Source organism: Dinoponera quadriceps, unplaced genomic scaffold (genome assembly GCF_001313825.1).
Source record: "Dinoponera quadriceps isolate SergipeBrazil2010 unplaced genomic scaffold, ASM131382v1 scaffold344, whole genome shotgun sequence".
Classification (NCBI taxonomy): Eukaryota; Metazoa; Arthropoda; class Insecta; order Hymenoptera; family Formicidae; genus Dinoponera; species Dinoponera quadriceps.
In genome coordinates this window covers 1-54,384 of record NW_014554439.1, presented here as the reverse complement: position 1 = coordinate 54,384, position 54,384 = coordinate 1, and the positions used below count along the sequence as shown (strand labels likewise).

The 54,384-nt window shown below is 37.3% G+C and overlaps 1 protein-coding gene and 1 pseudogene across 1 annotated transcript; both read right to left on the bottom strand.

Moving 5' to 3' along the window:
* Window positions 1–15,972: 15,972 nt before the first annotated feature.
* On the bottom strand, window positions 15,973–28,030 carry LOC106748493 (annotated as a pseudogene).
* A 563-nt stretch (window positions 28,031–28,593) lies between these two features.
* LOC106748487 (odorant receptor 13a-like) lies at window positions 28,594–51,325 on the bottom strand. The gene is made up of 7 exons (XM_014627060.1): window positions 51,310–51,325; window positions 50,905–51,192; window positions 48,749–49,199; window positions 43,212–43,311; window positions 42,983–43,105; window positions 29,511–29,666; window positions 28,594–28,803 (listed from the first exon to the last, which is right to left on the bottom strand). The coding sequence occupies exons 1-7, from the start codon at window positions 51,323–51,325 to the stop codon at window positions 28,753–28,755; spliced, it is 1,185 nt and encodes a 394-aa protein (XP_014482546.1). The 3' UTR covers window positions 28,594–28,752.
* Between the last annotated feature and the right edge of the window lie 3,059 nt (window positions 51,326–54,384).

Below are 54,384 nucleotides of genomic sequence, written 5' to 3'. Positions count from 1 at the left end.
AACCAAGCTCCCGGAGCTTCTGGCGAGTCACTATCGATGAGTGTGGCCTGGCGTTATCCTGATGGAACACAATTCCTCTCCTATTGGCCAAAGCTGGCCGCTTCTGGGCGATTGCTTCCTTCAGACAGTCTAATTGTTGACAGTACAGGTCCGAATTAAGAGTTTGGCCGTAGGGGAGCAGCTCATAGTAGATAATTCCCTGCCAATCCCACCAAACACAGCAAAATCTTCCTGACCGTCAACCCTGGCTTGGCCACCGTTTGCGCCGGCTCATCGCGATTCGACCACGATCGTTTTCGCTTGACTTTGTCGTAATTGACCTACGCGGATCGTCCAGGACGTGACAATATATATAGAGTATCTCATTTTAATATCATCAGGTCTTTTTTTGAAAAATACACATTTTTGAGGAAAATGTTTCATACAAAAGTTGTAGGATATCAAGGGATGTAGGATATCATAGATGTTATGTGGATATCAAAGTTATAGGATATCAAAGGATGTAGGATATCATAGATGATGATGACCCTTGTTTGATCTTGAGAAGCGTTATCATGGTTAAGATAAAAATCTTAAACGGAACTCCCTATTTTTCATGGTATATCTTTGTAGTTAGCGTTGAGACGTTTCCGAAACACTGGTTACCTTTTTTCCATAAGAACTTTCCCAGTTATGGGACTGGAAAATTACACTACCTCTGGCATTAGCATTACCCAAGATGTACCGCAAAGGAGGTTGCGTGGTCGGATTTACACCGTTTTGTGCGTGCGTGCATGCATGCGTGTAGGTCTTATTGTCTAACTGCTACAGCAAAATATGGTCCTATTTCATTCCGATACCAAACATTTTGCATATTATTAGAATATAAGTGTTCGATGGCAGACACAACTTAATACCTTAACAAATGCAAATAATTTTTGTATTCAAATTTTCACCAAGGAAAACAGGACCATTAATAGCAGGTCTGTACAACCCTACCCACGTTGTGTCCATTGATAGCATGTCTTTACAATCCTGCCCACGTGTTCAATTTTTGAGGATATTGTCAACGATGTCTGTAGAATGAGGATTTACGTCACTCTCAGTATTTATAATTGTATCCATTAGCAACACTATTTAGTTAAAACGTAATTTCATCATAAAAAATTGTGAATTCCAGAAAAGTCGGATTCAGATTATACCGAGCAATTATTTAATTACAGAAATCCTTCTTGTCATAGTCTATTTCAATTAGTTCTTGTGTAATGAAAATTAATAAAAAAGGAAATGATTATTTTGTAAAATTTTCAATGATGTTTTACTCATATCAAGTTGAGGTTTTGTCATATCATTTGCTTGTACGAATTTTGATAATGATAAATGAAGATTTGTAATTACTGACAGCAAAATGTTTAAACTCTTATTCTTATTGGTTGCACTTCTTGATCTTCAATTATCCACTACGTGGATAATTTTTCACACATCTTGTCTTTTCAACATGCTTTACTATTTTTTGAACAGTGGATTTTGCAATAGTATTTCGACCAAGAGAAATTTCATTAAATAGATTAGTCACTTTTTGATAAAATCTCACTCTGTCCCCATGTCCTCGCATCATAAATAATGTAATTCTTTCTTGTTCACTTAACATGTTCAAGAACACCGATTACAAATATTTTATGGATCATATTTAATCCCTTGCTGTACAATTTAATTTGGCACCACGCAGGCCATGGTGAAAGACAAAGTTGCTCACAAACTAGGACTTGTTTACTGCAACTTTTTATGTTTTTCTGCAATTTTTATTGCAATTCGTAGGGTCTTTATTTCTGCTGACATTCACTAATAAACACACAAAAAAAATATTAATGCCAACTTGCAACTTCTACATGATACATCTTCAACCACGGTAATGCTGGCGATACTGTAAAGCTTTACTCGAAAGAACTTGAAAAGAACTTAACGAAGAAATGCTTTGTTATAATGTTTTGAAAAGCTTTCGAGCTAAACTACAAGAATATGCAATATGCAATAAAAAATGAAGGCTTCTTTTTTTAATTAAAGATGATCTTCATGTAACCTTGACAACACTATACCAGGTAATATTAATACTACTATATAGTGCATCGCTTAAAACCCTACAACTTTTTTTCTAAAGTGTATTGTTTTAGAAATTTTTGATCGTTTCCGGACTTTCTGACCATTTTGTATACATTTAATTAATCATGTATATGCCGTTCTGTTTCAGTGTACTATTTGTCATCTTTGAGGCAACTTTATGATTCCGAATTTCTAGAAGTCACTTTTCTGAGGGATGAATTGCAGAAAGTTGTTTTTATAACCTTCCAAAAATGCAAAGATTTACCATGTATAGTGTGAAGAGGTAAGTTCTATCGATTACTTTAGAATTTAATTGTTATAAATTTTATTAATATATTATAATTGTCAGTAGGTATAATTATTTAGTTGATTATAAATTACTCGCATTCAGTATTTCTATTCATGATAACATTACTTTTATTATTATTCTTCATTAAAAAGAAGCAAAAAAAACAAATATTAAATTTGGAAAAATAATACGAAAGTAAATTATAATTTTAACAATCAAATAAAAAGAATAAATGAAGAATTGAACAACATTTAAAAATAAAAATCTATACAGAAAAGGGTACTAGATTTAAGTAAGTAACTACTTCAATATTTCTCAACAAATTTTTATTTGGGTTAAGTAAATAAATACATGTATCAAGTAAATATTTTACTTGGATAATGTATTGGGTTGGCAAATAAGTTCGTTCGGTTTTTTTGACTGGTATGAAATACAATTTATTTAATATACAAAACATATACTAATCAATAATGTATTGACCATTTTTTCTATGACTTCTTGCCATCTTTTTACCAATTTCATAATCCCACATTCATAAAAGGTCTGAGGTTTACCGGCAATAAACTGATCCAGTTGCGTTTTAACAGCTTCATTATTAGCAAAGTATTTCCTGTTCAGAGAATTTTGTAGCGACCGGAACAAATGATAATGAGAGGGTGCCATGTACGGTGAATAAGGAGGGTGAGGCAAAACATTCCAGCCATGCCTTAACAATTTATTCCGAGTAGTTAATGAAGTATGGGGTCTGGCATTGTCGTGGTGGAAGACGACTCCTTTTCGATTTGCCAATTCTGGACGTTTTGAAAGTATTGCTTGATTCAATTCCGTTAATTGGGAGCAATACGAGGTCTGTTCAAAAAGTATCGCAAATTTTGAATTTCCGCCGGTTACGTATATTCGATTTTCAATTTTTTTGTGGCGTTATGTTGATACTCATGTCCCTCACTTATTACGATAAGTTCGGCCATTTTGAATATTCAGTTTATCTTTGACAGCTGTTTTACTTGGACATGTTTTGGCTCGTCTTCGATTTTTGTTTATTCCAAAAAATGGATCAAAAATTCTAACAAAATTAAATGCGCGGACACATTCCGAATGTTGACTGTGGCATATGGTGAAGCTATCTTGAACCGAAGCAACGTTTATCGGTGGTACAAAATGTTCTCAGAGGACCGAGATGTGAACGACGAAAAGCGTGCCGGACGCCTGAACACGTCAACAACAGACAAAAACATTGATGAAGTGAAGAAAATAGTATTGGCCAATCGTCGAATCACCGTTAGAGAAGTTGCTGAGGACCTAAACATATCGATTGGCTCGTGCCATTCGATTTTTACTAATGATTTGATCATGAGACGGGTGGCCGCGAAATTCGTACCAACGCCTCTGCTCACATATCGTTGCTTGTGCGCGAATTTTTGGTCAAAAACAACACACTAATGATGCCGCAGCCACCGTATTCCCCAGACCTGGCCCCCTGTGACTTTTTCTTGTTCCCGAACTGAAGAAGCACATGAAAGGACGACGCTATGCTACGATTGAGGAGATAAAGACGGCATCGAAGGAGGAGCTGAACAAGATCACAAAAAATGCTTTTTTGAAGTGCTTCGAGGATTGGAAAAAAATGTTGGCACAAGTGTATAATATCTGATGGGGATTACTTTGAAGGAGATAAAATAAATATTTATGAATAAATAAATAATTTTTGAAAAAACACAAAATTCGCGATACTTTTTGAAAAAACCTCATATACAGTTGAATCGATTGTCCTGCCTGATGGTAAGAGCTCATAATAAATGATACTTTTATAATCCCACCACACTGAGAGCATAATTTTTTTCGGGTGCAATCCTGCCTTCGAGGTTGTTTGTAGTGGTTCACTGCTGCTTCCCCATGATCTTTTACGTACTACGTTATCGTAGATGATCCACTTTTCATCTCCCGTAACAAACCGCTTCAAAAATGGATCGTTTTCTTGGCGTTTCAGCAGCGCGTCGCAGATGGAAATGCGAGCGGTTAAGTTGGGTCAATTCGTGCGTCACCCAACCATTGAGGCGAGAAACGTATCCCAATTGACGCAAATGGTTTTCTACATTTGTGTGGGATATATTAAGTGTCGTAGCAATCTCTCGTACTGTTTGCGATGGATTTTTGTCGACGTTATTTTTTATTACAGCTGAATCAATCTCTGCTGGACATATTCAACATAGTAAAAAACAGGGGTTTTGTATGAAACTTAAAGCGATATAAACTGAATATTATTGACAAATGTCTAATCTCTCTGAAACCACCGAAATCAGCTGTCACTATGAAACATTTATAACAGAACCATATTTTGAAAACGAATCGTACTAATTTGTTCTCCCAATACAATGTGTCTAATATGTACCTTATTTTCTTACTCTTTAAAATTGATGTAAAATTTAAAAAAGTATATCGATCCATACGAGTACATACTTATTTGTAAACGATGCGTTAAAGTGTCACTTTTCAGAATATGTACAGGGTCCGCCACCAAAACATGATCAAAATGAACAATTTGTTTAAACAAAATTCTATTCGTCAAAATGTGAAAGGTACATAAACTTTTTGTATGTAACTAGTACGATCTATTTAGAGTAAAATTATTCTATATTCTATATCTTTCTATTATTCTATATTTTTTTTGCTTGGATGACTGCTTCGATCCTTGTACTGAAGCGCTGGCACGCTCTCTGCAATGCGTCCTTGTCCATATTGGCAAATGACGCCTCAATAGCTGTCTGGAGCTATGTCACATTGGGATGACTTGACTTGTTGGTCATTCGTTCAATGACGCTTCACACGTAGTACTCCAACCGATTTAAATCTGGACTGTTCAGAGGCCAGAATTCCTTGGAACAAAACATGTCCACATTATTCGACAGCCAGTTTTGAACTAAATGACTTATATGCGCCTACACGCCGCTCTGCTGAAAGACGTAGGGCCTCGCGGTGGCCAAGGTATCTGCCCACGGTATCACTACTCCTCAAAACGCGTAAATAAACTTCTTTTATGACAGTTTCTTTCTTTTGAAAAAAATGTGGCGGCATGATGTGACTCTCACTGAAGATGACGCCTAGGACATGAACAAAGGCCGGAAACTTTGTCCCAGCTATTATATTTAGCTGCAACATCATATATGGTCGATCTCGAGTACACAAAGAATCGAATAATTTCGGCCTAAGAACGCCCAACGCGAAGACCTTCGATTATCGCCACTCATCGGTTGTACTCCGCATTCGATTTTGTCTGCTCGGATATTTTGAGGTTATGCACGCTTATTACATACATCTGACTTCCCCAAACGTCAACAAGGACCTACCACCGAAGTCAAATGAAGTGGGAAATTCAAATTTAAATTTGTCCGGATTTTGGTGGCGGGCCCTATATATATGTGATAAGTTAAAGTCACATATAGCATAAATATACACGTTTAACGTCTGTTTAACGTCTGTTTAACGTTATTTTTAACGTCTGTTGAAAAACCGCACGAACTTTCTGAATAATATGTTACAGATTATAAAGTTATTAGCGGTATTCTATACATTACAGAACATCTCTGACATTCGTAACAGTTATGAAATAGTAGTCTATGTCTAACCATATCTGACAAAACACTTGTGCCATTCAATATTTTTCAAGATAAACAGTGTTAAATAAATAGCCTACGTCTTAGAAAACATCTTTGTTATTAAACATGAATAAATATAACCAGATCACATATAAGAAAAAAACGCCTTTAATATTCATCATTGCTAGGAGATTTTCAGAAGTAAGCCATTTTTTTAATGTAGTGCCTGGTCTACCCTTTCCCATGTGTTCATTAGCTCAGACAAAATAATTAATTCCTCGCTAACTATTACAAATTTTGCAAAATGGTACATGACTTTCCTGCTCAGTTTCACCTGTTCTACTTGCACACCATGGGAACCGAGATTAGTTTGGAACATCCTACATATATTTATATTTATTATATTTATTATATTTTTCATATTTAATATTAAAATGTTATATTTATCTGTGTTATAATTTTAATTTTTTATTATAAATATTTTTCAGTATTTCGACAACTTAAATATTTTTATTTTATTTCCGTGTATTAATTTTTAATTTAAAGTTGTTAATTTATCGTGTAAACTCTTCATTATTATTATGTAGAAAGTATAAGATTTTATTAGTATAAGATATCGTTTAATTGATAAGTATATTACAAGATTATGAAGAAAGTATAATTTTTATTTAGAATGTAAAGAGATGCCCTAATGCCCTCGTTCCGGTAAACTAACGTCGACCGAAAAGCACGCAGTACAGCGCATAAACTATTCGCCGAACATCTACGCGAGTAGTACTTGGCTCTAGCACCGTTAAACGGCATAGACACGGTCTTTCTCTTGCGAGCGAATTCACTATGCAACGGCTATAAGTATGACGTCCGAGGCACTGAACAGTCAATCTTTCTCCGGCGAGCTCTTAAGAGAGGCAGAGCTAGAAGAACACAGAGCCCGTAGCCGGTATCGTCAGCCAAGAGCTCCACCGACCAAGCTTGATGGACGACCACATTCAACGCTCCAGCGTCGAACGTTGATCGACCGAGATCAGCGGTCCCCTCCACCGTTCTAATACCGAGGGTCGAACCATCGGAATTGGCGGTTCCCTCGCGAATAATACTTCACCAAAGCGCCGTTAAACGAAATTGTTCTCTGCAATGCGTCCTTGTATATACTTGTGATTATTCTCTCCTACCACCTACAAACCCGGCATAAACGCAACCTCTCTTTCGCAAGCGAGCCTGCAGCGCGACGGCTATAAGTAGGTCGTCCGGCGCACCCAACAGTCAATCATTTTCCGGCTAGCTCTCGAAAGAAATCGATCTAGAAGAATAACTCCGAGCCAGCAGCCGGGATCGATAGCCAGTTTCACCGACGAGGCTCGATTCACTGGAGACCCACCGATTCAACCTGTATCAAGGACCGTTCAGCCAGTTTGACTTCCGCCAGAGTAGTGATGACGGAGACGCGGCGCACGCGTCCGCACCCGAAGTTTACTAGCAATGCACCCTCCCCTCTTTTTTTGCATATTTTAAACATTTTGAAATGTAACAAAATTTAATTATTTTGTGACGATGCAGCTAGCACCAAAACCCTCCGCGGCCCGACCATTGGACCGTTATCCGAGCTTCGCGTCACTTTAGTCGACCACACGAGACGTGTGACGCATGTGAGCCAAAACTTACGACGTGCAAGCGTTACCAATAACAACAAGCGACTCGACCGTTGCTAAGTAACGGTATGACAAAACACGGGGCCAGAAAAATATAATAGAGCGCTCCGCTACAACAAAGGCCGACTCTATCGGACGCAATCCGATCGCTTTGATCTAGGATTAGTCCGGACTCCGATCCCCAGGTCGTGAAGACGAGATAGTTTTCGTCGCTTCTGCCGTGTTTTCGCAGCCTCCGCCTCCGACCAACCTTTCCTACCGGAAAGACCGAGGTTGTGCGTTCTCAGTTTCTTTCGTAGAAGTCGCGGATACCGGTTCTAAATTCCTACTCGGGGTAGTGTGTTCGCTGCCTCCACCAGGTTCTCTCGGCCTTCTTGCCGGCCTGCCGGCTGGCTCGAGGACAGCGGGGTGGTATGTTTGCCATCTCCGAGCCTTCTAGGCCTCGTTCATCTCGACAACTGACAGCTGTTACAAACCGGGAGCACGCGTCCATCTCTCGCAAAGCATTTTCAACAAGACCGCAAAGTCGATCTTACCGCCGAATACCGCATTATACCTGTAACGATGCATTCCCCCCTGCGAACACCGCGGCCGACCGACCATCCGTCGGCCGCAAAACGGCGCTCAGCGCCAATAAACAATTTCACGCGCGGCGCACACGTCCGACGCGTGCGCACGTAGGCAACAACAATTGTTGTTGCAAAACACGCACGTTTCGGAAGAACACAGCAAATCGGTATAAAAAACCGCTCCACCGCGATAACGGGACCTAATTCCACCGGAGTCAGCCGGGATCGAAAGATCGAAGCTGTTCCGGATCCGATCCCCAGGTCGAGGGGCAGCGACGGTGCGTACGCTGTCACCGCTGTGCGTTCGCAGCCGAATCGACATCCTTCCATCCAGATAGACCGAAGTAGTGCCTACGCTGTCTCTCCCGTGTATGTCGCGGGCCTCGGACTCCTAAACTTTCATCTCGGGACGGTGTGTTCGCCGTCTCCACCGGGAGCTCCCTGCCCTCTTGCCCATGACAGACCTGGGGATCGGAACGAGCCGGGGTGATGTATTCGCCGCCTCCGTGGAGTGTTCTCGACCTCGGCCACCCCACTCTCGTCATCAAGCTCTTCGCCTACGGGGCCTGCGTACGCCCCGGAGCATCTATCCGCGTTCCGCGCCGCGAAACCAAGAGACGACGCGCGTCTCGCCGTCCGCACCTCACCGGAGGTACCGTCAAAACCGTAACCGCCGCGAACCGCGATATACCGCCGCCGGCTGCACGTCGGCCAGGCTCGCCATACCAAATCCACCGTCTTGTACAGGAGCACGATATGCATGCCCTCCGCATGCCCTCCGTTCCGGGGTTCGGTCAACGCGAGCACTCCACGTGCAGCACTCACTTCGTACCGCGATACCGCGAACAGCAGGTGCATTCCGCCGTGTGCACTCCGATGCGAAACCACCGAATTTAAAACGCCGGGCCGATACGCGAACCGTCAACACAACGCGCCGGAATCATAATACCACGCCCGCTTTCCGCTGACACCGCGAGCTCCACGAAGCGAGCATAGCGTCTGCTCTATTTAGATTCCGCGAATACCAATACGCCGAAACACCGACTCAGCCGTCGATACAAGACCACGACATAAACACGGATTTCCGTCGCCGATTCCGTCACCGCAATGTTTGTCAACTAAAACGATAGGATTAAAGCACTGCCCGCCGCTAAATCGAACTCTATCATGCAACGTGGATATAATTAAATAAAACGGCTGTTCTCCGAATTCTCACTTGCTCACTCACTCACTCATTCACCCGCCCACTCACACTCATATGCACGCACAACGAAGAGCGCCTGGGCATACGGCGAGCTACACCAGGGCCACCGAGCACCGAACACGGTCGACCGTGACCGGACGATCACCACACCGGCCGGGGTAGGGCGAACGTCCACCGACCGGCGGGGCACGGGTCACAGACCTTTAAATAGCCGACCGACCTGTGAGTAACGCACCCAAACACCGCGCTCGCTTCCCGCCGCCGCGCCGATCACACATCGAATGCCGTCTAGTGATACAAACGTCGCTTTGTACATCGCCACATACAATAGCACCTGTAAATATTTTCGTGTACTGCGGTCACGGTCTCCTAAAACAAAATGATCCACATTTTCGCGATATATGGGCCGTCCCGTGTATAAACACCGCGACACATTGCATCTATTAGGTTATTATCGCCAACGACATTTTTATAACAACATACCGGGCAACCGACACACTTAAATACGCTCTCTCCTGAGGCGCTCTTATTGTTATTCCTCCATCAGGGCACCTTATTCCCTGTCATTTACATAGTGTCATTTACATAGAATAAACTGTTTGGATTATATCAGAACAACCCGGTTGAACCATTTACTCTCTTCTACCAACTACGATTCCAGCAATTCGGCAAGCTCACCCGGGATTACCGCCATCGCCGCGAACGCTGATTCGTACTTACAACTGGCCGAGAGCGAAGTCGGAACGTCGCAATTTTAACAGAATTAAATTTTTCTATAGAACACAATATTTTTATTCTTATTAATATTTTTCTTGTAGAGTTTTGTTCAAAGGTATAATAATTTACCCCAAACGCTTTTGTAAATATTGTAAATAACACCAAACTGAGTATAAAAATATATGTGACTCGTACACTGAACCGCTCTCTCTCTCTCTCTCTTTCTCTCTCTCTCTCTCTATCTCTCTCTATCTATCTATCTATCTATCTATCTATCTATCTCTTTCTGTCTCTCTCACTTAAATCCATTTTGCTGAACCTTGACTCCGGCGAACCAACTCCGAGTATCGACGGGAAAATACGCCCGTTATAAGAAGCTTTTCTAATAAACAGTTTTATATAACTTTTCTATATCTTTAACTTGCACATTTTTTGTAACTAAAACAACATATGTTCATGAAATTAAAAACTGAAATATTAATCATTCTCATTTGTTGTTAAAATTTTGATGTAATTATTTATTTCTTTGAGAATACAAGATTAAATTAATATAGCTCAGTATTAAAGTTTAATATAATAACCTTCTTTTAGAAACAATTTTTTTAATATTTAAAAAGAATGGTTATTTACATACTATTTTATCTTTTCTTTTCGGAAAATATAAATATGTTAATTTTTTTACTGATATCACATCTTTCTTTACAAAAATAATATTACTCATTTTAAGTTGAATTTTTTATAAAAATAATTTTTTTTAATTCGAAAATCTAAATATTATATTTTATATAAAAAAACAGGTTCAATTTATTTCAGGATTATTGATTGGCATAATATAATAAGAGAGATACTATATGCGCATATACACGCACACACAAGCACGAATATGCAAACACACACATAGGCTCGCACATGCCTATTTGTAAGAGAGCACGCATACAAAGACACGCTCGTACGCACGCACACGCATGCATACATATACAAGGTGTAGAAGAATGAATCCGGAATTTTTTTGTAAAAATTACACTTCTGTTGTTTGAAAATGATAAAAAATATTTTATTCAAAATAATGTCCATTACTATTTATACATTTTTCCCACCTCTCCAGCAGTTTATGAATGCCACGCCAAAAAAACATTTTTTCTTTTGATGCGAAACAGCTATCGAGCCATTTTCGTAAATTTTCATACGAATTGAAGCGTTGTTCAACGAGAGCGTGTCCCATTGATGCGAATAGATAATAATCGGACGGAGAATAAGCCGCATGCGTTAGTATTTTCCAACTGAACGCCTCGATCGTTTCCCTGACCCGTTTTGCTGTGTGTGATGGGACATTATCATGGAGCAAAATGACTTTGTGTTGCCTTTTTCCATATTCCGGTCGTTTTTCACGCAATGCCCGATTTAAATCAATCATTTGCTGTTGGTGGCGATCAGTGTTAACGGTTGGTAGCGATCAGTGTTAACGGTTTCACCAGGTTTTAGCAGCTCATAATAGATAACACCATTCTGATCCCACCAAACACAGAGCATTGTCTTCTTTCCAAAACGATTTGGACTTGCAGTGGGTGTTGATGATTTGCCTGGATTCACCCATGATTTCTGACGATCCATCCATTTTTCGTCACCTGTTGTGATACGATGGAGAAATGCCTTTCTTTTGCATCTGTCGAGCAGCATTTCACAAGTAGTTTTTCAATTTTCTTGCTGTCTTTCATTCAGTTCATGCGGAACCCATTTTCCCACTTTCTGAATCTTTTCCATGGCTTTCAAACGAATTGAAACAGTTTTCTGCGTCACATTCAATTCATCCGTGAGTTCTTCTTGAGTTTGAGTATCATTTTCATTCAATAAGGCTTGCAATTCGTTGTTTGCGAACTTTTTCGGTGGTTTCCCACGCTCTTCGTTTCTCATGTCAAAATCACCACTTTTGAATATTTTTAACCACTCGAAACACTGTGTTTTACCAAGAGCATGTTCACCGTAAGCTTTGACAAGCATTCGATGCGATTCTGCAGCAGTTTTCTTCAAATGATAACAAAAAACCAATGCTGTCCGCAAATCGCAGCTCGTAAGCACAAAACTCGACATGTTTATGGTTATAGAAAAATATACCGGTGTATGGAACTTGGGTTGTTTTGTGTTGAAAATCTTTGTAAGCTGTTAGAGGGAGATGATGGCGCTGCAGATGCGATCTTACGGTCCCTAAACGGATGACTAGCACCATCTATAGGGAAATTCCGGTTTCATACTTCTACACCTGGTACATGCACACGCATAAAAAAAAGCTTTATTAAGCCTAAAATAGCCCTCGGAAATAAATTGTATCAAACCATAAGCTTAACCGTTTTAGCGCCACGCCGCGCGATCGCGCTGTCCGCGTACTGTGATAAAATGTGCCGCGATGTTTGGTCACGATCATCAATTCGCAACGCGCTCGGTTCCAAATTTCGCATACTTTTGAGTGTTTAGTATAACGTTTTTGATATGACTGATGAAATGAAGCGCGAGCGTGCCGAGAGGCATATTTCGACGAAAAATAGCAGCGCGACCACGTCGATCGGCGTTACTCGCAGATAAATGAACGAAGCGCTATCGCGCTGCATGGCATAATCCGACACGGATTTTTAAATCCCCTGGCACTAAAACGGTTAAGTCATACGCAAAATATTATCCTGAACCTGAATTTGAAAAAACCAACCAGAATTTTATTTAGCACATACTGGGCCTGATTGGGCCCAAACTGAGCCATGAACAAAATCTTTTTGTCTTGCTAGGAAGAAAAATCGAACTAAGCCTAAATTCACTTAAACATAAAGTTTTCAACAAAAAAATAAGTAAGGGCTTTATAGGGCATAGAATAGGCCTTAGGGAAAAATTGTTGCAAGCTAAGTCAGATGCAAAATATTAAGTGGTTGCATATAAAACCGCCCATTTTTGAGGGAAAGAAAGTGATTTAGTAGATCGAAGATAGAATCGACGAACTGGTTTATTCAAAGTATTGCCCTTCGGAACAGACAACCTTAGCCCATCTTTCGGCCAATAATCGTATTCCACGCAGGAAGATTTCGGATTCTTTGGAGGCAGTTCATTCATTCAACCATTTTTTACTCCTTCGTACGAAGTGAAATGTTGTGTCGTAAGCGCCGACTGCATCGACCAAAACAAATGGTAATCGGATTGAACGATGTCTCGGGAATATGGCGTTTGGGGTAGGATTTCCCAGTTCACTCTTTTTAAGTACTTCTTGACTGGTTGATCATCACATGGCCTGGCGTTGTCATGCTGCAAAATCAACTTGTCATGACGATTCTCCCATTCCGGTCTCTTCTTGTGCAGAGCTCGCTTCAAACTTCGATCAGTTGCAATTGATGGCGATTCTTAGAGATGGTTTCCGACGGTTTCAGCAGCTCGTAATATACGACACCCCTCTGGTTCCACCAGATACAGAGCATGACCTTACTGGCGTGGATGTTTCACTTTGGCGTAGACGGACCTGGTTTCCGAGACGTACCCATGCTGCTTTTCGGATTGTTGAAATAAATACATTTTTCATTTCCAGTCACGATTCGATGGAGAAAATCTTTTCGTTGTTATCGTTCAAAGAGCAGTTCACAAATGATTTTTCGGCGTTCAATGTCCCGTTCCTTCAATATGTGGGGTACCTAATTTTCTTGTTTCTGCACCCGTCCCAGTGTCTGTAGCCGTTTGGAAACTGATTGATTTTACCACATTTAAGGCTTCGGCCAACTGCACCAGCGTTTGACTCGAATCTTCGTCCAATAATGCGTCCAATTCCGTGTGCTCCAATTTTTTTGATGGTTTTCCACAGTCCTTGTTCCGCATAAAGAAATCACCACTTTGAAAGCGGCAAAACTACTCTTTGCACGTTGTACTCAATAATGAAGCATGTTCGGTATACACTTTCTCTAGCAAACGATGCGTTTCCGCGATTTCTTTGCCAGGAAATAATGGAGCACAACTTCCCGCAAATGACTTATTTGGAATAAAACTTGCCATTGTAAACACAATCAAATTAGATGATGTTAACGTGTCACACAAATGTCATCTATGACATTTTGGCGGAACTCTATAGATCTGTCATCATGTGTATTGCCACCTTTCGAAGAAACTGTGGCGGTTGGCTCCGCTTGTGTTCGTTTATTTTCAAAGTAGGAGTCAAGTCTCCGATAACTCTTCTTGGGAACTAATTATACGTATTCAATAAAGGCAGGTTACCAACTCTTTGCAGCAGAACTTTTATATTTTTCCTTCTTGAATACAAATATTTACTTAAACATACCTCGTTACATCCGACATAGTTAAGCGTAAGTCTTTGTCTCTTATATTATTCTTTTTGAGTGCCTCAAGTGCTATCTCTAGACTAACTAACTGCCTCGAGGATTCTCTAACGGCTATTCCACTTTTCCGTTGAAAGTACTAGGAGAATGAATTGTCCATAGCTTGTTGCCACAAAATAATATACCTAACGCCATCTATTGCCAGCGGACGGTTTCATATGCAATTACCTAATATATTGGTCCTATGCATAATTCCGTAGCAAAAATCGAGTAAATTTCAAACGCAAAATATTTAAGAAGAAAACGATTTAATCAATAAATATGTTCCATGCTGTTCAATGACTTTCTACCATCTCCCCATAAGCTTCATTATCTTTCATTCATTAAACTCTTGAGAATTTTGGGCAAAGAAATCGTCCAAGTGGTTTTTGAGGAAATCCAGGGAAATGAAGATTTTGTTATTCAAATTGTTTTGTAGCGCTCGGAACATGAGATAGTCTGAAGGTGCAAAGCTGTACGATGGGTGAACCAAAACATCCCACCCAAGCCGCAATAAATTTAGACGGGACATCAGAGAAACGTGTGGTCTAGCGTTGTCCTAGTAGAACATAACACCCTTTCTGTTCGCCAATTCGGGTCGCTTCTGATCGATTGCTTCCTTTAATTTGGCCAGTTGTGAGCAGTATTTGATCGAATCATTTTGTTAGTTGGCAGCAGCTCATAATGGAAGATTTCTTTCCAATCTCACCAGATACTGGGCATGGCCATCTTCGGGTGTAATACAACCTTTGCAACAGTCTGAGCAGCCTCCCCGCGCCTCGACCAGGATTTTTTTCGACTGACACTGTTGTAAACAATCCATCTTTCATCGCCAGTGATGATTCGCTTTAAAAATAGTTCGTTTCGATGGCGTTTGAGCAGCGAATCACAAGCTGAAATTCAATCCATTACACACTTTCGGAGTCGATTAAAGCCTTGATTTGATCAACATCAGTAGTGACTGGCCAACCAGAGCGAGAAGCATCTTGGAGACCAAAATCTCCGCAACGAAATTTTGCAAACCATTTTCTACACACACTTTCACTTACGGCATTCTTTCCGTACATAGCGCATATCTTTTTGTTAGTTTGCGACACGTTTTTGCCTTTTTGGAAGTAAAAAAGCAAAATGCATCGAAAATACATGTTTTTTTCCTTCCATGTTCAAAATATAATTGAACTTCGTATACGTCATGGATCTTGATGAATATTTTCTTAAAATGTTGGCAGAAATTTCAGCTTTCACTTAATGTACGACATTTCTTATGTTTGACACATGTGCAAAAGGAAAAACAACTGCGAACGACATTTATCGGAATTTCGCTACGAAATTATGCATAGACATTATATATGAATTTATCTTTTTTTCTAAATAAGCTATCTTATTTTAAAATAATGATCAATCTTTTTGAAAATAAATTAATATTAATAATTCTACAAAAGATTTATAAGTTTGATTCTAATAGCTATTTTTGTAATTTAATAATGAATGTAATACATAGGATTTATGATTCCCGAACAGTATTAAAATATGCATTATCTTTTTTCGTTTCGGAAGAAATTATTTATAATTTATAATATAGCTTTCTTGCAACTGTATTCTGATGAACATTGCACGGTGCTACCATACTCAATTGCCTTCCAGAATTCGCTCGTCATCTCATAGTCGTGTTCAGTAAGTAAGCTTCAGCGAAAATAAAAAATTTGCATGTCAACCTTTGCTATGTCATTTTGCGTTGACACTAATATATGGAAACTTTGCAGCACATAACGCGTCTACAGAAAATGGTATATTCCGCACTTTTGAAAAATGCGGAGAACATTGAATAATTTCGTAACGGAATGCTCTTTTGCTGAAAGCCGGCCTTCCTGACTTGCCTTTCTTATTTATTTATATATGAGTTGTTTTATACATACTGTGGCATCAATTTCATAGTTTGCAACAGCATTTCCGCCACCTCAAGATATTTTCTCACAACATACGGTTATTCGCAAGCTGCTCTGCACAATCAGGTGCCTCTGATCAGATATCCGAGAGCTAGGGCAATTTCGCCCTCTGATACGATATTTTCTTAAATGGACAGAGGAATTTATATAATTACACAATTCTAAAATTTAATTATTGCTATAAAGTTATCAAATATATGGAGATTTTTTTATATGGGAAATTGCAGTTCTAATCACCACAATGCTCTGCGATCTAAGAGATGTTTTCAAAACTCTTCATAGTAGTCTCTTTATATGTTTGACGTTGTCAGTATCTAGCGAATAAGTGACGGGTACAATGCATTAAAACTTTTTCTGTATTGTCTTGAATATTTTCATGCATTTACAAATTTCATTACAGTTTATACAAGGTAAATTATATCGAGATTATTTTATATCATAGCCATACAAGTACAAATAAGATAATGAAACTGGTTACATAAGGTTTGCAAAGCAATAGGTTAGGTTAACATTAAAATTCTAATATCAATTATCTAATAACGTCCTAATTTGGGGAAATCTGGGCTAACTTAATGTGAACTACAAATTAGGAGTTATTTTTCTTTCATATTAAAGTTTTAATTTTAGATTTCAAATGACTTCTAAAAAAAGATGAATAGGCCTCTTAGGATTGAGAATAGATATCTTAACAACGAGAAAAGTTATAAATGTTTACGACCGTAATTCGCGACTCGGCTTCTCCGAGTCGCCGGTGCAACACCGACGGGCGAACTTAGGGACGCGAACGATATCCGGGCCTCCACAGGTCCGTATGGGCGTCAAGTGCGCGAGTCGCACCCACTAACTGGAAGCCCCCGCGGTCGGCGTCGCCGTCCGCGCGTCGGCCACGCGACCCGAGTTCGTCCCGACCTAGATCGGCAGCTCCGGGGTGAATTTAAGTCGGAGGCAGGGGTGGTCCGGATGGTAACGCCAGGAATCGTTGGCAACCGACGAAAGAACGGGGTCTCGAAAGGAAAAAAAAAAAGAAAAAGAGCAGCGGCTAAGCGGTAACGCACGCCTTTATTTTGCCTTTGCGGCAGACGGTACAAGGCGCTCTGACGGAGCGCCGTACGATACATAATTTCCTTCTTTTCCCACTCACCTTTCGATATATAATTTACTTCTTTTCTCACTCGCGATTGACCGCACCGCGACGTCCGTTACTCGTAACCGGACTCCCGAACGGCCGTCAAGCCAAGGGAACAGGACCTCGCACGCCAACGATAACCCCCCCCCCCTCCAAAAAAAGACACAAAAAGAATTCAAAGAAGCGGCCTTACAACTACGGGCTCCCGGGCCGCTGATCCACGACGATCCTCCTCCCAGCTCTCCCTCACTTTCTCTCGCTCTCTCCCTGCCGCTCTCTCGTTCCTCCCTCGCTCTCTCCTCTGCTCTCTCGGATGCCGGGAAGTTCGCTTTGCACAAAAGCCGATAACCAAAATCTTCCGGGAGTGCCGGGAACCAAAATCTGAATCTGAATCTGACTCTGAATCTTTCCGGGGAGACTGCTCGTTTTAAAATGACATTTCCCCTTCCGCTGTGGTTCCGAAATCCCCTCCTCGACAGCCGGATTCTTGCCGGCGGTTACCGAGTCGCTTCGAATCTGTCCTTTGTACGCGACCTCGTCCCGCCGGCCTTACCGCCGCCGAGGAGTTGGAACTACAGCAATGGCAGCGCCGATAGCGGTTACTCGGTAGTCGGGAAAAGATAAGAGAGAGGCGAGACCGAGGGGTCCGGCGGGAACTTCAGATGGCCTAGCTGCCTCCACCCGGCGGTTGTCGCTTCGACCTCTTCCCTGCTCCCCGGAGCGAGGCTACACATCCTTCGGGGACGCGGGGCTCGCCTCTCCCGCTACCGCGCGCCTGCGGCGCGCGGTTTCCGCTATTCCGTTAAAATGAAAAAAAAAACAAACTGGTTGCTTATTGTGGGTACTCGCCCTTGTGACGTGCGCGTGGCGCTGCCACGTCACATGTTGTAAAAAAAAAGAATTAAAGAGTTTCAACCCAAGCAGCACGTAAACGTTTGAGGATCGTTCATTTAGTGCTTGTTTTACGTTTATTTAGTTTGGTTATGTTCAAACAAAAAGGGAACGTTTGAAGAACGTACGTTTTAGAACCTTTAATATATATGTTATGTAGCAAAAATGTCGCAGTATCACAATTATGCTGCTCTGTTACAATTCCATTTTTTTATTAAAATATATATATCTTGAAGTTTTATGTCTATTTATAACAAATTATTTAAAAAATATATTAGGTGAACAACTTTGCTCCCGCCGTTTCCCTATAGATGGCTTTAGTGGAACTTAGTGGTCAAAGTAAATAGATCATATACGTCATACAATCAACTTAGGCATTTGTCAACATAACCTAATAGTTACATTAGTCGATTTGTATCTGTACCACAAAGTTATCGTCGATTGAAGATGTCAGTTTACAAGCCGAATTCTCGTCATTTGCAGAAGGTTTTACTTTTCTGCTTCAATATGAAAAAATCTGCGGCTCAGGCTTATCAAATGCTCTCAAATACCTATGGTGAGATCGCTATTAGTGAAAGAACGTGTCGTGAGTGGTTGCAACGCTTCACGAACGGTGATTTTCACGTTGAAAACCGGCATAGCGGTGGAAAAGGAAAGATTTTTGAAGATGCTGAATTAAAAGCATTACTTGATGAGGACTTGTGTCAAACTCAGAAAGAACTGGCACAATCATTGGAAGTGATTCAACAAACCATTTCGAAGCGCCTTAAAGTCACGGGAATAATTCAAAAGCAAGGGTATTGGGTGCCGTACGAGTTGAAGCCAAGANGAATGATTCAAAAGCAAGGGTATTGGGTGCCGTACGAGTTGAAGCCAAGAGATGTTGAACGGCGTTTGTTTGCTTGTGAACAGCTGCTTGAAAGGCAAAGACGAAAAGGATTTCTGCATCGCATTGTGACTGGAGATGAAAAATGGGTTCATTACAATAACCCCAAGCGCAGAAAATCATGGGGAGTTCCCGGCCATGCTTCCACATCGACGGCCAAACCGAACATTTATGGCTTCAAGGTAATGCTCTATATTTGGTGGGATGAGCTCGGCGTAATGTATTACGAGCTATTAAAACCAAGTGAAATAATCACAGGTGATCGGTATCGAACTCAATTGATGCGTTTGAGCCGAGCATTGAAAGACAAGCGGCCGCACCTTGCCGAGAGACACGAGAAAGTGATTTTGCAGCATGACAATGCACGACCCAATGTTGCAAAAGTGGTCAAGACATACTTGGAAACGTTGAAATGGGAAGTCCTACCCCACCCGCCGTACTCTCCAGACGTTGCACCTTCGAATTATCACTTGTTCCGATCAATGGCACACGGCCTGGCTGACCAACACTTCCAGTCTTATGAAGAAGTCGGAAAATGGATAGATTCGTGGATTACCTCAAAAAATGACCAGTTTTTTCGACGCGGGATTCGTACATTGCCCAAAAGATGGGAGAAAGTAGTGGCCAGTGATGGACAATACTTTGAGTTATAACTTTATCTCCATTTTTTTACAATAAAGCCTCAAATTAAAAAAAAAAACGGCGAGAGCAAAGTTGTACACCTAATATTAATTACTAAAAGATATTAATATATTAATATATTAACAGATATTAATATATTAATATATTAATAACATTAATATGTAATAGAGCAGCATAATTGTGATACTGCGACATTTTTGCTACATTAGATATATATTAAAGTTTCTAAAACTTATCTTCTTCGAACGTTCCCACTTTGTTCGAATATAATCAAAGCAAATGAACATGAAGCGAACGTTCCTCGAACGTTTATTTGCTGCTTGGATGGATTAGTTAGAAAATTGGGCTTCCGCCATTGTTCCCTAGTTGGTATTAGAACTTTAAATGTTTTCACCAACAGGTGGCTTTTAGGAATTCTATCCTGTTTTAGAACGAAAGGGTGCTTCTGTAGAAGACCGAGTTTTGTGTGCCCAAGTCCGATATTCCTCCATTCGCACCGGCAGCTAAGTTTATATGCGGTTTGTCTGGCCAGGCATATAATTGGTTAATCCAGAATGGAAAAACACAGAGCTACTTCCAACGCTTCCGATGGGGTGGTACTCATGGCCCCCGTAACAGCCCTCAGGTAACTACCCTGAAGGCTTTTGAGCAGGTTCCTTAATTCCACTTTCCCCATTCTCGGCAACCAAACTTGTTGCATACAGCAGTTTTGGTAATAACACCATTTTATGATGACATAAGGCAACCCTGGGTTTTACCCCCCAGGTCTTGCCTACGGTCCTTATACAAGTTCACATGGTGGTGTAGAATTTTCTTCTCTTCTTCTCGAAATGTAATTTGCAGCTCAGTTTAACATCCAATATAACACATCCTCGATATTTTAGCGAGCTAGTATATGGTATATCATTTCCCCATAATTTCAAGGGTTCTAAGTGTACCGGGTTGTACGGCAAAAATCACTACCGCGGTCATGGACGTGTTTACCGTCAGACCCATAGCCCTACACCAGTCTTGAATTATTCTCAAAGCTATTATCATGCGTTCCCTGAAGATGGAAAGAAAGTTTCCTCTGGCCACAATGGCCACATCATCAGCGTAGCCATAGACCAGGAAATCGGCTTTTTTCAGCTCAATTATGAGTACATCCACCACTAGGTACCACAGAAAGGGAGAGAATATGCCCTCCTGCAGGCAGTCACTGGCCGGACACCCTCTAACGGTTTTTAACCGCCAAGACTGACAGTTATATTCTTATCTGTCAGCATGGTCTGAGTATAATCCACAAGTGTTTCGGTATTTAGTGTCTGATTATCACTTCTTTAATAGACTTATTAGAGATGCTATTGAAAGCTTCCTTTATGTTGAAAAATACTCATATCGCGTAGCCCTTGGTTTCCAACTGTGTTTTTACTTCGCTCACGAGGTGATACAGGGCAATATCTGATGATCTGCCTTTCCTATAGGCATACTGATATGGAGTTAACGGCCAGATAGCCAGAAGGTTAGTTTTTAAGAACCTATTAACCAATCTCTCCAGAAACTTTAAAATGATAGAAATGAGGTTGATTGGTCTGAAATCTTTGGCCAGAATATGACCACTTTTACTGGGCTTGAGAACAAAAGCCATCCTTGTCCCACTCCAAGTTTGTGGAACATGTCTCAAGGCAATGCTGGCCCTGAGTGCTTTAGTCAGGGGGCCAACATTGCCCTTTAGGTCCTCAGTCCCTTTCTGAAGAGAAAGTACCGCTTCTGACGGGAAAAGTACCGCCTGATCCTGAAGTCTAATATTGCTCGAAGACCTTAACATCTCATTTAACCCCATTTTGATGAACCACTTTAGCGGCCAAAAACCACTTCATAGATTTTTAATCTGCCCAGGGCTGCACATTTTTCCAAACATTGGAGTTTTCCTTCTCTCGAAACGATAGAAAATATAAAACAATAGTCTAAGAAATTCCTCAATTTTCTCGGTGTACTCTCCATTTGGGAGATTGAAACAACCCAAATGAGAATTATTTTTGCTAAGAATTTTTCCAAACCTGGATGCTTCTTAAGCACTCTTAACGCTTTCGCAGAACTTTCTCCAGCTTTCTCTCCTAACGATGGTTATCGCCTTATTATAGTGGCGTTGAGAACTCCTGAACGCTTCCCAGTCTACAGTTGATTTAATTCTTTTCGCCCTATTAAACAACCTTCTCACTTCTGATCTGTGTTCAGAGAACTTGTTCCATCAAAGAATCTTAATCGAAATATATTTTGGCTACAAAGGGTTACATGGCTACATAAGTTTGCCTCTTAAGCTTCTATAACGTCGTTTATAAATAGTGTTGTCATTTTTAAGTTTGCATTTGAGTGAAATTTAGATAAAACTTTTCTTCAGGATGGTCTTTACGTCCGCCCTATATGCCTTTTGTGATCAGTGTGTCTGAGGTTGCGTCTACAATTTTTGTCTACCACATGTTCAAGGATGAAGCGCATCTGCCGGTTATCCTAGCCTGAAGATTCCCCTGACACTCTACAGTCCCTCATCAGGCCCGCCAACCCTTTCGAACACAAGGTCATGTCGATTACCTCATGTTTTCTGCAGTCCATAAAGGTGGGTTCTGTTCCTCTGTTTAAGATGGTCAAGCCGGATCAATAATGAAGTTATGGAGGCTCTTCTCTTTTGGGTTGATGTTCGTGCTCCTCCAACATATGTGATGAGAGTTTGCGTCACAACCCAAGAATAGTTCGAGCTCCATCTCTCCAGCATAGTACATCAGCTTTTGAACTCCTTGTTGAGGTGGTGGGTCTTTGAAATCTTAGGGCATGTACAGAGTCTGTCCAGAAAGTAATGTCATTGAGTCGATTAAAAAAAATTTATTGAACTTTTCGTTACAACACATTAAAATTCTTAAAAATAGGCTCCCCTGCGTTGACACATCAGCTCCAGCGAAATTTCCAGGCATCGAATGCGCCACGGTAAGCCTCCTTTGGAATGTCGTTTATAGCCGCGGTGCAAGCTGCTTGGATCCCCTCAATGGTCTCGAAATGCTCTCCTTTCATGGGTTCTTTCAGGTATAGAAACAGAAAGAAGTCGGGGGGAGCGATTTCCGGACTGTACGGAGGCTGGGGAATCGTTGGCACCCCTGCTTTGGCCAGGTAGTTGGTGACGAAGAAGAAGCACTATTGGGACTATCTTTGCGCACATCTTCCGCATGTTCAAATTGTTCCTAATGATCTCATGAACGATAGTTTTCAGGATGTCTAATAACAGTGACAGTAAACGGACATTCAATCGTCGGTCTGTGTTCAAAAGTTCTTTCACTCGCGTCATATTGTCGTCCGTGGTGCTCGTCGATGGCCGTCCGGCGCGGTCTTCATCGTTGACCTCTTCCCGGCCTTCCAAAAAAACCTTGTGCCACCGGAACACTTGCCGACAGGGCATTTTCTTTAAAAGCTGTCTTGATCATGGGAAGAGTTTCCGCCGCGGTCTTGCTAAGTTTACAACAAAACTTGATTGCCATCCTTTGTTCTAACGACCGCTGTATTTTTACTTGCACGAGGTCACAAAACGACTTCCACGGAAATGCAATTCCTTACTATGCGGCTGGCGGGAAAAGACTGAGTGACTCAACATTCGTTAGCTGACTTTTCCCTCTACCATTCCTAACCGATCCGAGCGCGCTCTGACGGTCAGTCGCGTCAAAAAAATCACTGACATTACTTTCCGGACAAACCCTGTAAATTAACCTCACTAGGAAATCCACTCGATTATTCTCAATAAGGTTTAGTCTCAACTGTACCACTGTGTTGTCCTCGTTACTGAGATGAATGAAGACGTTGCCTCGTTGCTGAGATTATGAATAAGATAAGCACTTGCATTTAGTCCTTTGACGACAATGCAAGTCCTTATTTTATTTTGAATTTTTGAGTTATAAATAATGCCACAACCACCCAGGTTTTTAATAGCATTGTCCAGTGGCCAAGGTTCCTGAATCAGGAACTAATGATATTGCCGTCAGCATCCCAGCTATGTTCCTGGCTATAATAGCCGAGGTGCCTTTATTATAATGCAAATCTGAACCACCGGGATAGTGAGACCTGTCATTGCTCTATGTAGATTCGGTCATCCTTCGCGAAGTCTCTTTCACGCCTTTTCCACGTTATTTGTTGAGCAACCTAACGATTGCCCCCGACCCAGCTCGCAGAAAGGTTTGAATTCACAGGTCTTTAGGACTTCCAGGAGGGATCGTCGACAAGGGCAGCAAAGTGGGCGCTCTTGGCATCACTGCTTCCGCTTTCCTTTGACGACGACCCACTCCTCGGCCGCCAGACCTGTATTTTACCTGTCGAAGATGGTCTTCTCAGCAATCACATCGGTCTCCTCTACATGTACCGCTATCGGATGCAGCTTAGGCAGCTCCTCGGCCGGGAGCACATTAGGAATATTGTTTATGATAATATCGTCGGATAGGCTTTTCAACCAGTTCGACTGGCAACAAATAATTGCTGCGCAATCCCTGTCCCAGGTACAGGTGAAGATGGGGGCCAGCGTACCCTCAGGGAGCGCAGAATGCTTCCCCTGATCAGCTTTCTGATCTCCGCCATTTCAACGGCACCCAATTTCTTATCAGGATAGATTCTGGGACGAAGACTTGATAATACCCTTGATTGCCTGAACATATAACCTTTGGTCTACGACTTTAGGCTTCTTGCCCAAGCAATCTTTCGTCGGGCTGGGAGTATTGTGTGCCGGCTTAGCACGCTTGAGCGAGTCAGCACATTCCCCCTTGCCCGTTGGATTCGAACCAACCGCAGGAGGGTTCTGGGCTTTGGCAGTCTGTTCCCCTCCCGCAGCTTCTTATAGCGACGCCTAGCGGCGCCGTTATAACGGACTCGGGCTTTAGTCTGCGGATGAGGCTAACCCCGCGTTGGGTGTTTTTTCCGGTCGTTCACTTTCTAGGGAAACCACGCTCTGAAGGACTTCGTTAAAATCAATATTTTGTAAATTCGTGTTTATTTTTGGTCCTACAAGTACGCGGTCTTATCCAGTGCAGTTAGTTGCATTTGCTCGGAGCTCGGTGCGTATCATATTCCCGGAAGGCGCCCGTTGTTTTTCTGTTATTTTATAAAACGTTCTTAAATCTTTGCTATATCATCATGATATTAATTGAATGAAATAAATTAAATAATTAATAAATAAGTTATAAATATTATGAATAAATTATTATGAATAATTAAATAATTAGTAACTTTACTCTAGAAAAAGAAAAGTAAATTTTTTTTATTCAATGACAAATCTCGAAGAAAGTATGTGTATGTCCTAAAATATCAATTTTTATAATTAAAATTATTCAAAGAAGAATTGCAAAATTAAATCAATTAAATCAAATGGATCTGAATAGTATATCAAGGTTTAACACAAAAACATGTTCAGGCAATTGTTAATGATCGTTGAAATTACTATCCTGCAATTCGCGACCCTTACAGCCATGAATCCCTAAATGACCGGCGCTGAACACAACTGCTTTGAGGACCAGAAGCAACAATGGATCCGATAAATTTAAGTTGAGCACCTGTGAAATCATTGTTATTTTTTAAATTCGACTAATTTTACTTATCTGTATAGTGAAAATAGTAGAAAAGTTTTATTAAAATTGTTGTAATATTAAAATTCGTTAGTAAAGGACCATAAAGAGCCGAAGTCGTTCTTTATGGTTTACGGCTCTTTATGGTCATTTACTCAAAAATTTTGATTTTGTAGCAGAGCCTTATTATATAAACTTCTGTTGTAATATTGTTACATTTCTATGATTTTATTAATATTTTTACATATAAATATTTTAATATATCTTTTATTTATATACCGAGCCCCAAAAGTTCTGAAATATATAGCATATATTTATTTTATATAATAATAAACGTATTTTCCCAAGCTCCGCGCGTCAATAATAAAGAACAGATTGATAGCAATATACACGAAATTCAGTGAGAAAAGTAAAGATAAATAAAATACAGACATCTATATGTACAGGAAAGGCAATAACTATTATTTTGAATACCTTCGAAATATTCGAGCAGAAAAAGAAACATTTAATACAAATTTCATTGATATCAATAATCATCATTTCGAACACATTTTGTAAAATTTAAATATAATATTTTTCATGTTTTTCGTTTAATTGCAATTCAGTGAGAAAAGTAAAGATAAATAAAATACAGACATCTATATGTACAGGAAAGGCAATAACTATTATTTTGAATACCTTCGAAATATTCGAGCAGAAAAAGAAACATTTAATACAAATTTCATTGATATCAATAATCATCATTTCGAACACATTTTGTAAAATTTAAATATAATATTTTTCATGTTTTTCGTTTAATTGCAATTCAGTGAGAAAAGTAAAGATAAATAAAATACAGACATCTATATGTACAGGAAAGGCAATAACTATTATTTTGAATACCTTCGAAATATTCGAGCAGAAAAAGAAACATTTAATACAAATTTCATTGATATCAATAATCATCATTTCGAACACATTTTGTAAAATTTAAATATAATATTTTTCATGTTTTTCGTTTAATTGCAATTCAGTGAGAAAAGTAAAGATAAATAAAATACAGACATCTATATGTACAGGAAAGGCAATAACTATTATTTTGAATACCTTCGAAATATTCGAGCAGAAAAAGAAACATTTAATACAAATTTCATTGATATCAATAATCATCATTTCGAACACATTTTGTAAAATTTAAATATAATATTTTTCATGTTTTTCGTTTAATGATAATGAGCAATAAAATGTTTTATTTTCTGAAGATGTTTAGGGTGATAATAATTATTGCCTTATTTTATATAACTATGATCACCTAGCTATTGGTCGATCTTCGCACGAGTTCTTTTGCTATCTCAGCCAACATTGATCTACCTTATTTCTTATCATTGGTTTCTTTATAAAAATCTCGATTATCAGTAGTGCGAGTGCACATAATGCATATTATTAGCGCGGCGATCACAAACACTCTCGCGTTTATTAATATTCTTCTAAATGATATGAGAGCGCATAATCAATAGGTCGACAAGAGGGACCGTGAATCTCCGTAACAATTCAAATCATTTTCCCTCGACTTGACGCGTGATGAAATTAGAGGCAAATTGAACGGTCTCTTTTTTTCTTCCACGAGATATCAAATCTCTTATATCCGACAAAAGGACAATGTCTCGCAAAAGGAGAATGTCTCGCAAAAGAACACTCAGTGCTTAAAATTATCACCGGAATACCGGAGGCACGTTTTCGAAATGTTTCGAATCGAAGTAACGACCTAATATTCGTTGTACAGGGTGTGCTTGTATATAATCGCGGTAATCTCATTTTATCTCTTTCTTTCACATTTCCGCGTACAACGCGTAAAGTCATTCATTTTGTCTATTTGAGCTCACAGTCAGCAATTGTCATCTTCTGCTTTTCTCCATTGTGAATAAACACCACACAATCGTTAATGACACCAATTAGTCCAACTACTCTCCAACTCTTCGTCGTGATATTCTCCGTCTCGTGGAACTTTTTTCACAGGTTGACGGAAATAAGTGTTAAAAGCGCATCAATTGCAAACTTTTACCCAATTCAAGAATATAATTTAAGAATAAAAATATCGTGTCGGTAGAATTAAACGCGCTCACGTCAACTCGTGCGAATCCTGTGTTTACGATTCTATCGGAAACTTCTTCGTTCGCGTTCTTCAGTGGACTCTTACGTTGCATAGACATTCCTATTATCAGCATCACTTCCTTTCTGAAGAAACGTCGTTTTCTGAGATAAAGGGAAATCACGCACTTCACCGCTTTACCAACGCCCCTTCAATGTTTTTCTCGCGAAGCGTTACGAGCGTCGAAAATGTCGAGAGCAAAGTTCTTTATGCGAAATTCGAGCGGTATGATGAAACGGCAAGCTAAACAACGAACGGTACGCACGGAGGACCCCGCAAATTATTGATCGTGCATCAACGGCAGTGATAGATTTGCACGAGAGTTTCGTGTAAAAATTTAACTTTAATGTAGCCTCGAAACCCTCGATCGGATCGCGTAAGTGGAACCTGTCTTTTACAGTCATAGTAGGCGGAATATATGATGAATCCGTAACGGGAACCGTCTTAACTGCAAGTCTCTAGATTGCCTATTAAATATGTATCGCGGAGGTACGCTTGCACGAACAATTTGTTCGCGTGGATCAAGTTGCTCGAATATGCACGCGCTCGAGCCGGCCAGCTGGGTGAAAAAACAAGCTGATGAAAAAACAAGGAAAGCGCGCTCTCGAGTTTCCCCTGCATATTTAATGTGGGATCCGACTACTGAAACTTCATTAAACAGTTGCTGTCTATTCGCTATTTTTGTTTTACGATTCGTCCCCTCATCTCTCTTCCTGTCCGTAACACGTATTGTATATTATTTATTCAACGCGATCTTCCGAGCAAATGCACAGCTGCGGAAATTCAGTGTGCTAACTCGGTAGAGCTTTTTTTACAATGTACGCCACCATGAATTATTACGAGATAATCGATCGTAAGCATTGAGGCTGGGCTATAACTGGAAAACGCGAAACTCAAAGCAATTTTCAAAGAATGCGAAACACAAACATGAATTAATAAATGATACTATGATACATGAGCTGTATATTTCAAATGTTTCGAAAATATATTTTGACTCTATAACAATCAATCAAATTGATGATCTTATCGCATAATCAATATAGACATCGTACTTATGTAATAATAATCAATACAGACATCGTACTTATTATAACCGAACTCGCTCTTATTTTCACTCCATAGCTGTTCATTTCACTGCGTAGATACATGACATATAAGCCACAGATCTCTTCAGGATCTAAAAGCGATACATGAGATCGTTTTTATCCTTCGAACTAGATTCTTAAAAATTATATGCGTGTATATTATATATTTGCAAAAGCGCGTTTTTCTCATCTGTATGATGAAATTTCCTATGTTAGTAGGAATTTCGACGAATATCGGCGAATTGATTTTTTATCGCTTAGTTTAAGATTTTCACTTATTTCTTCGCCACGGTTACTTGGATTTATAACGTCAGAAGCAAGAAAAGATATGCTTAAATTTCTTGCAATATACACAGATATAAAAAATATATCTATGAAATAATATTTAAGATCGATAAAATAGATCTGTAAAACACCTTGAAAACTTTCCATCTATCTTAATAATCATAAAATTTATGTGTTATGTAACCTACCTTTTAACTATATGATTTTGTAATGTTAATTTTACGATTATTTACTAATTATTAGAACAAAAGGAAAGTTTTCGAAATGTTTTATAAATCTACTCGAACGATGTCTTTTCAGGATATGAATTTTTATTTCTTCTATTTTTAAGAACTTTGAATGTATATTTCCTCGTTTTTAACGTTATAAGTCAAGATGACCACGGAGAAGGACCAGGAATGTTAAAAATGCAAGTTTTAGATAAAAGAGAAATATAAACAAATATATGAATAAATTTAATATAATATAGAAAAAAAGTGGTGATATTCACGTAGATCACAATACATTTACTTACCTCACTAAAAAGTTCTCGGTTGAAGGAACAGAATCCGCCGGCGCTGATACGTAATGGCGACCGAGCTCGACACATGATGATTATTAACGATTTCGCTTCGTACGCCGTCAAATTGTACCAACAACAGCTATATGTTGCATGTATTAATTCCGTACTCTGAAATAATTATGTAATATCTTTTTTCAAAATTTTTTATTAATTTTGTTACTGAAATTCAAATTTCGTTCTTTCAAATTTGCATATGATTATTCATTTGATGATCGACTTATCGCCATTCATTCATTCTCATAAACTAACAATTCGTATGGAAGAAAAGAAAAATCTACGATGGAATTATACATTAGGAACTAATAGCCTATATGTGTGTATTATTCTTACATAAAATATTAGACCAAAACTTTTGATAATTTATCCTATTGGGTTGAATAAACAGTAATTTCATATTTTGTGGGCAAATGGCGTTAAAAGGAAGTGTTTAGTGCAATCTTCATTCAATGTCTGACACCATATATTTTTCTGAAAGGTTAAGTTTTCTTGCGTATATTAAGCTATTATTTGTCAAGATCCATTCAGTAATTTTTATTTGGCGACATTGTAAACATGGAGCAAAACAAACCGTATTTTTGGTGTTTGATGCTTTTCTATTTTTGCAAAGGGAAAAATGTAACACAAACCAAAAATAAATAATACATGCTGTGTATGGAGAAGATGCTGTAAGCCAACGTGTGTGCCAAAACTGTTTTGCGAAATTTCATGTTGGTGATATGACATATGAAGATGGTGAGCACTTAGGTAGGTCATTGGTGGTTAATGACGACCAAATCAAAACATTGATTGAAAATAACCTACGTTATACGACATGAAAGATTGCAGAGATAATCAACGTATCTCAAAAAAACCGTTGTGAATTATTTGCACATGCTTGGCTACGTGTCTCAACACGATATTTGGGTATATCACAATTTGAGTAAAAAAAATTTATTGGATCGCATCTCCATCTGCAATTTATTGCTTAAACACAATGAAAACGTTCCATTTTTAAACCGGATGATAATGGGCGATAAAAATTGGATTGTGCATAACAATGTAGCTCGCAGAAGATCGTTAAGAAAACAAAATGAACCGCCACAAATCACATCGAAGTAAAACATCCATACAAAAAAAGTCATACTCTATATTTGGCAAGATTGGAATGTTATATATTTGGTAGTATTGAACTACGAACGGCTTCTGCAAAACCAAACAATTAATTCCAACAGGTATTGTTCCTAATTAGACTGTTTGAAGGTAGTAATCGATAAGAAGAGTCCAGAATTAAGCAATCGTTATGGTATCATATTCCTTCAAGACAATGTTAGACCTCACGTATTTTTAGCAACCCGGCAAAAATTACTGCAGCTTGGCTGGGATGTCTTGCCTTATCCTCCGCATTCACCCGATCTGGCACCATAAGACACTTCCATTTTTTCAGTTCTCTGCAGAATTCCCTCAATGCAAAAAATTTTATTTCTTTGGAGGCCTGCAAAAAGCACCTGGAGTAGATTTTCGCCTAGAAAGCTGTGAAGTTCTGGGAGGATGGACTCTTTAATTTGCCTGAAAAATGGCGAAAAGATATCGCACAAAACGGTGCTTACATTGTTCATTAAAGATATTTTTTAATACGAAAATGTTGTGTTTGAATTTCATCCAAAAATATAAAATTACTTTATATTCAACCCAATATTTAGTCGATTTACATCAAATATAACATTTACGCTAAAATAACTGCCTATATTGGTCTTTATTGGCTTTGATTTCCAATTTGATTTCTATGTTCTTCATTCTTAGGAGAATTAATATAGTTAATTACTCAGAGGAGAAATATTAGTTGAATTAACGAGATAATGAAAGAACCATATGCGTTTTCGTTGAAGCATAATTCTTAGTTCTTACTTTTTAAATTTCTTAAAATGAAATTTTACTTGAAAAATAGATTAACCACTGGATCACTCGAATTTGAGTGATCATACAAATACTCATACAGAGAACTAAAACATATACAATTTATGTTCATTGTTATGTTGATTCAACCAATCTCTTTTCTTCGTGCGATACTATACCAAAGCATACAAATGTCAGGAGAAATATATCATATAAACGCGTGTCTTGGTCTTGTTTGTAACATGCAAGGTATCAGGCATATCTCATCTGATTACAAAAGCATTTACCATATTTAATGACTGCATTATTTCGTACTATACTCACCATCGTGCCAAATCAACTTCACTTTCTAGGAAAGTAAAGACTTCAATTTCTAAGAAGTGTAGGAAAACGTTGAGTATTTTCAGGTCTACATTATTAGTTATATGAGATATGCGGTTTCACAAATAGTGCTGTCAATATAAGTTTCTACATTCTAACACCTACTAGATCAAATTCGCAAGTACTACTTATATATTCAGGTATTATTGGAAATAATCGAATACCTGGTTACTCGAAACTAAAAACCATACAATACTCGAATAATATCCATCCGACACTTAAATTTAACCAAACTTTTTTCTCCGTGTATTATTTTCATTAGTCGTGATATCGTATAAATTTTATCCTGAGACGCATGGGCCGCGCGCAATTAAGGGGTTAGGTTAGTCTAGAGCCCTCAAAAAAGGCCTAACTTTGAGAATTTATTCTGGGAGTAAGCAAAAAGGAATCGAATTTCTCTCTTTCAGGCTTTATTAAACATGTATTTGAGTGTATAAAAAAATTTTTATATTGATATTTTGATATAAAATGACGGCTACTGGGCCAATCTTTGGAATCACCTTTTTCAAGAGGGCCTCTACGGGCGACAGTGATTCTAGGAACTCGTGCTATCTGAAACAAAATAAAGAACGGGATTTAATCTAAATAAGACTTGCTAGTAAAGTACGTATGTTTTTAGCTTTACATCAATTTTTCGCAAAATAGCGGACTTGTAAAAAAAAGGTTCAATTTTTAACCGAAAAAATGAGCAGTATATTGTTTATAAAAAAAGAAGTTGCAATGATAACAAAAAAATCGTACTTAGTTTACTAGATAATGTTACTGTGAAGCTACAGTTAAAATTTCAAGTCGATACGTGCTATAGTATCCGAGTACCATCGTCGCCCGATTTGAAAAATGCAGTTTCGAGAAAAGCGCGGTTAAAGTTTTACGTGCTGAAAATTTTGTTATACCTTCAGTCTGCGATGCCTGCGCCGTACATTTCACCTTCCATGGACACGTGGAACTCATCTTCTTCCTTTCTGGATGCCTTCTGCTCGATTCCAGACCTTCTTGCAGCATCTGAGAGCGAACGATCGGATAATTTGATGCGGTTTTGATCAGTCTCTTGACAGTAATTGTAGCAGTTCGGCCCAATTTTGATGCCTATGTTCTGCATGACTCTCATGGCACTTGTGAGTCCATCATTATAAGTACCTGCAGCAATATATACAGCTGTGTCAAGTACATTTTTGCCACTGGATGTCACTTTCGGGGCCATCGACCATACTGTAGCGTTGAAACTCTCATTACTGTTTTGAGTGAAGCCGCCTATGCAACGAGTGAGTAGGTCATCACTGGTTAATTTTTCATAAATTGGAGTTATAGCCTTGTATACTTTTTCATGTAAAGGTGGTTTATGTGTACATTCGTCCAAAGTTCCAATGGACTTAGCCCTTTGCCACGAGCACCACGAATTTTCTCCGCTCGGGCAGTGATCGTGCTTGGGCTTGGCATCTGTTAATAATTCACTCATATTGTTAACAATGATAGTTTATCAGTAAAAACCACTGTAGTCAATAAAGTAATTCGTTGAAGCAGAAAAACTAACGAAAACAAAAAGAAGCGTCCACGCGTGGCGTCGTTTTTCAGCTGACTGACCCACACACAAGCCCACACATACAGCTGTATTGATGAACTAGCACTTCCTAACGACCTTTTGGGGAACCATTAGAGCCCTCAGGCCCCGTTGGTACATTAGTGCAGAGGGTAAGAGTCGTAAAAAGGGGACAAAAGGAAGCCCGCCGCGGCAGGTAGAAAATGCGCTCGTCGCCCGCTCCGAACGCTTCAACACTACAGCGGATTGGACAGGGAAACAATTTTTTTTTCACTATTCTACCAATTGAATAACGTTTTTAGAATCCTAAAGTGTACTTTAAGCAAAAAAAAGAAATTTCAATTTTTTGAAAATCCGAGACTGGCCTAACCCCTTAAAGACCGCGCTTAAGGGACCGAACAGAGAAGAGATAATAAGGACGCAGGGGTTTATATTGCTCCTAAAGAACCTCTCAACATGTGTAAAAAGCATTTTTTTATATATTTAATATTAATTTAAATAAACGGCTTAAAAAAACAACTTTCTCGTGTCTGGATTCTAGCGTCGCATTCTGTACTCCTGCTTCACGACAACGCCAAGTTGTTTGTTGCTGTTGAGACTAAAAAAATGGTGTTTGAGTTAGATTAAGAAGTTCGTCCGCATTCAATATATTCTCCAGGCATCGCTCCATCTGATTTTGATCTATTCAAATCAATATAGTACGGTCTATTTGTTACTGTAGTACATGTAATATAGTATACTACAAGTCTATACATGTTTGCGAAATGCTGAGGAAGTGTGAAAATGGATTGATGAATGGATTATCCCAAAGATAAATAATTTTATTTGTGCGAGATCAAATTATTACCCGAAAGATGGCAAAAGGTTATTGATCACAACAGCCAATAATTTGATTAAATATGTTGTTTTCGTTATTATTTATATATAAAAATGGTTTTAATATTATACGAACTTGTGTAGGCACTTAATGTACTTTGCGATATTTTAGTATTATTATATTTTGCGAGTTTTTTTGAACATCCTTTGGGTGCCTTGAAAGATATCCATAGGATATTTTAAATATAAACATACACGAATACTTGTACATGTTGGATGTTGCATAAACATACCACCCATTACGACGGGTTGTCTACCCAAAGGTTCGCGCGTCCAGCTAATAACTTCGGATTTATTGATATACAGTTTGTTTGACAAAAGCGTGTACGGCGAAACTTGAAAACGACTTGGTTAATAAACTGAAAAAATACACACATTATGCATGATATAAACTGTAATACTTTAGTATTAATAAGTTGTCCAGCATACTTTCTACTAATTTTATAGCATAATCTTTAGACAAAGTCCTCCATATAAATAAAATATGTCGAACTAACTGCTTGACGGTCCATATCTTCTTTCCTTGGAGCTTAAACTTTATGAGCGCACAAACGTTTTCTGTGGGATTTACATATGGCGACTATTAAGGCCAAGTACGTCAACGTTATTTTCTTGTTTCCACACAATACAAAGTCTACTGCAATGTTTTGGATCATTGTCTTCTTGCAGTAGCCAATTTACATTTTTCTTCGTAAAACCACCCAGCCCTCTGATATATTTTGACTATTTTGGCAGCGTCCAAATTTTCTGTGAAGATATGTAAAATCCCTGCTTTGAGAAACAGTCCCAGATATGTACCTTTACGAGATGTATAACAGTCCGCCCAATGAGTCTATTGGCATGGGTAGACCAGGCACGTGTTAAAGAATAAAAGAATTTCATAAAAGAATTTGGCTAAAAAAAGCTTCGTTTAAAAAAATTACGTTGTTTTGATAGCGATCCAAGTTTTCTTTTGCTCAAGTAAGTCTTTTTTTGGACGTATTTTTCGGACAGTACGGTTTCTTTATTGTGTTCCGAAATTTCACTTCATGAGTAAACGTAAACGTTTTCTTATAGCATTTCACTATATATTTAAACCTTTTTTATGCAAAACCGTTTGCCCGCCACGTAATAATAAACGAGGATTCTTCTTAAACACCCGTCAAAACATTCCATCCTCTTTTTCATCATTTTTTGCGCAGAGCCACGATCCGGCAGATCATCAACGTTTTTCACATCGGAATAGTGTTTTACCCACTTACAAATGTCTTGGATTTTTTTATGTACTTAGCAGCCGCTCAGTACGATATTTCTGGTCCTTTCGGGTGCAAACATAGAAAAACGGCTTCGTAATTTAATGCGTACACGGAACTCATGGTGAAAAATGTCTTTATGTGACCCAGGTCTAACGACAACTAAGGCTTCCTTATACAAAGCATCTTGGAAGACATGCCCCGCTAACTGCTTGCGTTCAAATTCCCCTCTAACAGTTTCTAGAAAAAAGTTTCGTAGTTTATGCTCTTGTCAAACAGACTGTAGTCACTCAGACATCTTTCTAACGAAGTTATAGCGTTCCAAATTATCATAATTTCAATCGATTTGCATCATGATTGGTGAGGAGCCTAACAACATTAGATGTATAAAATATTAAAAAATATAAACATGGAAAAGCATGGGGATAAACGGAATAATTAAAATTAATTAGTAAATAGGTAAATATTGGGAGTACAAAGTAGTTCGGTCCGTTTTGTGGTCAAAAATGCATTTATTTCAGAACAAAATAAATGAAAAAATTAATTGAAGTATTGTCCAACGCTGGCTATTACTTTTTCCTATCTCTCAGGCAATTTTCGAATTTTAACTCAAAAAAATGTCTCGTCTTTTGAGGCGATCCAAGTTAGGAGCCAATTTTTTATTTCTGCGAAAGAAATGAACCGGTGACCTGCCAAATCGTGTTGCATCCGTCCGAAAAACTAATAATCAGAAGGAACAATGTCCGGCAAATACGGCGGGTGTGGTAAAATATCCCAATTTAGCGTTTCCAAATAATTTTTTACGACTTTTGTGACATGAAGCCGAGCGTTATCAGGCAGAAGAATAACTTTGTCATGTTTTTGCTGATATTTCTGCCGTTTTTCTCGTAATGCACGGCTCAAACAATTGTAGCCCTTACCGATGGTCGGTAATGGAATCTTCTGCAGCTCATAGTACACAACACCCTTTTGGTCTTACCAGATACACAGCATGATCTTTGAATCATGAATATTCGGCTTTGGTGTTAATGTTGAGGTCGATGGCAACGATTGACCGGGCATAGAGTAATATTTTTTCTACTCGGGGTTATCGTAGAATATCCATTTCTCATCCCCAGTAACAATCTGATGTAAAAAACCCTTTCTTTGTTGCCTTTGAATCTGCTGCTCGCAAATAAAAAATCGCCTTCCAACGTCTCTCTGTATCAGTTCATAAGACACCCAATTGCCTTGCTGGTGAATTAGTTCCATGGATTTCATTCGTACGGAAACTGCTTGTTGCGTAACTCCCAAACATTCTGCAAGCTTCTCTTGCGTATGGCTCGGATCTTCATCGATAATGCCTCCAATTCTTTGTCTTAGAATTTTTTTGTCTGTTCAGAGCGAGGCTTGTCTTCAACGCTGAAATCACCATTCTTGAAACGTCGAAACCATTCCCTACATGATTTATCAGTTGGAACATTGTCACCATAAACTTATACAAGCATTCGATGTGCTTCAGCTGCACTTTTCTTCCAATTAAAGCAGAAAACTAAAACCTCCCACAAATGCTGCTTAGTTGAGACAAAATTTGACATATTTAGCACAGTAAAAAACAGAGGTTTTGTATGAAACACAAAGCGATATGAACTGAATATTATTGACACATGTCTAACCTCTCAGAAACCATCGAAATCAGCTGCCGCTATAAAACATTTATAACAGCCAGAGCCATCTTTTAAAAACGGAGCGAATTAATTTGTACATCCAATTAAATAATAAACTTTCCTTTTTCATATATTCTTCATCATTTTTTGACTTTGCCAACTTTGACAGAAGTTAGAGATTGCAAAGAATGAGAAAGAAACAATTATAAACATGAAGCAAAAATATACAGTTATAAGATTTAAGCAAAAATATAAATGTACTGCAAATGCAGAATAAATGATTGATAACAATTTAATTGATGACCACTTTCATATATTACAAGAGACAGATTTTTAATATATGCTCTCCATATTTCTTGGAGTTGAAGATTTTCATCAAATAAGTAAAAATACTCTTACAGGTCATAAAAACGAATATCTTAGCACTTTATGCTAAATATTCCGAATACATACGAGCGCATGTAATAATTCATTAAAGTGAAAAAATTCTTTCTCCACAAAACATATTTTACCTGCAGTATGTAAGATATGCAATTAATATATCGCTTATTAAAATTAAAACTAAAAATATAATATAATTAAAGTATTAAGATAAATATGAAATAATGTACGAAATAATCCTGCCTTTTCGGACTTTAACATGACAACGAGGAACTACGTTAAGGTAGTGTATATAAATTATATCTTTCAATTTTCAAAATTCTCCATTGATCCTTCAAATTCGACATAGAAATTGGCAGAATTAATATAATGTTCTTCATGTTAAAGCCTGAAGAGGCACGATTACTTCGTAATTATTTCATATCTATCTGAATATTCTAACTATATTTAACCCTTAGCTGACACACGGGGTTAAAAGTACCCCAGAGTGTTTTTGAACGCAAATTTTTCATAGTTGCGCGCCAAATTTGGTTCTGTGGCGTCACCTAGTATTAGTCGAGGCTTGACCCAATATTGATAAATAAAACAATTATACACATTTTTTCTTGCTGGGGTCCAAAATACCCCCTATAGCACGTACGTTATTATTTTGACGTGTATCAGCTAAGGGTAAATTTTAATTTTTAATTTTAACCCTTATCGGTCGTAAGTCACCTCTCAAGTGACAACAATACTTCGTCGCTGCGGTCGTACGTCACGTAGGAGTTGACAAGTCGGAACCTGTCGAAACTCGCTCTCTGTCAAATGCGGGTACGATTGCCTTGTCAGTTAAGCATAAGCAACGGAGCAATTGATATGTCCAGTGATATATCACTGCTTTTTGTACTCAATTTTTTAATATATTAAGCCCAAAAATGAATAAAGAAAATTTTATAAATTTTGATAGTGATAGTGACAGTGAATGTTTTGAAAACAATTCTTCATTATAAATACAATAAAACAATTCTTCATTTGTTCATATGATACTGGGTCAATGAAAACTGTATCAAGAATGACACGTGGTGGCTATCAGGTAGAGCTGAAGAAACCTGAAATGATATTGAATGATAAGAAATTTATGGGCAGAGTGGACCAGTGCAGATCAATTTGAATCTATGTACTGTTTTTTACAGAAATCATTAAAACGGTGAAGGATAGTTTTTTTCTAGGGAATTGAAGTATCCTCCTTGTATGCTTATATTCTGTATAAAGCTGATTGTAAACATAACAACAGTAAAACAATGTCTCATATAAAGTTTATTCGGAAATTAGTTATGTCACTAATTGGGAATTTACGTGAAGGTAAAACTGCGCGATATGGAACGCCATTAACAACAGGCAATGAGGAGAGATTAGATGGAGAACTACATATCCTCCAGCTTAATGGTAAAGAAAAACATAATGACCGTTTAGTATGTTCTAATCGTAAATTGCCTGGAGAAAAAAAAAACAACAGTATACGAGGGTGGTCCCTGAAATACCCGACCTAACAAAGAAAACACGAAAATTTTGGAAAAAAATGTATTTATTTTTCAACATAATCTCCTTTCAGCTCTGTACACTTTTCCCAGCGATGTTCAATAAGTTCGATACCCTTTTTATAATAAGAACTGTTTTGCTCCTCTAAATAGCTATTAACTGCCGACATCACTTCTTCATCGTTGGAAAATCTTTGACCACTGAGCCATTTTTTCAAGTTTGGGAACAGAAAATAATCCGAGGGGGCGTTTGTTGCTGTGAAACTTTGCTAAACACTCAATTGAAACATCTTCACGACACTGTTTTTGCTCGAGTGTGAGCAAACGCGGCACCTATCTTGCACACAGCTTTCTCATGTCCAAATTTTCAGATAATATGCGAGGTACCGCACTTTTTGAAATTCCTACTATGTCTGCTAGCTCGCGCACTTTCAGTCGACGATCATCCAGTACCGCTTTGTGGATTTTCTTCGCCATTTCTGGAATCGTCACCTTATTTGGTCGACCACTGCGATGCTCGTCTTGGCAGCTCGTACGGCCTCGTTTAAACTCTGCTACCCAATATTTTACTGTTGTAAACGAAGGAGCAGACTCACCCAGAGTAGAATCCAGCTCAGCTTTTATATTGGTTGTGCTAAGGCCTTTCAAATAAAGTACTGTATCACATAACGATGACCAATTTTCTCCATTTTCACAAATTCACTGAAAACGTTCATTATTGATGGCTGCCAAACAAATACTAAACAACGTGGCGTCTTCAAACTTGAAACATATGCTTTATAGATTGTGTACTTTGTAATACAATGATATTTTTCAAACAACTACCGCCATCTCTATGTCAGGTCGGGTACTTCAGGGACCACCCTCGTACTTCTGTAAAACGTTCAACAGAAAACCATTCCTTCATGTTGGAGATTGTTTCAAAAAATATCATACATTAAAAACTTATAAATAATTATGTGAAACTCATATATTTGTAATACTCCTTCAAAAAATAAATAATTTCTAACAAAAATGTTATTCTTATAATACTGAAAATTTATCGCATATTTACCGAAACCAGCTACAACCTAGTGAAAATAACGCATAAAAAGCCAGCGTCCGATAACAAAAATTAATAAGCGGTATATTAATTACTTATTTTACATGTCTGCTGAACGAGAACAAGGGTTACTAAGCGGTATATTAATTACTTATCTTATATGTCTGCTGATAAAATATATTTTACGGAGTAAGAATTTTTTCACTTTAATAAATTATTACATGCGCTCGTATATAGTCGGAATATTTAGCATGAAGAGATAAGATTTGCATTTTTACGATCTGTAATAGTTCTTTTATTTATTTAATGTACATCTTCACTCCAAGAAATGTAAAAATCATATATCGAAAATCTGTCGCTTGTAATATATGAAAATATATATGAAAATAGTCATCAATTAAATTGTTATCATTCATTTATTCTTCATTTGCAGTTTATTTATACTTTTACTTGAGGCATATAACTTTATATATTTGCTTAAAGCTTATAATTGTTTCTTTCTCATTCTATGCAATCTCTAATTCTTTTGTCAAAGTTGGCAACGTCAAAAAATGATGAAGAAAGTGTGAAAAAGGAAAGTTTGTTACTTTATTCATCTATTTACTTATTAATTTTAATTATTCCGTTTAATGCTATGTTTCCTTACGTTTTTATTTTTAAATATTGTATACATACAATGTTATTGGGCTCCTAACCTATCGTAATGCAAATCCGTTGAAATTTTGATAATTTGTAACACTATAACATCGTTGGAAAAGTATCTGATTGACTCTATCAACAAATTCGATATTATCAACCATACGCGCGCACCTTAGAGCAACCCGTCGTAATGGGTCGTATGTTGGTGCATCATTCTATACATCTACTGGATATCCAACAGATATCTAAGACCATCTTAAGATATTGTATAATAATTGCGATATCGAGTATGGCATGGTAGACAGCATACCGGTCTGCTATGCCAGAAGTCCCGAGTACGATTCCCGGGAGAACGAGAAAATTTTTCATACGGTCGTAATTCTTCTTCGGTAGTCCGACAAACAACCAAGAGTATTTATTCATGCCAAGGAGAGTTGTCTCCAAAAATTTACCGTTCGGAACTGGCGTTTAAACTGTGGTCCCATGTGCATGTATATAATCTGCGTGCGCACCACATGCATGCCTAAGAGAGAGAAGTAGGCCTAGGCCCACCTTTGAACTGTAACGCCATTAATCAGAATTGCGATATCTTAGGATATTGTATAGTAATTGCGAAATTAATATCTAGGACATCCCTCAAATAAAATGTGCTGTGTGGGATTTAAGTAATTGAGTAATTTGCAAAATAACCTGGTACTGGAATACGTGGGAGACTTTCTTGAATTCTAGGTGCTTGAATTAATTCTCACTGTTGACTAATAGAGATCAGTAATTGAGCTATTTCAACTTGGCCGAAAGTGGCTGCTGATGTATATGAAAGTACTATGAATAGGCTTTAATATTTAGTATGTGACACTAGGTCGTAGTGTAAAGAACACAATTTTTTATTATATTGAAGATGTCGGGTTACGTACCAAAAAAAGAGCATTTGCGGGAAACATTATTTTTTTGCTTTCATCTCAAGAAATCTGCTGCTGAAAGTCATCGTTTGCTAGTGGAGGTTTATGGGGAGAATGCTCTATTTGAAACAACTTGCAAAGATTAGTTAAGTCGATTAAAAAAAAAACGATTTTTACATGAATGACAAAGAGCACCCTGGTCAACAGAAAATGTGTGAAAATGGAGAATAGAAGGTATTATTGGAAGAGGATTTATGTTAAACGCTCAAGGAATTGTCGGAAACATTAAATGTCGATGACTCAAAAGTTAGCAAACGTTTAAAAGCAAAGGGAATGATTCAGAAGCTGGGAAACAGAGTCTCACATGAATTGAAAGAAAGAAACATTGGGAAACGTTTAACCATTTGTGAGTTGCTGCTTCAAAGACAAAAATGGAAGTCATATTTCCATCGAATTGTGACTGGCGATGGAAAATGGATTCGTTACGACAAACCTAAACGTAAGAAATCATGGTGCACCCCGATGAACCAACATCATCGCCAAAACAGCATATTTATGGAAAGAAGGTCATGCTGTGCAATTGGTGGGATCAAGTCGGTGTGGTATACTATAAGCTGCTGCAACCAAGTCAAACCATCAATGCTGAATGTTACCGACGACAATTACTCAATTCGAATCGATCCCTCAAAGAAAAACATCTTTAAAAAATACATGACAAAATTATTCTTTTCCATGACAATGCTATACCGCATGTTACAATACCAGTGCAGGAAAACTTAGATGGGATGTCTCTCCCCACCCAACCTATTCTTTCACCAGACATTGCTCCTTCAAATTATCATTTGTTTTAGTCGATGCAGCATGGCCTTTCTGAGCAGCACTTTAGCTCTTTCGAAGATATAAAAAAATGTCTTGATGACAGGATTACCTCAAAATAACCAGAATTTTTCTACTACGAAATCCATGTGTTACCCGAAAAGTTGGAAAAAGTTATAATTTCCGAAGGACAATACTTTGAACAGGGTATAATGCACCATTCTTTTGAAATATACATGAATTTTTGTAGAAATAACAGCAAAAATGAATTCAAACACCTAATATTAGTTTCAAGAAGATATTAAATCGACATCTAAATCCAAATCAATAATATTAGTTTGTTCGATAAGTTCGTGCAGATTTTTAGGAAAAACTGAAAGTTCATATGTCCATAATTAGGTATAGATTGATTGTTTCTGTTTGTTTCTATAACCTGCTATCGAAAAAACGGTCATATAATATATTATTGAAGAAATTTATATATCCCTAATTATAAAAATGTCGACTTTAAACCTATCGTAAAGATTCGCACGAACTTATCGGACAACATATAAACTATGATGTATTAATGTTCTCGTCATAGTACCTCAAGAAGTAACCGTTCGCCGATGTAACAGTACATATATAACTGCAGCAATACATAGGTCACGTAAACCGTCAGAAAGATGAGTTGAAAGATGAAGATTTCGTCTGTTCCACCGATTATTGACTATGAAACAATGGAAAATCGCATGCACAGATCAACTTGTCTCCTCTCGATTCATTTATTTCCTTTATTTGAGTCGCAATTTAATTTCTTTTTCTTTGAAACTCACCATCAACGCCTGCAGACACTGGACGCACATTTGCAGTGAGCATCCCAACATTTGTAGGAGCAACATCATATTGAAAGAGTTTTCGATCGTTTCTGCAAACCTTATAAAAAATACTATTGCGACATGGAAACGATCTAAAATTTTTAGCAAAATTCCCCAGTTTTATGTCGTATTTACTCGCAGCAAATATAAAATATATCACTAATTATTCGCATGTTTTCAATGACACTACTTCCGCACCCCCCTTTCCTATATAGTTTTTCTTTCTGATTTTTTTAAAATAAATCAATTATAATGTTTTTGATTTTCAGTAAAAATACACACACAAAACAATTATGTAAATATTGTAATTAGTTACATACAACTAAATATATCATAACACTGATAATATGGAATATAATAAGTAGCATGTTATACAGGATTTTAATCTTATTTTAATCAATCCACTTAAATATTTTTCTTGCCTCGTACAAAGAAATGTTTTAAACATAAGTAAAAACTATCGTTGTCATAATGTTTTTGAAATAATATTGATGAAACGATCAAATTTAAAGGTACTGTAAATGATGTCCATGAATACTACTTTGGGCCTCTAAATGGCCTCAAGAAATGGTTACCTATATGTAAGTGTCATTGCGCAGCTGTTTTATGATTACACTAAATGTATTATTTAATTCGTGCTGCCCAACTTTACACAAATATATACATCATTTAAATTTAAATTATTGTCGCGTCTTTTTGCTATTTTGAAATATTGACATTCAAGATTAAAATATGCCATGTAGTTTGACATTTAAGCAACATAACCTTAAAGTCAGTAATAAATATGATGACCAACGATAAAGAACATATTTGACACTGCATGCGTTTTATGTATAATCTCAATACTTTTGAGACAGCCGAAATGATTTGTTCTGCTAATGAAAAGGTGTAGGGAGTGAAGGAACGTGCAGAAAATGGTTTTGTCATTTTCGTGATTTCAGTGTTGACGACCATTAACCAAGTGCAGCCTCGCAAGTTTGAAAACAATGAACTGCAGGCACGACTCGATGAGAACCCGACTCAAACACAAAAAGAACTTGCCGAGCAACTTGGAGTAATACAACTAACGTTTTCGGTTCGATTGCACGAGCTGAGAAAAATTCACAAAGAAGGAAGGTAGGTTCTACATAAGATAACGACTGCTAACAACAAAAATCGTCGGTTAACCAGGGGCATTTCTTTGTTCAGCAGAGTACAAAAAAAGATCTTTCACATAAAATCGTAATTGGCAATGAAAAATGGATTATGTATGATAATCTTAAACGCAAAAATTATGAGTGAATTCCAGTCAACCGACAACACCAAAAGCAAAACCTAAACGCTTCGGCAAGAAAGTTCTTCTTTGCATATAGTGGGACCAGAAAGGTGTACTGTACTATGAGCTCCTCGAACCAGGTCAGACAAATCAGAGCTCTACCAACAACAATTAATCAATTTAAGCGGTGCAATTTAGGAAAAACGGTCATTTAATGGACAAGGCAATCGTAAGATCATTTTGCTCCATGACAATGCTAAGCCGCACAGCAGAAACCACAAACGAAACTATCTTAAACTTGGGCTGGGAAATTCTTCTTCATGTGGCGTATTCGCTAGACATAACCCCTTCAGACTACAACTTGTTTCGAACAAACGTTGACTTGCCAATGATCCCGAAAATGTCGCCATTGTAGCTAGGACGAAGTTACCAGCCGTTGTTCACGTCCTAAGCGTTATCTCCAGTGAGGGTAACATCATGCAACCGTATTTTTTAAATAAGGAAGGAACCGTCACAAATGAAGTATATACGAGGGCAGTTCAATAAGTACCTGTGTTAGAAATGAAGACACCATTTTTTCAAAAAATTTTTTTTTATTTTTCAACATAGTCCCCTTTTAGAAAGATACACTTCTCCCAACGTTCCTGCCATTTTTTTAACCCCTCCAAAAAATAGGATTTGTCGAACTCTCCAAAATACGCCTCTGTCTCGGCGATGACTTCCTCGTTTGAGCTAAATTTTTTTCCCGCGAGCCATTTCTTCATGTTAGGGAACAAGAAAAAGTCGCAGGGAGCCAGATCGGGTGAATACGGGGGTGCGGCAGCAATTCATAACGCAATTCATGCAGTGTGGCGGCGACAACTCCGGATGAATGTGCTTTCCACCGTGAGCAATCGCGGCACCCATCGGGCCGACAATTTTTTCATCGCCAACTTATCATGTAAAATATTAATTGCCGTTCCGGTCGACACACCTACGGCCTTTGCTACTTCGCGCACTTTCGTTCGTCGATCAGCGAGAATCATGTCGTGGACTTTTTGAATGATTTCCTCGGTAACCACGTCTGCCGGGCGTCCTGGTCGCTCCTCATCAAAAACAGATGTTCGCCCACGTTTAAATTCGTTGAACCAATATCTAACTGTGGTCATAGATAGCGAAGTGTCCCCATAAACAGCATCCAACTTTGCTTTTATCTCCTCGCATTTTTTCCCATCCAAAATCAAAAAGCGAATTACCGAACGATACTGCTCTTTTTCCATCTTAACGAAAATCATGAAACACGTCTTACTCGAATGGCTGCCAAATCCAAACTAACTTATCAATCAGTCTGCAATTTGTTTTGCCGTCGTTTGATAGATGACAGCACACGATGATAACACCAACTTCCCTCAGGAACGCCCTCTGTCGTCTAACACGGGTACTTATTGAACCGCCCTCGTATACGCGTTCTGACAACAGTAGTCAAGCTATGGATGGACACTATGGCCTCCGGGAGGCCGTACATCTTCCAACAGGACGGCGCATCAGCTCACACGAGTCATTAGGTCCAAAACTGGCTGTCGGACAATGTCGACATGTTTAGGAGCAAAGAGTTTTGGCCTCCGAATAGTCCAGATTTAGATCCGTTGAACTAGAACATGATTGAAAGAGTTACTAACAAATGGAGACATCCTAATGTGGCATTTCTCCAGACCGCTATTGAAGCAACATTCTTCAATATAGACAAGCCGGCGTTATAGAAAGCGTAATTGGTTCAGGCTCAGGATCGAGACAGTAATTGCGACAGACCTGGTTATATTGAGTAATTTTTATCTATAACAGTTCCACAAATTACACGAAAAAAGGTTTTTATGTAATTTTGTACTTTTGACCAATAAACTTTACCAATAAACTATTGTTAAATATATTGTTTATTTTGTCCAGATTTAACTGACGCACTCTGTATATATAATTAGAAATATATTAACCAATGATTAAGCGCTGACCCAATAATTACTGAAATATTACCAGTATTTAATCACTGTAAATCCCTTAGTAATTTTCAATATTAAATTTCTGTAAGGTTAGTCGATCCGAGGAAATTGGCAATAGAAATAGTAGACCCTACCGCCAAAGAGTGTGATCGAGGAGCTCGTTGTTAGCGCTAATATTATTGGAAGCTATGCCGATGATGATACGAACGCAATCATAATGTTATGAGTGATTGTGTATGACATCATAAGAGTTCGCATCATTATTTTATAAATTAATATATTACCAACGTTATCTCTAGGTCCAAATTATAACCAACGCTGCCATCTCTGAGATAGTGATTGATAGCATTGGTAACGTTAATGTTTTTAAAGCTTTCTGCCGGTAGTAACAAGTTTATCAAAAAACGCTAGCGAATATATGGCAGCTGTATATATTAGCTGTATTCGGTTTTGCAAATCTGAGGCATTGCTTTGTTCTTAAGATTATCTTAACCCTTAGCTGACACACGTCAAAATAATAACGTACGTGCTATAGGGGGTATTTTGGACCCCAGCAAGAAAAAATGTGTATAATTGTTTTATTTATCAATATTGGGTCAAGCTTCGACTAATACTAGGTGATGCCACAGAACCAAATTTGGCGCGCAGCTATGAAAAATTTGCGTTCAAAAACACTCTGGGGTACTTTTAACCCCGTGTGTCAGCTAAGGGTTAAGATAATATCGATATCTAAGATAGCAAGATAATATAGGTTATCTTAAAATAATAACTATCTTAATTATGAGTTATTTAAGATTAGAGTAATTTCTATTCATTAATAAAAATCCGATGGTCAAATATTAAAATAAACCAAAAATATATTAATATCAACAATATACGTGGTTTTAACAGAATTATATAATTTCAAATTAATTGATTTTAAATAAAAAAATTATAGTTTAAAATATTAATGACTATGTTCTAATCATAGGTCAATAATTTATGTCGCGTCCCTTTAACGTCTTTATATATGTCTTAAATATAATATATTAGATTAAAAAAATATATATAAATTTTATTATTTTACTAAATATAATTGTATTAAATATGCAGAAGGTAGATGAATGATATTCTGGACTTTTTTCTTAAATATCTACAATATTTTTGAATGTAACCTTCGAATACAATAATTTTAAGAATTAACTAAAGTGTATAAAAAAAATTTTTTCATTATTCGTATTTTCATTATAAAGTGTACTTTTTTAAATATATTAATAAAGTATATGACACAAAATTAAGACTCGACTTATAATTGGTATCGTTATCTTATCTAACTAATGAAACGACTTTCCTGGAACCAAAACAAATTGATGTCTCCGATTTGTAAACTCGAACGCAGCTATTATAGAATTTACGTTGGATGATGATATATTGATAGAGCGAACGCATCTAAACTGTGCGCAGCAAGATCTTATTGGTTTCTGTCGCCAATGTGTTATCAGATCGTTACAGACTCCGCTCGATTTATGCCACTAATCTACTCGCCTATCAGCATATTTTGTCACATATTTGGCCGCAATTTGGTAACGTAATCAGAAATAATAAATCCTATGTTCAATTTGTTCTTCTGACATCAAAAATTTATAGCAGGCTGTGATCAGGACCTGTTTGCGCAGGTTTGGATATTTAGATATACTATTCGTTCATAGATAATTATAATAAAAATTTGTACCATTTTATATTATAAGAATGAGTTTCACGGTAAAACATTAACCATAACGTTTGATTACCATTCTTATACACATTAATATATCATATTTTGCGTACGAGAAACAGATGTCACCTAACAAACGATTCAATATTTGCATATGAAAATGTTACATAACATAGAAATGTTACATAATATAATTACATAACATAAGATGTTACATAACATGCAAAACATAATTTGTTACATAACACGTTATATATAAATTATTTTGCTTATAAGTTATTATACTGTTATAAATAGCATATAACACAAAGAATATAATAATTAATAAAAATAAAACACAATTACATTGCAGTTATAAGAAAAATGTTTAATTAATTTGAATTTTATATAACAGCAGTTATATGACGTGTTACTTTTATTAAATAAAATATTTATATTCTGTGTCTTTTGGGTACTAATTGTCATGTGCAATATTTTTAACTGATTCTCTGTTGTCTGATTGTTTTTTGGCGATGATAAATTGATTATATTTTAAAAAGCATACTTTGTTCGCTTCGACCTCATCTTTTCTCACCTGTTTAGATATTCGTGCTTCCTCACGATATTCCTTAATTTCCCTTGAAATTCCGTTTTCGTAGTAGCCTGCAAATCCCTCAATTCGCGACGCAGATTTGACAATTGACCGCACGTGTAAAGCACCAGCATGGCGATGAAAGTGTCTACTGCAGTGTAAGTGTTTGCCGCATAAAAAGTGCCCACTAATTGTCCCATGAAGGTCAATTCGTAGAAAGGGCTACTGGTCCAATTGTAAGGGAAGTACGCGGTAAAGAACAATTGCCGACCGCTATACCGAATCATGAGAAATCGTAACGCGATGTATAATATCACCACTATTTGCACCAACATGACGCTCTTTATGGATAGGTTCCTGCTGATGCCTGCGATATCCAACATTGTGCCGCGGTCTTGTTTATTTGCAATCGTGTTCCAATCTCTCACCATACTTGTCATGAGTAACCTCAGGGCTATTATGGAATGTTTGGGAAGATTAAAATGCTTTAAAAATGTGTTGTAAAAATAATATTTCATGTGTTGTTTCATATTTCATGGAGTTATTTTAATACAATCTCTTTACTTTGATCATTATTATTTGAATAATAATTAAATCACTTTGCTGTGGCCAAAAGTACGGAATATATTTTTAATCATTAAAGATCCGTATTAATATCATTGGAGAAAAATGACCAAAACCGACATACTATTCTTTTTGGGCTCTAAAGCTTTTATCAAAGAGTAAAATTAAAATTTATATACATGAATGCAAATCGGCAAAATTTCATTATCACAATATTCCAAACAACACGTATGTCTAAGACTTTTCAAAACAACGTCCTTTAGACGGCTCATTGTCTTATTTAAAAGTCTAATTGTCTAAAATATGTCTTTATATTGTATTAAGACGTTTTAATGTTTTTTAGGTATAGAAATCCTATGAAAAATTATTACATATATCCTTGCAAATAACTATTTTATAAGATATTTGAGAATTAACACTTTTAGAAAGTAGACTTCAATATTGACATACCTATAATATCTATTGGTAATTATCAAGAAAAAAAAATAAAGGCACTGAAATTATTTTATACATTTATTATATTTCCATACATGTTATTCTTAATCTTACATATTTTTAAAACTAAAAATTTTTTTAAATATATTGCTTCTTTATTAATGTGGAAACATCTTAAACAAACAAACTAGAAAAACAGGAGAAAATCAGTCATCGGTTTCAACAATGTTCTGTAAAATAATATTTCACAGCAAAGTTCAGGTATGTCGGTTGAAAAACCAGTAAACTGAAGTATCTCAGTTCACAGAACAACCAAAATCTAACTTTTCTTATGTAGTTTAATGGCAGAGGATAGAAATTGGCAAAAGATCCAAAGCGATTCACAAAGTTCGAAATTTACTATACTTACTATAAAATAATATTGTCAAATAAATTACATACCACTGATTTGTTACTTAAATTTTCACAAGAAGAAAGCTCAAACTTCAGCATAACGATGATATCGAAAAATCAAACGATATTAATAATATAACCAAACGCAGTTAAACAGAAACTGCCATTTCACCTCCAACTGAATATACGATAGACAATTTATATTGTCTGATAAAGTTTAGTACTTTATAGCTAAGAAACATGATATATCGGTTTACCATAACTATAACAGTTTTGATGTTTTCCTCTACTTGAAACCTTCCTCTCAATTGAAGAATTCGGATCCAAATTTAGAATTAGATTTGAATGATTCAGATAAACCATATATAATATACGTGACATTATATTTATAATCACAATCTGACTAAAAACCTCAGATTTAACTCTAAATTCAGACCTGATTACTTTACATGAGACTAATTTCAAGACATGATTACTAATACGGACCTAAGATAACCATCGATTAACGATCAGCAGAACATAATAAATTTGATTGATGCTTTATTATATAGCAATATAATTTTTATTTTCATATTTATTTTAGATCGGTGAAAAAATTCGTAATATTTCTTTTAATTTATAAATACTCGTTAGTTTAATTTGACACAATTAAATTATTCTTTATTTATAATACTCTACATTTATGTCTGGGATGTAAAAGATATAGATTTCTACATGAAAAAAAAATTAAAACTAAAGATTTATACTATGAAAGTTGATATATTTACGTCCACCTTTCGACCAAAATACAATGGTCTTTAATAATGAGATTGTGATTGTTATGTTTCCCATGGACAAGTTTTCTAACATCAGATCAAGATCACCCCAGATAAAAATCAAATTGATCGACTGAGGCACGCATATGAAGAAGAACATCGACACAACAGGAGCTAATACTCTATAGCTCGAAACTTGACTGAAACTTCTGTCCTCCGGCCAGATTCCCATGAACGTCATGGTATAGCGATTCCAGCCATATGCATACTCTAAGTCTGCCTTTTTTAAACAAATGCAAACTGTTAGCTAATGTTATTCCTTTCACAGACTCTTAATATTTTAACGGAATGACTGAACGTTAGATAATCCACAGATAAAAACGAAATATCTAAGTTTCAACATTCTGATCAACCGACCTCGATTTATATCCATTCAGGCTGTCGCGACAACGACGTCTAAGTAACTGACAGAATCTAATTTACGAAGCGCATACGATCCTTCACGACGCATGCTCTTTGAGTATGCATTATGTAACTTTAACGAATATCATTGTGTGTGTGTGTGTGTGTGTGTGTGTGTGTGCGTGTGTGTGTGTGTGTGTGCGCGCGCGCGTGTGTGTGTGCGTGTGTGTGTGTGTGTGCGTGTGTGTGTGTGCGTGTGTGCGCGTGTGTGCGTGCGTGCGTATAAATACATTAATAATCCGGATGCACTTTTCAAATATAACATGAGATAAGATTTATAATAGTTATAATGTTTCCACATCATACAGCGTATGATGTAAGTATTATAATGTAATAATTATAATAAAAACTGCTATATTTATATTGTAATACTATATTATTACGATATAATATAACATAACATATATAGCCATAATAATAAAAAAACTATTATAATTTACGTAAGTTTATAAACAACAAAGGCGAAACTATAAAGATTTCTGAAAAAAATTGAAAAGAAGATATGTTTTTTACTTTACTAAGGGAGTCACGTAGTAAGTCTGAATTATAATCTAGGATTGGATCCAAGACCACTTCTGTTTTTAATTTATGACATATAGTTGGTGACTTAAAAGTTAAGACACTTTTTAATATTATAGTTTTTGTAATAGATAAAAATTGTGTGTGAAAATCTCTCAATTTTCGTCTGTTCCTAAAATACTCTGAAAAGAAATTCGTTACAACATTTTTGTTGCTGATTATACATAAACAAATGCGTATCAAATTAGAATTCTAAACAATAGCATATGTTAACCCTTTGCACTCCGGGCCTTTTTCGCGCGGCGCACCAGCAACTGCAGACGTGGTGAGTGAGAGTCACCACTGGAGTGCAAAGGGTTAATATATTGAAAATGATTTGTTTTATAATGCGAAGGTTCTCTCTATCAAAGAAATCAACAAGTGAAAGCTAATGGCGCGCGGGACTTACATGATCATTGCATATGTTTTCCGACTATCGACCGACGTTAAAGAAGAGAAATAACGTCCATCATATTTCTGAGGTCACATTATTATTGCCACGTTAATTGTTTTACAAATATGCCAATATATTAACGTCATTTCTCTGGTTTGTCTTAATGAGGTATCGATTAAGAAATATTACTAGTACTACGTAATACGGTATAACTGTGGCAGTATATCTCGTCATTTCAGTTGCGACCTGTATCGTTACTGCTCTTCGGTCAATCTATCGTTCATTGCCAATAATACTGATAGATAACCGCCAGATGTTCTCAAGATCTGTAAAAGGGATTGAATAAACTTCGCTTTTGGAAAAGATCTTTTGGAAAGATTTATGAAAATATTTATGAAAATAATGAGAAAAAGAAAGAGCGAGAGAGAAAGAAAAGAAAAAATAAAAGAAGAAAAGTCTAAGAAGCGTCAAGAAATTAAATATTTTGAATATTTTGTCTTTAATTAAAGAAATATTGTAACACGCCAATAAGTGTCGCCGTAGTGGTTGGTGCGAATAAGTTATTTTATTCAAGAGGATAAATATGTTTAATAGAATCAATGCGCTAACTGCTTCGTTTGATTTTTCAAACGTATGAAGAAAATCTTTCTTTCACTTCAAATCGACACTATATACTATTATTAACAATTTTATTAATCCCCAATTCTTCTAAACTAAATTCTAAACTTCTAAACTAATAAAAATTAAAGCAAGCATTTGATTTGATTCTCTAGAATATTGCAAAACATAATGCCTCCACTAGAAGTCGAATCTAGAAACATCCCATTTGCCGGGCGGAACATCTTTACCAATTTGGCCATCAAAGTTACGATATTAACATATCGGTGCGTGCGTTGACACTATCAAACATATTAATGTAAAATATTCTCCGATATAAATTAATTTATTCGCACAATTGCATCAGTAGTAACCTCTTATTGCCCTGTTTTCATATTTTTTTGATTATACGAGATTTGTTCAAAAAGTATCGCGAATTTTGAATTTCCGCGGGTTACGTATATTTAATTCTCGATTTTTTTGTGGCGTTATGTTGGTACTCATGTCCCTCACTTATGTCGACAAGTTCAGCCGTTTTGAATATTCAGTTTATCTTTGACAGCTGTTTTGCTTGGACGTGTTTTGGATCGTCTTCAATTTTTGCCTATTCCAAAAAATGGATCAAAGAATCTTTATCAAATTTTGTCTGAAAAACAAAATTAAGTGCGCGGATGCATTCCGAATGTTGACTGTGGCATATGGTGAAGCTACCTTGGACCGAAGCAACGTTTATCGGTGGTACAAAATGTTCTCAGAGGGCCGAGAAGATGTNAAGAGCGTGCCGGACGCCCGAACACGTCAACAACAGACGAAAACATTGATGAAGTGAAGAAAATAGTATTGGCCAATCGTCGATTCACCGTTAGAGAAGTTGCTGAGGACCTAAACATATCGATTGGCTCGTGCCATTCGATTTTTACTAATGATTTGGACATGAGACGGGTCGCCGCGAAATTCGAACCAACACCCCTGCTCACACATCGTTGCTTGTGCGCTAATTATTGGCCAAAAACAACACACTAATGATGCCGCAGCCACCGTATTCCCCAGACCCGGCCCCTGTGACTTTTTCTTGTTCCCGAAACTGGAGAGGCACATGAAAAGACGACGCTACGCTACGATTGAGGAGATAAAGACGGCATCGTAGGAGAAGCTGAACAAGATCATAAAAAATGATTTTTTGAAGTGCTTTGAGGATTGGAAAAAACGTTNTGATGGGGATTACTTTGAAGGAGACAAAATAGATATTCATAATTAAATAAATAATTTTTGAAAAAACACAAAATTCGCAATATTTTTTGAACAGACCTCGTATATAACGAAAGTCTATAAATACATATTAAATTGTGAATTTTATTTTTAATTATTAACACATTAACTGCTACACTGATTGTTATTAATAACTTCAAACTTATTTGAAGTTTGAATAATCAAAATACTAGGTGTACCGGTATGAAGTGAGCGTTTTTTTGTGAAATCAA

Coding starts and splice junctions, on each gene's coding strand:
- LOC106748487 (XM_014627060.1), bottom strand. Junction 43,312..48,748: donor AAGCACGAATATCTAAACAG/GTGAGAAAAGAT, acceptor ATTTTTTATAAG/GTTTGCAGAAACGATCGAAA. Junction 43,106..43,211: donor AGTGTCTGCAGGCGTTGATG/GTGAGTTTCAAA, acceptor ATTGTTTCATAG/TCAATAATCGGTGGAACAGA.